Source organism: Danio rerio, chromosome 11, assembly GCF_052040795.2.
Source record: "Danio rerio strain M-AB ecotype USA chromosome 11, GRCz13ab, whole genome shotgun sequence".
Taxonomy (NCBI): Eukaryota; Metazoa; Chordata; class Actinopteri; order Cypriniformes; family Danionidae; genus Danio; species Danio rerio.
Window position 1 is genome coordinate 42,407,886 of NC_141031.1, and position 72,089 is coordinate 42,479,974.

At 37.0% G+C, this 72,089-nt stretch overlaps 3 protein-coding genes and 1 long non-coding RNA gene across 7 annotated transcripts in view; 3 read left to right on the plus strand and 1 right to left on the minus strand.

Moving 5' to 3' along the window:
- The first annotated feature begins 5,721 nt into the window (after nucleotides 1–5,721).
- LOC147834899 (uncharacterized) lies at nucleotides 5,722–32,911 on the plus strand. The gene is made up of 6 exons (XR_015502947.1): nucleotides 5,722–5,857; nucleotides 12,828–12,933; nucleotides 21,183–21,231; nucleotides 28,307–28,461; nucleotides 28,578–28,618; nucleotides 32,085–32,911. It is a non-coding gene; the product is annotated as an uncharacterized LOC147834899 (long non-coding RNA).
- A 6,114-nt stretch (nucleotides 32,912–39,025) lies between these two features.
- On the plus strand, nucleotides 39,026–41,993 carry svbp (small vasohibin binding protein). Its single transcript, NM_001202432.2, has 3 exons — nucleotides 39,026–39,093; nucleotides 40,393–40,545; nucleotides 40,829–41,993. The coding sequence occupies exons 2-3, from the start codon at nucleotides 40,435–40,437 to the stop codon at nucleotides 40,913–40,915; spliced, it is 198 nt and encodes a 65-aa protein (NP_001189361.1). The 5' UTR covers nucleotides 39,026–39,093; nucleotides 40,393–40,434; the 3' UTR covers nucleotides 40,916–41,993.
- Nucleotides 41,994–52,399: 10,406 nt separating this feature from the next.
- Nucleotides 52,400–58,661, minus strand: fbxo2 (F-box protein 2). Of its 2 annotated transcripts, none has more exons than XM_087272522.1 (6): nucleotides 58,623–58,661; nucleotides 58,064–58,129; nucleotides 56,755–56,881; nucleotides 56,292–56,387; nucleotides 56,060–56,198; nucleotides 52,400–52,982 (listed from the first exon to the last, which is right to left on the minus strand). In XM_087272522.1, the coding sequence occupies exons 2-6, from the start codon at nucleotides 58,098–58,100 to the stop codon at nucleotides 52,848–52,850; spliced, it is 534 nt and encodes a 177-aa protein (XP_087128648.1). In that variant the 5' UTR covers nucleotides 58,101–58,129; nucleotides 58,623–58,661; the 3' UTR covers nucleotides 52,400–52,847. The 2 variants fall into 2 exon arrangements, with proteins under 2 accessions (XP_087128648.1, NP_001107270.1); NM_001113798.1 differs by lacking the exon at nucleotides 58,623–58,661 and adding an exon at nucleotides 58,520–58,556.
- Nucleotides 58,662–63,044: 4,383 nt separating this feature from the next.
- phf13 (PHD finger protein 13) overlaps nucleotides 63,045–72,089 on the plus strand; it is an 18,354-nt gene continuing 9,309 nt past the window's right edge. For 2 of the 3 annotated variants that reach the window (XR_015502903.1, XM_087274303.1), the window contains exons 1-3: nucleotides 63,045–63,199; nucleotides 63,923–63,966; nucleotides 69,255–69,356. Coding sequence is in view for 2 of the 3 variants with exons in the window: in XM_087274303.1 (XP_087130429.1) it covers nucleotides 63,925–63,966; nucleotides 69,255–69,356 (144 nt within the window). In the remaining variant the exon portion in view is untranslated. Of the gene's footprint in view, nucleotides 63,200–63,922; nucleotides 63,967–67,253; nucleotides 67,515–68,959; nucleotides 69,357–72,089 lie in introns of those variants that run through there. The other variant, XM_087274304.1, reaches the window with a different exon arrangement.

Below are 72,089 nucleotides of genomic sequence, written 5' to 3' on the forward strand. Positions count from 1 at the left end.
TGTGGCAAACCCAGATTAATAAAGGGACTAAGCTGACAAGAAAACGAATGAGTGAATGAATAACTAAAGACCTTATATATGAAATAAAAAAAAATTAAATTTAACTTTTATTTAATGTTTACAATGCAAATCCTTCTAGATCCACTTATTTGATAAACAAAGCAAGTCTCACATATAATACATCTACTAAAAGACAGAAAATATTATTTTACAAACTGTATTGTGAATAAATCATATGGACATTTTAATATTACTATTATATCACAATAAATTTGCTGAAATTAATAAAAAACAGAATAAATATAAATGTACAATAAATAAATAAACTCAATGAGGAGCTAAAATCTGCGGGTTCCGTGGGGGCCCACTTATTACCTGTTATTAAGATATTGACTGTTTAACAGTACTTATAAGCACAAGTTCTGCTTGATTTCCTTCTACATTCCAAATTCTTCCCAATATCTAAACCCAACTACACCTTAATAATTAACAAATAAGCAGCAAATTAGGAGTCATTTGAGGCAGAAGTCATAGTTAATGGTTTATTAAGAGTTAGCACTGTCGTCTCACAGCAAGAAGATCACTGGTTTGAGTCCCGGCCAAGCCAGTTGGCATGTCTGTGGAGTTGTTGGTGCGGGTTTACACCGGGTGCTCTGGTTTCCCCCACAGTCCAAAGACATGCAGTGTATTGGGTAAGCTAAACCGCCAACTTATCCAGCATATGTTTTAAACAGTGGATGCCCTTCCAGCTGCAACCCATTACTGGGAAACCTCCATACACACTCATTCATACACATACACTCTGGCACCTACCCAACTCACCTATACCCCATGTTTTTGGACTTGTGTGGGAAACCGGAGCACCCGGAGGGAACCCACACCAACATGGAGAGAACATGCAAACTCCACACAGAAACGCCAACTGAACCAGCGACCTTCTTGCTGTGTGCGAACGTGCTACCCACTGCACAGCCCTATTTGTATATTCATTTAAAAAAATGTCATTTGCATCTCGATGCTTCTCTGCAACACCCCCCCCCCCCCCCCCCACACACACACACACACACACAAAAAATTCATGAAAGGAAACTCGACTATTGTTTCCAAAGCGCTTTAGCATGTGAACCAAAAGAACCACCATATTTTATGTCATTGTTATGAACTGAACAGAAACACACAGCCACATTCATTCTCTTTACATGACCTCCCGTGCCCAGATTAGATTTGGCAGGAATGGACAATCCGAAGCAGATGCGATGAGAAGCGAGACCACATGGCCAAGCTCTGATTTCAGGAAGACAAGTTTCTTACTCGATGCTTCAGATGCACTCGAAGGTGAGGTGAAACGAGATGCCCTCCAAATTTACCAGCAGCTGCTCAAAAAGTTCCACGATCTGCATTGAGCCATGTTGAAATCGGCAAACAACTCATCAGATAAGTGTATCACCCGTTGCTCCCTTTCATCAAGAGGTTGGAATCAGTGCCAAACGATGTTATCAGTATAATGCAATCCATATAGAACGCTATAATGAATGCTCCATCGCATTAGTGGTCCACTAATTGTGGTTTGAAGTCTGAAACCATGCCAAGCACAACATGAAAATTAGTTTTGTGGAGAAAGAGGGGGTTGAGATGAGATGCCCCCCCCTGCTATTACTTTACCGTCATGCCCATATTGTTGGCCCGTATCAACAGTTCTCCTGAATGGAGTGGCGAAGAGCACCTGATGTTCTGCTCTCCACACATACTCGCGTTCTGTCAATCACGGTAATGAAAAAGAGCCCACATGGTGAGCCCCATTTTCATGGCATAGCGAACGATGTGTGGGCCCCTTAGGGGGTCAGTGTCATGGGTAAAACACACACACACTTTTAGACCTTTTTCATGGCTGCTGCATGGAGGGCGGCATAGCGGCCTGCGACTTTCGGTAGAATGCTAAAAACTTCAGTTTACAGCGTGTACAACTGGTAATTTGCGCTCCGAAAATGGGTTTCAATAACGTTTTTAATGGATAACAGAGTGTTTTTGTGACACACAACTTAGAAATGTGTCTGTTAAAGACGTTATAATCTGTCACATGTGGTTCAAGCGCGTCAGAAATACGAGAAAAACGTTATCATAGTTCACGTGTCTGTCGTCAGAAATACAGTGTGTGTGTGCGTTCCCGGCCTGTCAGCTGTTAGCTCAGCGGCTCTTTAACGCGCACACACACACACAGAGAGAGAGAGAGCAAACCAGAGTACTGGCATGAAACTTAACAGGTATGAAAGTCGTGCAATTTACAAAAATGACCAATAAAAGTCTGTTATTGATCCTCTGCTGGCTGATTTGCTGTTCATTCTAATCGCGAGCCATTAATGATTTATTTCGTGTGTTGTGTTTACCACGGTTTGTGTTTTTCTGTCTGTTACAAACCCCTGATGTTAGTCTAGGGTGTGGGGTTTGACATTTATTTAATTAAAATATATTTGTATAAACAGTGAATGAGTGGAAAGACAACCAAAGTAATGCCAAAAAATGTGTGCTTTTATTTACAATCCCAAAGTGAACAACAACAACGAATTAATCAAAAATAAAGAAAAAGTAAGTAAAGCAAAAATATACTATTTACAATATGTACAACACTGAAACAAATAAAGACGGGAAAAACAAGAGAGCTGGCAGAAGGGACGCGGGCGGCGCTAAAGAAATGAAAAGAACAAAACCCAAACTAAATCTAACTTCCCAGAAGCATCTAGCTAACTAACTATATGAAAAACAGTATAATTAACACACGAAGATCTTCCGAGTCCTAACTATCTACTCTATCTATCTATCTATCCAAAAAGTACAAGGAGTGGCGCTCGCCCCTAACCTAGTGTACTAGACAGCAGAGTAGTCCTGAGTGTTGCGAAATGTATGTCACGTGACCTTCTTACCTGTCCGCTTCGTCCAAGCCTCGTAAACAACGATAAACTAAGAACAATGTATGAATAACGGACGGAAACCGTGCACACAGAAACAAGCAACAACAAAACACAGTTAGACTGGGTTATTTCAAAACGCACGCGGTAAATACAAACAAGCGACAAACAGCAAAAGAGAAAATGCAAGCAAGAGAGCGAGTGGTCTGGCGCGCGCTTTTAAGACGGGTGGTCTTTGCTCATTGGATGTGACGTAACCGGGGAGGAATGACTGACAGCTGAATGGACCAATGAACAGAACCTGAGAATACATGAGAGCAGATACGGGAGAACAGAGCGAGAGAGAGAGAGAGAGAGGGAAAAAACACAGAGAAAACAGAGCACAAAAAACACAAATACATAACACTGTCATTTCGAAATGACACTAGCCTATATTTTCACTTTGTCACAGTTATTAAATCAGTGTGTCAGTGGCACAGTACAGGCTACGTGTGTGTGTCAAACATTTTGGTGAATTACATTTGTTTGGGCTGATTATATATTTGAAATAAAGAGAAAATGTTGACTTTAGCGATGACAAGGCTTCAAACAGCAGAAGATGCCATCTGACAACGAGGGGAAAATGCCTCACAGCAGCTGTTTTCCATTCTATTAGATCACATTTCTTTAAATGATCAGTCCAGGAGATGCTGCTGATGGACAACAGTATTAGTTCAAAGAGGATAAAAGCAGGTAAAATAGATTAAAACTATCGTTTTAAAGCTGTCCATATGTGACTGTTTACACGCATCAGCTGCCGACCGGAAGTTCTTCGCATTCTCCTTGCGCATACACGCAAAGCATAATGGGTAATTTTGCGTTCCAAGAAAAAGGTCTATACAGGAGATGTTTTGCATATTTGTGATCATAAGTTCTCAGTTGTTTAATTTTTATAGCATTCTTATACACTGTAAAAAATCTGACGATTGACAGTTTCTGTATTTTACGGTTGTGATTTGCATTATGGGATGTTTATCTCTGCTCTGTTGTATTTTGATGTTGAGAATTCATCTCTACAGTTTAACAAAGTGACCTTAGTAGTTTGAAATTACATAATGTGTTAGAAACAATATAGAGAGAAATGAGCATTTAAATGACAGAAAATGTACTGGCAGTTTATTATAAGGTTTAGGCTCAATCCCAATTCTATTTTTGTACCCCTACCTTTTCCCCTTCCCCTTGGCCCTTAAAACCGAATGTGAAGGGGAAGGGCTTTAAAATTTACCCCTAAAAAAATGGGACAGCACTACAAGACCTGTGTTACGTTTTAACTGGTGACCGTGTTAACTGGTGTCCCTTTCCAGATGTAAGCTATTCACGTTTGCAGATTGGCCGATTCGTCACTTTTTCACAGCAACAAAACATTTCTATACCAAATAAAGATTCTTATTACTTGGTGTCAGTGTCATTGTGTGCATTATTGATTTTTATATCTGTGTAGCAGAACAGTATATAACCAAAATAAATCTAAAAAAATAATTAGAGTTTACACGTCTTCAACAGGATTCGAACCCGTGTACTGAAAAGGTTTAGCACACGTATCAATCAACTTATCTAACTGAGCTACTCTGAACTTCAAACGAAGTGGTCTGTTTTAATATCTTTTTCAGTTAAAACATGCCTTGCTGTGGTTGTGGACCCGTGTTAACATGTTTCCATCGATGTTAACATGTTTACATGTTGTTTAGTTACATGTACTTGCGTTAACGTGTTTCTACAAACTCTCCCGCTGATAGAATAGCTCTCTGTGACTAAACAATGCTTCATCAGTTGCTCTAACCATGTTTTTTCTTAGTTCTAGACTCATGTCTACCTGTGCCTTTGGAGTCGTGTTAACTCGTGACCCATGCTCACACATGTAACGTAAATAAAGATTTTATCCAAAAAATGAATACAATGACGATATTATTATGCAACATATTATGCCTAATATATATAATATATATTTCATATATAAAACTGGTACCGGTCCGTGGAACAGTAGGTACCGGGCCACATAAGAAATCATAAATTATTTCTGTAGAAAATATTCCCCCCGTGACTTGGTTTCTTCCACTCACCCCCACCATCTCACGTGAAATGAACTATGCTAAATTCCAACACGGAGCGGGAAAAATGATAGAATATAGCTCAGTGGTGGTTGTTGATAGTTTAAAGTTACAAAACAGGTATTATAGAGTCCAAATCAGCAGAGCATTTAAGGATTGTGCATATATGTGTACGTGCATCGCTAAGTAAGTACCCGAAATCATTGCAAAATGTATCTATATGGAGTTTCCACATAATCATACTCATTAGGGCTGTAACATGCCAATGCATACATTTAATTCGGCTATACGGTTGTATTATTGTTAATATGTTCGTCAGTTGAAATGTTTGGCACAGATGTTATGTATTTGATGCATATAAACCTTGATTGAAACATAATCAGACCGCGATAGTGCAACTAGCGCATGCCCACTGAGTTGTTCATGATTAACCTGGATGCAGCACCACCCCCCCCCTCCGTTGTAAAATTGACAACCGTTGACCGGTCGGCGGTGAAAAAAGGGTTGGGGACCACTGCTTTAGAAGAGTCAAAAACTAACATACAGCACCTTTAAGTTTGCTATGGGTGTCGATCTAAACGTATAACTTTCAAAACAAAATTAAAAGCAAATAAAACATAATGTGGGATTTTAAGCACACTAATTATTCATCTCATAAGAGCAAAAGTGTTTGTTAATCAAGTCAGTTTTGATGCTGACTGTAAAGTGTGATCTGCTCTTCTCTCTTTCAGCAGGAGGTGAAATGTGGTCACCGTTACAAATCCAGTGAAAGCGAAACTATGGAAAAGGGCCCGTATTTACACCCACCCATAATCGTCCACTTCACCGTCCAAACCACAGGCTTTTGACTGATGGATGGAAAGATGGGTGAATAATTGAATATATTATTCACCTAAGCAGTATTTTATTCAGCGTGAGCAGCATTTGGGGTCTGTATAGTTGGCGCTGGCCTTCCCTCCTTGGGTTTTTCACTGCTTTGGGCACACGCAAAGTACTCTTGGCATAAACACAAGTCAAGATACCACACTGTAAATGCCTGAGCCTGTTTACTCGGTGCCGTAAACGCTTAGAGGCCAATTAAATGTCCCACTCCCTAATCTCCAGTGGGAAATGAAAATGTCTGTGGTCTATTGGGTCACTGACCTGTCAGTCTTTGAGATTGACAGGTAGAGCTTACAGTGAAACAGGAAGGTAATTATGGGGCGGTCAGTCTGATTAATGAACTTTGACCACTCAGGTCAGTGTAAATGACATATTTGAGAAATATTAACCCTTGCAGATGCCATTAAAAAGGTTTTCAAGTAATTAGATAGTTTTGGCTAAGTTTAGCAAAGGCATCTGTAATTCTGTAAGGCACAATATGCACGAACTGCAATGCATTATCCAAATACCTCTAAAATAATACAGTTGATGTCTATGAAATGATATTATTTTTTTCTTTTTTAGATATTTCCCAAATGATCTTTAACAGAGCAAGGACTTTTTTACAGTATGTCTGATGATATTTTTTCTTCTGGAGAAAGACTGATTTGTTTTATTTTAGCTAGAATAAAAGTAGTTTTTAATTTTTTATAAATATTCTAAGGTCAATATTACTAGCCCCATTGAAGCATTTTTTTTGATTGTCTACAGAACAAACCACTGTTACACAATGACTTGCTTAATTACTCTAACTTGCCTATTTAATCTAGTTAAGCCTTTAAATGTCACTTTAAGCTAAATCCCATGACACTATGTGGTTGGAACACGTGTAACTGACTCAAACAAGCAATTCAGATAGCAAACAAACTGAAATTGTACTAATATTTCACTACATCTGGACCTATTTTGCCTTTTTTTGCTGCAGTCATCAATTATATTGCCAAATAGTCCATTAAAGTAACCCAAACCCAGGTTTGGCATTGTTAGACATAAAACTCACCTCTCGCCTACCACAAATAAATATATTTATTTCTTTAACTGGAAAACCATGTAAAGACACTGGAACTGGAATGATATGCTAAGACTTCTAAAAGAATTCTATAGAATATGGAAAAAAATGTTTTCTAGAATTATCTGTTATCTTAGACCCAATGCATGGCTGAGAATTTATGTTATTAAGGGTGCTTTCACACCTGCCTTATTTAGTTCGATTGAATCGCACAAGAGTTTGTTTTCTCTTTTGGTGCGGTTCGTTTGGGCAGATGAGAATGCGGCAATCGTACTCTAGTGCGCATCAAAATCGGACCAAATAAGCGTACCGAGACCTGCTTGAAGATTTTTTTTTTACATAGCTACTGTAGTACACAAGTCTTCCTTTCGTTGATTTTGCTACATCAAGTCCATTGGTGGTTCATGCCTTACACTTTCAGAAATAAAGAAACAGGAGCTGTTGCTGGGGACGTACCTTTTCAAAAAGTACACACTTGTACCTTAAGGGTCCCTATTAATACCTCAAGGGTACATATTAGTACCTAAAAAAAAATACAATTGTTCATCTTTTGATTTTTTTTTTTTAGCTACTAATATAGACTTCTGAGGTACCAATGTGGACACTTTAATGATTTAGTTCTCTTTGACTCATTGGATGGATACGATACTTCATTCGCAGATCGGTTGTGTGATATTCCAGTTTTGCAAATAATTGTAATTCACATCTTTGGATGGAAACATATTAACTGTAGTACACAAGTCTGCCTTTCCTTGATTTTACAAGTCCACTGGTGGTTCTTCTTGCTTTAAACTTTCAAAAATAAAGGTATAAGAGCTGCCACTGGGGTGGTACCTTTTCAAAAAGTACACACTTGTACCTAAAGAGTCCATGTTGACCAAAGGGTACATATTGGTACCTAAAAAGTACAGGTTTACCTTTGGAATTTTTTGGTACTACTAGATACCTTTGAGATACCAATATGGACTCTTTAAGTACAAATGTGTCTCTTTACAAAAGGTATGACAGGATGGTTTCGTTCTTTTTGACTCATTGAAACAATTTTTGACTCATTGACTCTTTTTGACTCATTGAAACAATGCTTTATTTGCAGCTCTATTGTGCAATATTCCAGTTTTGCGCATAATTTGAATTCACATATTTGGATGGAAACAAGGATAGTGTATTATACGCAAGTCTTCCTTTCGTTGATTTTGCTAGAACAAGTCCATTGGTGGTTCTTGCCATACACTTGTTTGGGTGGTACCTTTTCAAAAGGTACACACATGTACCTAAAGGGTCCCTATTAATACCTTGAGAATACATATTGGTTACTAAAAAGTACAACTGTTTACCTTTTGGTTTTTTTTAGGTACTAATATACATTTTTTGGTACCAATGTGAACTCTGTAAATACAAATATGTCCCCTTTGAAAAGGCATGAAGTGATGATTTCAACCCAGGCTCATTCTGGAAACGTAGCCCTCGGATGCTTCTGGAGACCGCAAAATAAGTCCCACTTGGTACGTATTTGTACAGTTTTTGTGAATCCACGAGAGGCTGCTGTGCGCGCTTTTTCACATCTCGAACGCCTCTCGGGAGCGTGCGCCGTTCGCGCCCACGCTGTTCTCGCGCGAAAAGCCGCCGGAGGCCACTGTCGAGCTACTGTCCGTCCGACTGACTGACTCACTGAATGACTGACTGGGTGGCCGGCCAATCGGGTGACCCAGCCACCTTCCTCCTACTTCCCTAAACCCAAGTGACAATTTACAAAAGCCGTCCAGAAAAAGGCAAAAGCCCTCGTCCGATTTTGACCGAGTTTTCGGATTTCGCCGCATTCTCACCCCGTCACAAGCTTGTTCACTTTTATTTATTGGATTCTGTTTTTCATCTTACCTGATTTCTGGAACCGCTCTTCCCCGGACTCTTCCCTCTGCTTCGCCGATGTAACACCGCAAGCTAAGCGGACAAACTGGTTGTGGCGGGATAGCCCTCCACACGGAGGTGAGCCGTCTGCCGGCGAGTGTGAAGAAGGAGCAGCGTCACACCGCCCTGTATCGTTCGCTCGAATAAAACGTAATGCGGCCATATATAGCTCCGGCCTCATAAATCGCGGTCTCCAGAAACGTAAGCGGGGCTATGTTTTCAGAATGAGCCTGGATTGGATGATTTTGTTCTCTTGGACTCAATAGATGAATATGATACTTCATTCACACATCTATTATGCAATATTCCAGTTTTGTGCATATATTTAATTTGGATATTTGCATGGAAACTTAGCTACTGTATAGTAAACAAGTCTGCCTTTCCTTGATTTTGCTACAACAAGTCCATTGGTGGTTCTTCTTGCCATATGATAAATTTCCCTTCCAGGTCCATTTGTCATAAACCGACCTCATCCACCCTGTCTCCCTTCATTTTCTGCCCTCTCAACAACTGCAAAGAGCGCTGAATGCCCATGAGCTGATTAATAAAGCAGAGGGCTGATGGGAAATGGACCGCAAGCGTACTCAAACAGCAATAAAACAAGTCAGGATTCACGAATCTGCATTAAGAAGGCCCTGTGCTGTTGGCTCCCCCTCCTCCCTCCTTTCACCCTGATTTATAAAACAGGACTGGCTGTAATTGACTCCCCCTCGGATCCTAATATAAAGTTATAATCGGACTCGGGCCTGCGAGCCAGGTCTCCGCCACACGTTTAAAAGCAAACAGAGCAAACTGCATCGGCCATGAATGATGTCTCTGTGAATGCTGGCTAAATTAAGAGGCAAAGGGTTGATTTAGGCCATCTCACTCCTACCTCTCTATCTTTTTTCTCGCTTTCGCTGTTTTTCACGGTTGCATCCGTCAGCTCTCATACTTTATCAGATGCATAAATGGCATTAAATGTAAAAGTGCATACAGCACACCAACACAAAAACCATTATGCTCATTGAAATGGTGAAAGATAAACTGATTAGACCCTGACAGTAAAAAGATCTGTGAAAGTATGTTAGTATCGTGAGTGCATGCTGAGACTGATGGCATCCTTCAAAGCCAAAGTTAGCCGGCTCATTAACTTAACAGCTTCACTTCAGCTTTCAGAGTAGTTTATCTAGCAGATTTCATAATACTGATGGTGTTGTGCCAACACCGCCTTCAGTGAATGCATTACAATTCCAAAGGGTATTTTGGTGATATAGTTTTTACTCAAAGTGCAATGATAATAAAGATTGCAATAAGTTATATTAAATAATACTTTCTTTTAAGACTACCACTATCAATTTCTGAAGTATTTAAAGGTGTCATGAACTGAAATTTATTTAGATGGTAGTATCAGTATCCAGGTAGTAAGCATATCTATTATCTATAGATATATAATTGAGATGCTATTATTGTCGATCTCAGTTGTAAGAATTACAAATAATATCTTGATTTTTAGTTGATAATTTGGAAAAATGTCAGAAGGTATTTCTCTGATGAATCATCTGTTGAACTGCAGCTCAAACATCACAAATACTGCTGAAGACCTATTGGAACCCACATGGACCCAAGATTCTCATGGAAATCTGTCAAGTTTGGTGAAGGAATAATCATGGTTTGGGTTTACATTCAGTATGGGGACATATGAGAGATCTGCAGAGTGGATGGCAACATCAACAGCCTGAGGTATCTGTCACGTTTGCGTGATCAAAACAATATCAAAACGGGAACAAAAGATTGCGGATTCAAGTGCAGATTTTAATACATTAAAGTGCAAAAACAGTTAACAAAAATCCAAAAATATCAAAGTGCAAAGTAACAAATAAGCAACAAAACAAGAAACTAAGACAGATAAACATGAACTAGACTAAAGCAAGATACGAGGCAGGATCAGGAACAACAACTAGGAAAAACAGACTTACTGGTTACAAGAAAGACAAACGACGCAATGACAAACTGTGGTTGAATGACTGAATATATAGTCCTGGTAATCACGGAGAATGGAGACAGCTGTGGTTGTAATCAATGTAAATGACAGACCGGGTGTGTGCACGAAAGAATGTCTGGAAATGTAGTCTTTATGGGCGCTGTAGTTTCACTCAGTGTCCATTGAACTACAGCGCCCTCAGGTGGTCACTGACAGATGTGACAGTATCAAGACATTTGTGCTGCCCATTACATTACAAACCACAGGAGAGGGCAAATTCTTCAGCAGGATAAAACTCCTTCTCATACTTCAGCCTCCACATCAAAGTTCCTGAAAGCAAGAAAGGTCAAGATGCCAGGATTGGCCAGCCCAGTCACCGGAATGAACATTATTGAGCATGTCTGGGGTAAGATGGAGGAGGAGGCGTTAAAGATGAATCCAAAGAATCTTGAAGAACTCTACTTTGCCATTCCAGATGACTTCATTAACAAGTTATTTGAGTCATTGCAGAGATGTATGGATGCAGTCCTCCAAGCTCATGGGAGTCATACACAATATTCATTCTTTCTCCACTGCAGCATGACTTTATATTATATACTGTACATTATTACTGTCTTACTGTCCTAATTAAATTATTCAAAATCAAGGCATGATCATATTTTATTTTGGTATAATAAAGGTAATAGAGGCCTTTGCCTTTCATTTAATCCACTTCTGATACTAAATGATCAACAAGAAGTCAAGTTATTATTCGTTGTTCCTAAAACTAGGACTAGTCACAAGACTTTTGTCAAGTAGTGAACTTGAAAAAGCCATTTTTGATTTATACTATCATCTAATGTTACTTTAATTACTATTTGCTGAACATTAATTAGATTACGTTCCATTGGTAATGTATTTATTAACATGAACAAATAATGTATTTGAGTATTTCAGTATTTACACATCTTTGTTAAAATCAATTTATGAAAACTGTAGTTTATTATTAGGTACGTATTATAAAGAAAATTTAATATGCACCATTCACAAACTTTTAAATTGTAGCGAATAGTTAGCGAAGATGAGACGTCCCAATTCAAATTAATTTGCAAAAGCGATATTAAATCAACCCAGGCTCATTTTGATTCTGTACCCCTACATACATTTCTGGAGAGTGCCAAATATGTCCCAGGAGGTATGTTTTTTGCAGTTTTTGTGAATTCACCAGAGGCTGCTGTGTACGCTTTTTCAGGTCTCAAATTAATCTTGCGAGTTCCATTCATGCCTGCTCTTCTTGTGTAAATCCACCAGAGGCTGCTGTTGACTTACTGACTGACTGATCGATTGACCCACCCTTCTCCTTCCCTATATCCAACCAATAGTGTTTTCAAGAGTTCACACTAAGCTGATAATTGATTATAAAGCTTGTATGGCATGCTGTCCTGGGAGGGAGCCCTGAGCCCAGGTAGATCTCGAGAACTCCCCTGCTGTAGTAGCTAATGAAGAGAGTTGAGAGATAACTACTTACTAGGAGCATCTCTATGGTGCCGATTTGGATTAGTCAATTAAATTAAGTTGCATGTTTTTGGACGGTGGGGGGAACACGGGGGAAACCCATGTTGAGCGTGTAAACTCCGCACAGAAACGTCGGCTGGCTTGGTAAGGACTAGAATCAGTGACGTTCTTGCTGTGAGGCAACAATGCTAATCACTGGGCTACCCATCTAGGAAAGGAGGAGGAGTAGGGGTGGAAGGGGGGATTCTTCAAAATGAAGATGGCTGTTCTTTGGAACTTAGGGTATTTTTAGTGGCTTACGAATCGTCTGATTGGTGAATCATAAATTGAATAATGCAGGACCAGCCGCAAACAATCATAAGCAGGTGATCCTCTCGAAATTAGTTTATAAATAAACTTTACTTTCAAAAGCAATCCAGGAACAGAAAACCCACCTAATTTTTACTACATTTTCAGATTTTACCACATTCTCACCCTGTATTGTTTATTTTATTTTTTGGCTTTCATTTTTGTCTTACCCGTTTTCTGGAACTGTTCTTCACCAGACTTGAACCCTGTTGTCGCAGTCAACTCTTCTCGTCTCAAGTCCGCCAACATACATAGTGAGCTACAGGACAAACTGGTAACAGCGGGAAAGCCGTCCACATGGAGGTAAGCGCGAAAAGAAATGGTATCATACCTCCCTTATCATTAATTTTAAAGATGAAATGCTGGCTACATAATTTGCGATCTCCAGAAATGTATATAGGGGCACGTTTTCAGAATGAGCCTATGTTACATTAAATGCATAACGTATCTTTAAATTTTCTAATGTTTAAAGGACTTTTATGAAAATAAAATGTAAAAATATGGACAAAGTAAGTTCTGTGGCCATTCAGTGTAGTTATTTGAGCCAAAAAAACATAATAAATTTAGCAATCATTGCAAAAATCTTATCTGATGTTCCTCTGTATTTTATGAAGGATAGTATGCATCTGTGAAAATGCGTGACAAAAGTGCAGATCCAGCCAACAAAACAAAAAAAAATCACACCCAGGCACTTTCTGTTCTTTACTTTTGGCAGAACACTTCAAAACAAATGAGTTTGCAGCAGAATAAAACACCATGACTAACAAGAAAGCACCATCTGAGTCAGGTTTTTAAGGAAAAAATATCAAAATGGCAACAATGGAAAGAATTTTGCATCTCAGTCAAAAGATACTAAATTACACACTGAATACATCTGACTCGAGTAAATCACAGCGTTAAACTGGGGAGAACTACATGTGGCAATAAAGAAACATTCAGCAAATCAAATGGACTGAGTTTGGCTTGCAAAGGTCATGCCAGTACTCTAAACATTATATGCCTCGAATCCTGAGGATATTGAAGGAAAAAAGTTGAATCTGAAAATTTGCGCTCATTTGGCCCAGAGGAGCATCTAGTGTCGAGTTGATATGTGTTTTACAATTCACAGGGCATTTGATAGGTATGTGTCTTTGAACGGCTCCCAAAACGCGGTGATCCACACATTGCTGGACTCTGGCTTGGCAGCGAAAGCTTTTATTTTCATAACCAAGGTTGTAATTCATTCGATACTTAAAAATACTGCCATATTACAGCAGAAGGGGGAGGGGGGCAATGTCAATAAAAATAAAAAAGTGATTTGTATTATGTCAGATACAACTTGAAGCTTCATCTGTGATTGCTGTGATTAAATGAATGGGTAACAATTCTTACTTCTCACTTCATAATTACATTTAATTAACCCTAAACTTAACACACATTCTAACCATAATCATAGACTGTGAACAATTTTTTATAAATTACACAGTATTTAACTGTAATATGAACTGTATTTTACTGTAGGACTGTTTTGCAGTGTGTTGCTGTATTTTAAAGTTGCATTGTGAAAATCACTGTACATATTTACAGTAAATACATACAATACTGTGCATGCATACAGCAGATAAATGCTGCTGTAAATGTAAGTACACTATTTTTGCGGTATTTAATTTACAGTAAATTACTGGGGAACTGCTGCCGGTAAGTTACTATAGATTCTGTAGAAAATTGTTGTGTATAGTAAGTATATGTACTTAATGTGATTCTGTAAATAAATAAATAGTTATACTTTAACTAGGACAACATAAACTAACGAATTAAAAAAACTGTTAATACAAACTACTGTAAATGTATAGACAGCAAGGTAAATGGTGCTATAAATGTAAATACATTTGTAAATCGCTGTGTATAGTAAGTACATGTAATTAATTAATATAACTCAGTAGTTAAAGAAATGGTTACAATGTAACTAGACAGTAATTAGGTCAGCTTAAATTAATGAATAAACAAAACAGTTAATATACCATACTGGAAATGCATATGCAGCAAGGTAAATGGTTCTGTAATTTTAAGTACAGGATTTTTGCTGTAATTTTTGCTGTAATTAATTCTACAGGAAATTGTTGTGCATAGTAAGTACATGAAACTAAAAAATATAACTCAGTAGTTAAATAAATAGTTAGACTGTAGCTAAGTCAACTTAAAATAATTAATAAATAAAACAGTTAATATACAATACTGTACATGCATATACGGCAATGTAAATACAGTAGTTTTTGCTGTAACTGATTTACAGTAAGCTACTGTAGATTTTACAGGAAATTGTCGTTTATAGTAAGTATATGTAATTAATTAATTAATAGTAAAATAGACTGTAACTATGCTGCAACTAGGTCAGCTATAATAAATAAAACAGGTGATATACACTACTGTAAATGCATATACAGCAAGCTAAATTGTGCTGTAAATGTAAATACAGTATTATTTCTGTAATTAATTTACCGTAAGTTACTTTAAAAATCCTCAAGTAAAAATGACGTCGACTGAAACTTTCTGACGTAGACCATGCCCACCAAAAGGGTACCATTTTGGCAGTGGAAACGCAAGCTTGATAAAGGCGACCCGTACCACAGGCCATAAGTTACTCTGGATTCTACAGGAAATTGTGTATGTGAGTACATGAAATTAATTCATATGACTCAGTAGTTCTATTAATAATTACACTGTAACTATGTCAATTTAAACTAATGAATAAATAAAACAGCTAATATACAATACTGTGAATACATATACAGCAAGGTGAATGTTGTAAATGTAAATACATTTTTGCTGTAGATTTACAGTAAGTTACTGTAGATTCTACACAAAATTGTTGTGTATAGAAAGTACATGTAATTAATTAATATAACTCAGTAAATAAATAGATACACTGTGACTAGACTTTAACTAGTTCAACTTAAAACAATTAATAAATAAAACAATTAATATACAATACTGTTAATATACAATACTGTAAATGCATATACATCAAGCTAAATTGTGCTGTAAATGTAAATACAGTATTTTTGCTGTAATTGATTTACAGTAAGATACTGTAGATTCTACAGGAAATTGTTGTATATAGTAAGTACATGAAATTAATAAATATAACTCAGTAGTGAAATAAATAGTTACACTGTAACTAGGTCAACTTCAAACAAATAACTGTATTTAGTGCCTTTTTTCATACAGTGAAAGCAGTTGTTATGATTTACCAGTTGAGTTCAGCAATGCAAGAAGAACAAACCCACATACCGTAGTTGATTTTGATAAGGTGCATGAGCGTTAAAAGATAACCAATTTTTGTTACAGCAGTCAGTTCGCGACCCATGAAGCCTCCGTCACCAGCGTGGCAGCAGGCATACCAGAACATGAATCTCTGCTTACGTAAACAGACGTAAAAATCCTGAGAAAAGAAGAGGAGAGAAAAAGCATGTCGAAAAGTGCAAACCAAACCCTTACCAGCATTTAAAGCAGTTCACTGTGAAGAAGCCTCGAATGGATCGCAAACACCTGCCTTAGCTTGGGACATATTTCTGAACACGGTTTCTCACAAGTTAATGTTGATCCCTTATCAGCTAAATGAACATACCTCACATTTGATTAAGCATTAGATAAACACAATAATGCTTACTCTGTGTAACTGCTAATTATTTACATTTAGTACGAGTATAAAGTATATATATGATAAAGAGTTATTATTTTCTTAAGTTAATAAGGTTTCGACTTTATTTCTTTTTTACATTTTTAATGTTTTAAGTTAGTGGTTCCCAAAGTGGGGGTCGCGGGACAATGATAGGGGCTCGCTTGGTGATTCTCAAAAATTCAAATACATTTATTAAACTATTAGAAATACCATATTTTATCCATAACCCAAAGAAGATAAAAATAGTAGTTAATAGTTACATTAAGAAGAAATAACATGCAAATAAAAAACCATCAGCCTTTCAATTTTATTCATAAGATCGTGTTTATGTTGGATTAACAACACAGCAATAGCATCAGCTTCAGCAGATTGATTTTGTAGCATCAGGTTAAACTTTCTGACAACTTTATGGCAATCAAATACATTAAAAATGAATACAGCCCACAACTAAACAATGAGGATGATCTCTGAGTGGTGGTCTCCAAAATTAAACCAATGAAAGACTTTTGCTGAAAACATTGTGCCCACCAGTCTCATTAGGTGAGGTTATTAAATTCAATTAAATTAAACAAATTAATGAATGACTTTGTAAATTATAGCCTACACTATAACAAAAAAAAAAATTGGTAATTTTACGTTTTATTTCTGGCAGCTGGAGTGCTGAAAAAACGTAAAATAACGGTTGTTAAATTACAGAAATATACCCTAAAATAACAGATATTAAGGGGTCACGAAACACCAAAACACATTTTTTGAGCTGTTGACAGTCGTATATGTGTCCCATGCTGCTAAAGATACTATTAGGGCACACATATTTCACTGAAAAGTGAAAATTGGTTGTTTTTGCGTTATTTCAAGAAAATTTGTACTTCCGGTTTGAAACGAATTTTTGAAGCTGCGTCACGGCCATGAGATCTTAGCGTGTATTTCAGCTCGTAGACTGGACGTTTGTACCTGGGAGTGCTTTATCACGTCTCTGAGTGTGCTGCATTAATGCATGGGTAAGACTTGGTTCAAACCAATCAGAGCGCTCTATTGTGCAACTTCATTAATGTTACAGTGTTCAGGCGGCAGAGAGACGCCACGTTGTGTTGGCAACACAAGCACGCAGTGTATGCTTTTATAATTTGCTGCAGTTAAGTTTTGTTTTCATTTTTCTACTATGAAAGCACAGCTGGACTCACGTGTGGATTAAAGTGCACGCAACACTCGACAACAAAACTTGTCTAAGGAACATTGTTACCCGAGAGCTTTTTTCATCTTGAAATGGTGAGATCCGGATTTGCTGCTTGTCTTCTCTTAATAAAGACGCGGCTCCAGTTGGTGTTGATTGTCCTGTCTCTACAGATTTGGTAAGTGAGCGACCAGTGCTCTTGTTTATTCAGATGGCAAACTTAGTTCGTATCGAACTAACTATTACACCGAGTGTAAACATGTTAGCTCCACAATCAAACTTACCGTCATGTAGGATTTTCGCTGCATTCTGTGACAGGAATAACACACGCGGCTTTCTGACGCTACCTGCCAAATGCATCCAAGTTACAGAAAAATTCAGAGTTTTTTTTTTCTCTCATTCGCCGTGCGGTATCAAACATTGCATGAAAAATACACGCTTAGAGCAGTTCCTCGATCAAATATCTCGTTTGTCACGAGGGGCATGAATGAATTCCCTGAATGAAAGAGCCACTTTGCTAAACTGCAGAGTTGAATTTAAAACATCAAAAGTCGACAGAGCAGAGATCAACATCCCATAATGCAATTCACAACTGTAAATGTAATGTACATGTAAAATACCAAATACAGAAACTTAATCAACAGAAATTTGACAGTGTACAAGCATAGTTCCTTACCCCATTTCATACTAATGTAATGCAGCGTATGTCTCTCACAGAAATATTCTAATGTGTGACCTTTTAATGCGTGAAAAAAAACTCATTGCCCTGGAGTGCACCTCTCGGTTTAGGCCACGTCCACTGTGCACTTTTCTGCCAGCGGCATCCGATGCTGTGGCCAAACGCACCCCTGAGCCACACGCTGGAGAATATGTAAGCGTCTGCTTCAATTAGTGCTGTTTGGTTTTAACACTGCTCCCGGCGTCTGCAAACCCACCACCCCCCAGGAGACCCAGCCGTGAGATTTTCAGTGTCAATAAACCTTTACAGCACACTGGGAGAGAAGCTGCCCCTAATGGACATCTGATGTACTGCAGGTGATTAGAACTTCGGAAGTTTTTTTTAGCATTTGTAAACTCTGATTTTCGGATTTTGGCACCAGTGCTATTGGAGAATCACTTTTGGTTCCCATTAGAATTTTACAATGCCTAAAAATCCTAAAAGAAACCCATAATTTGGTAACGCTTTATTTTGATGGCTTCCTATACACGTTTGTTGAAAACAAGTTACATTGCAACTACATGCCAAACAGTTTCTATTAAAGATTTAGTTTTTTAATAGAGATCGCATTTTGGATCCTTGATCTTCCTTCCAACAACTTTTAACCTTGCAAAGTTTGAAAGAAAGTGAGTTTTATTCATATTTTAATAGTAAAAGTGATATGTTGTCTGAGTTGGTGTAAATAAAGGACTTTAAAAAGGATTTACAGAGTATACAGATGCAGAAAGAATCACTTTTGGTTTCTATTAGACTTTTTTAATGAACATCTTCTAAAAAATCCTTCATTTGGTATCATTTTATTTTGATGGCCCCCTTTTACACATTTAGTTGCATTCAAGTTACATTGCAACTACATTTTAACCATGTTGTTTTCTTTCCATTTATTGTACTTCTCTATACTTCTGATGGAGAGAAATTCTTCCCACTCGATGCACCATTGGTAGATTAACAACCAGGGCTTGACATTAACTTTTTTGATCACCAGCCACTGTGGCTAGTAGGTTTCCATCGTTATTAGCCACTCGCCATTTACACTAGCCACAATTTTGTTGTTGGGAAAATATATTTTATATGCATAAATTTGACTTTAATGGGTTGTGGCATGCTAAAATTAATTAATTTAACTGTTTTATATTTGAGCTTACTCAGTGAGCATGAGCAAATGGGTTATGCTTTCATTAAAAAGTGTTGCAATGTGATTAGTTTTCCTTCACAGAACTTTTCAGAGCTCAACACATTAAGGATTTACCTTTTTTTTTTCCTCTGACCACACCAAACTAATTATTTCCTTACCACGAATTTTAAATAATGTGTGAAAACAAGCAAAATACTGCAGTATGCATACATTTAGTATTCAACAAACCAGCTGACATTTAAAACATATATTCTCACGCATATAAAACTATGCACAGTGTTCTATTCTGGCTCAAGATCCCAGATCACCAGTTACCTATGCATACAACAACATGTTAAAGCAATATTATTGTAAAGGATGATTATTAAACTATATTAACAAAAATAACAACATGCAAAAGAAATCGGGAAAAAAAACAAACATTCTGTGCGCGATAATGTTAGGTCAGTTAATAATCTGTTCAAAGAACGGTTAAAGCGAAAGCGGCAACAACTGCAGCTGCTTGCAAAGAATCTCGACCCCTTGAAGGACTGTGGGTGCAATAGCATCGCACTAGTTCCGTTTCCAGGCATGGTTGCCTCCAGTGAGGAAACGGCACAGGAGCTTTTAAACATTCGCACGCATCAAATCATCTGTGCGCGTGACACTAAAGCCCTTGTTAGTGAGTAAGGAAAGCCTGTCTCACCGTGCGCATGATCCTCTCATTCGTTATTCACCTGCTTTCTTTTGCAACCGCGAAAAGCTGTTTTGGTCAGTCGTGCTGCTTCTCGATTCTAAGATCACATTTGTACGCATTTAGACAAACGGTTTTAAACTAACAGTATAATCTAGTGACGACGAGCCAGCTCTGCCAATTTAAAAATGAGTTTCAGCCAGCCAAAGTGGCTAGTGTGAGTGTCTGTTTAACCCGCCACAACCCAAATCTACCTACATTTGGCGGGTGTTAATGTAAAGCCCTGTTAACAACATCTACACTGTTAGATATTTTACTGGATTTTTGCGGTAACTTACTGGCAAGAAAGGATGTATATTTACAAATGAAATGAAGTTGACCAGACAAAACATGAAATACTTTCCTCATATTGTCTACAATGAAAAAACAATTCAAAATAAATTTGAAAATCACTGCTTTCCTTTTTATTTGTGTTTTCATACCGTCCCAATTTTTTTTTTCTGGTTTGTGATTGTATGTGTTTTTAAAATACAGATTTCTAGCTGATATGTATCTCCTTTATCACAAGTAGTGTATTAACAGCTTCCACCAGCAGGGGCAAGCTAAAGTTAAACACTCTGTCTGGGAACGGGACAATCCCTCTGGAGTTCACCCGGAATGAATTTCCTTGCTGTTGTACAAATCTGGCATGCTGCTGCAACAAAGCAAACTATCCAGTCGAATGCTGAGCGTGACTTGCATATTATGCACATCTGGAGACCTGTGGTGTGGTGGCACTTAATGATTGGACGTCATTGAGTCAGATGCCAGTTCTGACCACAGTGCGGTTATTCATTCTTGTGAATTACACCTGTATCCCCAGCAGCCTGTCGCTTTTTTTTTGTTTGTTTGCACAGCTGGTATATGGTAAAACAGTCCAGGGTAAAAAGTGTCTTCAATTGTTCCTAAAGCACGTGAACCTATGACCCAATGAAAATTTTAGATGGTGGCATAGTGGTTGTAGGTTCGTATTCAGTCTGATATTGTTCTCACACCATTTTCTAGTCTGGGTTCTACTAGGTATAGGACGATAATCGCTTTTAAGGTTTACCGTGGATTAGAAAAGTCAAGGTTTTAAGATTGCTAAAATTTTTGTTATAGCGTTCCTATTGTATATATGTACGCTTTTGAAGTGCTGTTTAGGTTTTTTAGGGCAACAGTATCTCCAGCAGAAGAGGTCCCTCCATATCAAAGGCTTCTGGTAAGGCCACAATTCAGGAAACATCTGAAAAACAAATCACCTATAAGCCTACATATAATATAGGCCTAAACAGTTTACTTTATATCCATTTTAATTATTTAGACTGACATGTTTAATGTTCCTAAATATATAAATTGTTTCTTAAAATAAAATACACTCACTGGCCACTTTATTAGGTACACCTTACTGGTACCAAATTTGATCCCCTTTTGGCTTTTGAACTGCCGGAGAGAAAATGCTGTTTTCATCTAAAAATGCTCTGCGTCCACATTAATGCTTCCTAAAAAGTTGGTCATCTGAACTGAAACAAAAACAGAAAATAGTTAAATCCCTATATTGTGCGAGCGTTAAGACATTTATTTACATTTATACACTTACCGGCCTTTACTTTTACTTTACTTTTACCTTACTAGAACCAGGTTTGACCTCCTTTTAACTTTAGAACTGCCTTAATCCTTTGTGGCATAGATTCAACAAGGTACTGGAAATATTTCTCAGAGATTTTGCTCCATATTGACTTGATAGCATCACGCAGTTGCTGCAGATTTGTCGGCTGCACATCCATGATGCGAATCTGCCGTTCCACCACATCCCAGAGGTGCTCTATTGGATTGAGTCTGGTGACTGTGGAGGCCATTTGAGTACAGTGAACTCATTGTCAAGCTCAAGACACCAGTCTGAGATTAAATATTTTTCATTTTCAAAATTAGACAATAGAAAATTGGAAAAATGTTGCCTGGTCTGATGAGTCGCGAAGTCTGCTGCAATATTCGGATGGTAGGGTCAAAATTTGGCGTCAACAACATGAAAACATGGATCCATCCTGCTTTGTATCTACGGTTCAGGCTGGTGGTGGTGGTGTAATGGTGTGGGGGATATTTTCTTGGCACACTTTGGGTCCATTAGTACCAATTGAGCATTGTGTCAATGCAACAGCCTACCTGAGTAAAGTTGCTGACCGTGTGTCACATTTGAAGGTGTGTGCGCACTTCTGGTATTGTCTGTGTTGTCACATGCTTATGTTTTGCATGCTTCACGTGCGTTTGTTGTGGCGTGTCAGTGTTGTTGTGGTCACGTTATTTATTGTTATGCCGATCAGCTATTCTAATCAGCCGCCCAGCTGTGGCTAGTTACCACGGCAATATCTTTGTTACATTGTCAGTTTGTTAGTGTTGTTCATGTTACTCTGCATCTTGTCAGGAATCTCTGTGCTCTGTCTCTGAATTTCTGGACTGTTTGCCTGGTTATCGGCTGACTTGTGGACTCTTTCGGCTCATGTTTTTGCCACGTTTTGTGAACTTTTTCTCTGTTTTTGTACTCTTTTTGCTCTAATATTTTTGACCACCAGTCACATAATAAATACACTTGCATCTTGGATATATCTCAGTATTATTATTTATGTGACTGACAACATGTCCATCCCTTTATGACCGCAGTGTACCCATCTTCAGCAAGATAACGCACCATGCACGAATCATCTCAGACTGGTTTCTTGAACATGACATTGATTTCACTGTACTTAAATGGCTTCAACACTCACCAGATCTCAATCCAAGAGAGCACCTTTGTGATGTGGTAGAACGGAAGATTCGCATCATGGATGTGCAGCCAACAAATTTGCAGCAACTGCAAGATGCTATCATGTTAATATGGAGCAAAATCTCTGAGGAATTTTCCAGTACCTTGTTGAATCTATGCCTTAAAGGATTAAGGCAGTTCTGAGGGCAAAAGGGGGTCCAACCTGGTACTAGTAAGGTGTACCTAATAAAGTGGCCAATGAGTGTATATAGGCATCAACAACAACAAACTACAGTAAGTTCTGGTAATGGAGTGAGGACACAACCTGATCAGAGTGTAAAAAACATATGAAAAGTGTGCAGCAAATACAAAACACATTAAAATGAGTCAAACTTTCCATGTTTCTCAAAAAATTCCAAATCCTGAGTCCTCATTTTACACAAGTGAACTTGGTTTGTGTGGGCTGTATGGATGGTTATTTATTTGAGTAATTTTGGCTTTAGTGGCTCCTCTCTAGCACATAGAAGAGTGTTAACAACCAGTCAAGAGTCTGATCCCTCTAATATCCCAACAGCGCTGAGGTCAGAGGATGCTGTGAAGGCACGCAAAACTGCTGCTCCTTGCGGACATTCAAAAATGCTACTGCTGTTTATCACATTCTTGCTACATATCAAGTAGTAACATAACACTTTATTCCACGCATTGGCAAATTGAAAATCCGCAAGCGGCCCCAGACTGAAAATTAGGGGGGTCATTGTCCAAATCACACTTGAAGAGAAAAGAGCAAAATGGTTTGTTTTACAAAGTATATAGTTGAGCGATTTCAAGTAAAAACTGAATACATACCCAGCAGGCACACAACCTCATAAGATGTTAACATTAGGTTAGATTTAGGTTGTGATTTTACTAAAATTCTGTGTATGTTATTTTGATGTCCAATAATGATGTCAAATGACGTTCATATTTGGTTGCTTTTAGGTTGCGTTGGAAAGTGACCAAAATAACATTGAGCCAACATCTTCAACCAACGTTATATTGACGTCAAATACTGACATTTATTAGTCAGAAATGGCAACCAAAATCCAACATCTAATACACGTCATATTGGTAACGTCCACACAACATCAAGCTGTAACATCATTAGACGTTGATATTAGGTTGTTTTTAGGTTGTGTTGGTGACCAAAATCCAACACTGAGTCAACATCTTATGCCAACGTCATATTAAAGTCAAATACTGACATTTATTCATCAGGTAAACCAAATTCCAACCTCTGATAGACGTCATATTGGTAACGTTCACCCAATGTCAAGCTGTAACATCATTAGATGTTAATATTTGGTTGTTTTTAGGTTGCGTTGGAAAGTGACCAAAATAACATCAAGCCAACATCTTCAACCAACGTTATATTGACGTCAAATACTGACATTTATTAGTCAGAAATGGCAACCAAAATCCAACGTCTAATACACGTCATATTGGTAACGTCCACACAACATCAAGCTCCAACATCATCAGACGTTAATATTTGGTTGTTTTTTAGGTTGCGTTGGTAAGTGACCAAAATCTAATGTTGAGCCAACATCTTAAACCAACGTTATATTGACGTCAAATACTGACATTTATTCATCAGGTATGACAACCAAAATCCAATGTCTGATAGATGTCATATTGGTAACGCCCACACAATGTTACCAATCATTAAATGTTGATATTTGAATGATTTTGGGTTGCGTTGGTAAGTGACCAAAATCCAACATCAAACCAGCATCTTTAACCAACATCATATTGACGTCAAATACTGACATTTATGAGTCAGATATGGCAATCATAATCCAATGTCTTATAGACATCATAGTGGTAACGTCCACACAACGTCAAGCTGTAAAATCATTAGACGTTAATATTTGGTTGTTTTTAGGTTGCGTTGGAAAGTGACCAAAATCCAATGTCGAGCCAACATCTTAAACAAACATCCTATTGACGTCAAATACTGACATTTATTCCTCACGTATCGCAACCAAAATCAAATGTCTGATAGACGTCATATTGGTAACGTCCACACAACGTCAAGCTGTAACATCATTAGATGCTGAAATTTGGTTGCTTTTAGGTTGCGTTGAAAGTGACCAAAATACCATCGAGCCAACATCTTAAACAAACGTTATATTGACGTCAAATACTGACATTTATTCATCAGATATGGAAACCAAAATCCAACGTCTGAAAGACGTCATATTGGTAACGTCCACACAACATCAAGCTGCAACATCATCAGGTGTTAAAATTTGGGGGGTTTTAGGTTGCATTGGAAAGCAACCAAAATGCAACGTTGGACACTGACGTTGGTCTGACGTTAAGTTCTGACGTCAAATTGATTTTCATTTCCACCCAAAATGCAATGTCCCACAGCGTTGGGGTACAACATTGATCTAATGTCGTGTTGACATTCTCTGCTTGCTGGGTAAACTCACATAGAAAGTATACAGATGAGGTAAAAATTATTTGCCCTCCTGTTTTCAAATATTTAGCAAATGGTGTTTAAGAGAGCAAGGAAATTTTAACAGTATTTCCTGTAATATTTTTTCTTCTGGTGAAAGTCTTATTTGTTTTATTTCGGCTAGAATAAAAGCAGTTTCTATATTTTGCAAGACCATTTTAATATCAAAATTATTAGCCTTAAACAATCATTTTTTTTCGATTGTCTTCAGAACAAACCGTCGTTATACAATGATTTGCCTAATTACCCTAACTTTAACCTAATGAACCTAATTAAGCCTTTAAACTGCAGTACTGTTAAATACAAGCCTACACACACACACACACACGCACACACAAAAATAAAACTTAGAGATGTTTTTTTTCTAGTTTTTTCATGGCAAGGTTGACATTTGCATGGAACTGCTCAATTTCCTTTCTCTCTCTCTCACACAAAGTATTCAAGCCTCAGTGTTTCAGACCTGCGTTAAAAGGTATTATTGATTCGATCTCAGCTAAACTGGTGTCCGCGCTCCCTAAACATAAATATCGCATGTTGGCCGGGACACTTGCACCGCTCGGCGCTCCTAAGTACCATCTGGCTGCTGCCAAAACAAACAGTAGTAATGAGTACTAGGTCGTGGTTGAGAGGCCGGTCTAAAAAGTCGGGGACTTGCCAGCGTGCGCACACTGAGGGGCTGTCATAAGCCAAATTAAAAGACTGACTGTTTCGGCCCCCTGAAGATGCTGTGAGTCGATGTGGGGGGACGGAGGAGGGGCGACGTGTTCAACAAGCACATCTTGTATTTGAGAATCGGCTCTGGGGAGTGAAACCGAGGAAATAACAAGTGAGGATTTATTGCCAGATGGTTTGTTTACGTTAAGAGGACGGGCAGTTCGCGCCGGCCAGGGCGGTATTTGCATAATACATATAAAATGAGATCCATCTTTGCCACACGCATACCTGTGAAACCGTACATACGAAAAGACAGTATCGCTGGATAGGAGAGTCTGCTAGACGAACAGCAAGCAAATACTGAATATTACATCTGGTAAACATTGCAAAGCTGCAGGGTGGCTCAGTGGTTAGCACTGTCGTCTCACAGCAAGAAGGTCACTGCTTCGAGTCCCAGCTGGGTCAGTTGCCATTTCCGTGTGGTGTTTGCATGTTCTCCCAGGGTTGACAGAAAGTAGGGATAAGAGTCAGGGAAGTAGGACTTCATTAATTCGCGGCCTTGTCGAGTGTAAGATGAACAGATAATTCTGTAAAACATTTTTTTTCTATTTTATAGAATTGTCAAAATTAATATTCATGTAAAAGATCTAAAAGTATCACTCCAGTTTTGTTTTTACATTGTTTTCGGGTTAGATTTTAGGATTAATTTCTGTTATTTATTTAGACTAATAATTTTATAACACCAATAACAACAGTAATAATAATAATAATAATAATAATAATAAATATTATTATCATTATTATTATTATATTATTGTTATTATTATTATATTATTATTATTACTACTATATTGTTATTATTATTATTATATTATTATTGTTGTTGTCGTTATTGTATTATTATTATTATTATTACTATTATTATTCATTCATTTTCTTGTCGGCTTAGTCTCTTTATTTATCCGGGGTCGCCACAGCGGAATGAACCGCCAACTTATCCAGCAAGTTTTTACGCAGCGTATGCCCTTCCAGCCGCAACCCATCTCTGGGAAACATCCACACACACACTCATACACTACGGACAATTTAGCCTACCCAATTCACCTGTACCGCATGTCTTTGGACTGTGGGGGAAACCGGAGCACCTGGAGGAAACCCACGCGAAGGCAGGGAGAACATGCAAACTCCACACAGAAACACCAACTGAGCCGAAGTTCGAACCAGCGACCCAGCGACCTTCTTGCTGTGAGGCGACAGCACTACCTACTTCGCCACTGCCTCGCTATTATTATTATTTAATTCATAATGAATATAATATTTTTTATAATTTTTAAATTATTTAAAAAACAAACTTTTTTTAGAATGTATATGTTTAATGGTCCTTTTTTATATTAACTAGACATGTACTCAGACAAAAATCTTGTTCATCTAGATTCTTTGGATTCATCTTCAATGCCTCCTTCTTCATCTTACTCCAGACATGCTCAATAATTGAATTTTACTGTGACTCAATGTTTTTAGTGTGATACTTTTGCAGTTTAATGTGGTTGGTATATACTATTTATACTGTATATACAATAAAGCAATGCACTAAGTGTCTTTTGTTATTATTCCTGTTATTATATGCAACCTGAATTATATGCAAAACCTTAGCAACATCATGACAATCACTCAAATCACCCTATATGTACACTACCTGACAAAATCTTGTCATCGATCCCAATTGAAGAGCAACAAATAATAACTTATACTTCAGCCTCCACATCAAAGTTCCTGAACGCAAAGAAGGTCAAGGTGCTTCAGGATTGGCCAGCCCAGTCACCAGTTATGAACATTATTGAGCATGTCTGGGGTAAGATGAAAGAGGAAGCTTTAAAGATGAATCCAAAGACTCTTGATGAGCTCTGGGAGTCCTGCAAGAACGCTTTCTTTGCCATTCCAGATGACTTTATTAATAAGTGATTTGAGTCATTGCAGAGATGTATGGATGTAGTCCTCCAAGCTCATAGGAGTCATAAAGAATATTAATTCTCTCTCCAATGCAGCATGACTTTATATTCTATACTAGACATTAATTCTGTTAAGTGACAAGGCTTTTGTCTGAGTAAGATCAGACCTTACTGTCCTAATTAAATCATTAAAAATCAAGGCATGATCTTATTTTAGTTTGGTAAAATAAGTGTAATCTAGAGGCCTTTGCCTTTCATATAAGCCACTAATACCAAATGATCAACTAGAAGTCAAGTTATTATTTGCTGTTCCTTAAACTTGGATAGGCGACAAGACTTTTGTAGCATTAGCATCATTTATTTAAAACAATCTACTTTCAACACTGCCTTTCTTCATATCATAATGTCATAAAACATATAAACATGACTTTAAATAATTTAACCAAACCCTCAGTGTCTTTTCAGGCTCCAGAAGAAGTCCTCATTGAGTCCAGTGAAGGAGAAAGAGCTGATTGACTGTGATTCGTGCTTGTTTAACATCAGGTCGTGAAGCAGATCTGTCTCAGGCATGTCAAACTTGATCCCTCCAAGAAGACTGAAGGAAAACAGGTTTCTGGTTTTGCTTATTAAAACACTCTAATGAACATTTAACTGCTGTTTGCTTGTTGTGAACCTGAACATGGTCTAGTAACAATGCTTCTCTTGTTCTGTCCTGCAATGGTTAGAAAATCCCCCGATGTCTCACTCTCTGTGCGTCCACATGCAGGTCAGAAAAGTTCTGATGAAGTCTTGACTTGAGCTGGATCCAAAAATCTTTTAAACTGTTTTAATGGGGTTTGTGGCATTTATTGCATGCCTCTACAACATCTTTAATGGTCATCCTCAAAAAACAATAAAAATAATATTAAATAATTTACAAAAATAAAAAACAAAAAATAATAGATTAAATTAAATTTTAAAAATAGCTTTTTTATGAAATAGTTAAACTTCTGATCATGTATTTTCTTCGTTTTATTTATATTATACTAAATAAATCATTAACATTTATTTTAACATTTAAAATATTTTTTTTTCTTTTTCACAAGGTATGCATTGAAACATGGGCCTTTAAAACAACCAAATTAATTAATTAATTAATTTATTTATTTATTATTTATTTATATAAATTGTTTTATTATATATTATCTGTTTATTTTTCTTTATTTTTGTTTTGCATTTTATGCAACCTTAAAAAACAACCAAATTTATTTAATTATTTATTTATTTATTTATTTATTTATTTTTACATTTATTTAATTTAAACATGGGCCTTTGAAAAGAACCAACTTTATTTATTAATTTTAATTGTTTGTTTATTTATGTATCTATTTATTTATTTTCTTTATTTTCTTTTACATTTAATGCACTATTTAAACCTTATTTATTTAAATAATTAAATTGTTTGTTTGTTTATTTATTTATGTTTCTTTATTTATTTATTTTATTTATTTATCTTTTTACATTTGTGCATCATTTTGAGAACAACAAAATTTGTTTATTTATTCTAATTGTTTGTTTAATTATTTATCTATTTATTTATTTTCTTTATTTTCTTTTATATTTTATGCAGCCTTTAAAAACAAACAAATTTTATTTATTTCCTTTATTTGTTTATTTATTTATTTTAATTGTTTGTTTACTTATTTATCTATTTGTTTCCATTTTTCTTATTTAATAATTTATTATTACTAAACTATTATTATATTAAACCTTAATGCTATTATATTAAAAATAAATATTAATAATTTCAATTAAAACAAAAATGAAAAATGTGTTTATTTTTTAATTATTTTACTAGGTTTCATTAAACTGTGCATTCAGACTAAATTAGCAAATGTTTCCTTTAATAATACATATAAAAAAATAATAGCATATGTCAATAAGCATGTCAAGTTTTGTATGCACACCTAAAGCAAACAAAAAAGTTTATTAGTAAACTATTAGAAAATATTTTCATTAAAAATACTTGGCACATGTCCATAAGCAGGTCAGAAAAGTCAGGTTCTGATGAAGTCACTTGCGGTGAACTCAAAAACGCCTCATTCTTTAAAATGTGGTTTGTGGCGTTTATTGCATGCGATTACAACACCCTGTATGCACATCCACAAAAAATGCTGCCACCCCATGGCAAACCCGCAAACGGGTGCGCTCATTTCCCCTCCATCCTTCAACAATGCCTCTGTTTTTGCTGGACGGAGCTCTGGTCAGACGCAGGTGTGATAAAAACAAGCCTCAGTTTGCCATTGAGTTTGGGCATCGCTCATTCTAGAGGTTATTTTTAGTGCTGAAAAGTTCAATGTGGTGCTACATTTCTTTGGCAGCTCGGGCAGGTTTTGGAGCCAATGCTGCTGTGACTATAAGCTCTTATGTGTAAGGCGACAGCAATATGTTTAAATGTTTATTAAAGGCTGTTTCCTTTACCTCTTTATTTTTAACTTGACTTGCTCATCTGTATTCAAATTGTTGACAGCTGTGGTGAATGTTTCAGCCTCTCTGTATAAGGGCTTCTTTTCTGTTGTGTATTGACTATACTGTAGATCAGTGGTTCTCAAACTGTGGTACGTGTACCACTAGTGGTACGCAGGCTTCCTTCTAGTGGTACACAGAGTAATCCAATATCAATGTCATATGTACATGCAACATATATTTCAAAATTGATCAAAAATGGTTCATATATGAATATGATGATATATAACCTATATTGATGAGGTCCAAGCAACATTTCCAGGTTTTTATTTATTCATTTTTTTACATATAAGCACAGTACAGTGTTAATGTTCAAACTATTTATAATGTTTAAAGTGGCTGATAATAATAAAAATTCTTAATAATAGTAGTTAATCTGTCACGATTTTAAACTGCAGAGTTGTAGATGCCTTACTGGGCCTACTACGCTACTGTATTTCAATACTGGTCATTATGGTGGTACTTGGAGGGACAATTTTTTTTCTGAGATGGTACTTGGTGAAAAAAGTTTGAGAACCACTGCTGTAGATAAATGTTTAAAGTGTAGACACACATATTTAATCATTGTTATAATACTGAAGACAGATTTGTCCAGCAAAGTCACCAAAACTATGCTTTATATGAAATTATTTTAACAAAAACATATATACAATAAATAAATGAAGTAAATATAATACATAAACTTTTATATATATATATATATATATATATATATATATATATATATATATATATATATATATATATATATATATATATATATTTTTTTTTTTTTTTTTTTTTTTACATGTTCTCTTCTCTGTTAGTCCGTATTGGGATACCTTTTAAACACTGTTGAAGGAATTCATTTTTATGCACACTAAATGTTGATTAGTGTTTTTTTTTTACACTGTATGGTCCAAACAAATAGTATTTACCTAAACATTTAAAAAAGAAAAGTAATATTAAAAATGTAAATATAAATTTTAACAACACACACACACACAGATACACACACACACACACACACATACATGTATGTGTGTGTATATATATATATATATATATATATATAGTTGACGTCAAAATTTGAAATTGAAAATCTTTTTAAAATATTTTACAAATAATGTTTAGCAGAGCAAGAAAATTTTTACAGGATGTCTGATAATATTTTATCTTCTGGAGAAAGTCGTATTTGTCTTATATCCGCTAGAATAAAAGCCGTTTTAAATTTTTTAAACACCATTTTAAGAAAATAATCATTAGCCCTTTTAAGCTATATATTTTTTCTAATTGTCTACAGAACAAACCAGCATTATACAATGTGTGTGCGTGCGTGTGTGTGTGTGTGTGTGTGTGTGTGTGTGTGTGTGTGTGTGTGTGGATAGACTCTTGGGTTGTTTTAATTTGTCATTTTAATTTGAATAATCAAATTAATTCCAACATTAGGTTTGTTTATATTTGACTAAGTTTTGGGTTACAAGTAGATGGATGGATGGATGGATGGTTGGATGGATGGATGGATGGATGGATGGATGGACAGAGTTACTATTGTGTAGATTACTTCATAGATAGATAGATAGATAGATAGATAGATAGATAGATAGATAGATAGATAGATAGATAGATAGATAGATAGATAGATAGATAGATAGATAGATAGATAGATAGATAGATAGATAGATAGATAGATAGATAGATAGATAGATGGATCATTACAGTTTCCCATTTTACCTATTTATTTGCAGTTTCCACTGCCCTCCTGACTCATTCCCACTCTGGATTACTTCCCATCATGCATCTGTCTGACATACAGATCTGCGAGTGAAAGGACACCTTGATAACAGACAAATGACTGTGAATTACTGCTCCAGTCAATGGGCTGTGCTGCTCGGGATGAACATGCAGTGGGCAAAGCTCCTCTTACGCATCTGACAACAATCTGGCGCCCCGAGCTCACGGCTCCTCCCGACCCACCGCATTCAGTTTGTTCAGGCTGCTTTCTGTGGCAGTGCCCACGGGAACTCCCTCACCCATGCCAGCTTTTCCCCTGGAGCAGAAGGTCGGGTTCAGACCGAGTGGAAAATCTGTCGGAGGGGGTCTGTTGAGTTTAGGATCAGTTGTTCTTCCTTGGGTATTATTGCAGAGCTGCTCTCCTGTGTTGGGGAAGGAATCCAGGAAAACACATCGGAATGTGCCATGATAAATTTCATGTGGCACAGAAAAGTGCCAAAGGGCATAAACTTGAGGACAGCTATATGAGCTTCAGTGAGGGGTCGTGGAAGTGCACAATCATATGTGGACAGCAAACTTGAAGTAAACCCATTACTGACACACAGGGCCTTGAACAATGAATTGTTTGCTCATTAATATTCGTATCAAGTTTCCTGTTTCATTTATAATTGATTTAATATACAGTTGAAGTCGAAATTGTTAGCTCTCCTTTTTCTAATATTTTCCGAATTATGTTTAACAGAGCACAGCAATTTTTCTCAGTATTTCGTATAATATGTTTTCTTCTGGAGAAAGTCTTATTTGTTTTATTTCCGATAGAATAAAAGCAGTTTTTCATCGCTTTACTCACAGCAAGATGGTCACTGGTTCGAGTCCTGGCTGGGAAAGTTGCCATTTCTGTGTGGAGTTTGCATGTTCTCTCGCGTTGGCGAGGGTTTCCTCCGGGTGCTCCGGTTTTTCCCACAGTCCAAACACATGCGCCATAGGTGAATTGAATTAACTAAATTGGCCATAGTGTACGAGTGTGAATGTGAGAATGTATGGGGGTTTTCCAGTACTGTCTTTTTAAAATATTTTACAAATCATGTTTAACAGAGCAAGGAAATTTTCACAGTATGTCCGATAATATTTTATCTTCTGGAGAAAGTCTTATTTGCATTATTTCGGCTAAAATAAAAGCAGTTTTAAATTTTTTAAACACCATTTAAGGTCAAAATTATTAGCCGCTTTAAGCTATATATTTTTTTCGATAATCTACAGAACAAACCATCATTATACAATAACTTGCCTAATTACCCTAACCTGCCTACTTAACCTAATTAACCTAGTTAAGCCTTTAAATGTCACTTTAAGCTGTATAGAAATGTCTTGAAAAATATCTAGTCAAATATTATTTACTGTCATCATGGCAAAGAGAAAATAAATCAGGTATTAGAAATGAGTTATTAAAACTAATATGTTTAGAAATGTGTTGAGAAAATCTTCTCTTCACTAAACAGAAATTGAAGAAAAAATAAACAGGGGGGCTAATAATTCTGACTTCAACTATTTCTACTGAATTCTTGTTTTTGTTTTTAAATGTTTCCCAAATGATGTTTAACAGAGCAAGGACATTTTCACAGTATGTCTGATAATATTTTTTCTTTTGGAGAAAGTTTTATTTGTTTTATTTCGGCTTGAATAAAAGCAGTTTTAAATTTTTTAAACACCATTTTAAGATCAAAATTATTAGCCCCTTGAAGCTAATTTTTTCGATAGGCAACAGAACAAACCATCATTATACAATAACTTGCCTATTTTCCCTATCCTGCCTAGTGAACCTAGTTAAGCCTTTAAATGTCACTTTAAGCTGTAAAGTGTCTTGAATTTTTTTTATTAAATATTATTTACTGTCATTATGACAGATAAAATAAATCAGTTATCAGAAATTAGTTATTAAAACTATTATGTTAAGAAATGTGTGGAAAAAATCTCTTCGTTAAACAGAAATTGGGGAAAAAAATAAACAGGGGGGCTAATAATTCTGACTTCAACTGTATATAATACTTATAAGAGTCCTCTATTACTCGAATGACACAATCCAAACGGGATGGTTTAAAGTGTCTGACATTTTTATGCCTCGTCGAGCTCTGCCAGGTATCGGATTAACCAATATTTACGTAAATGATGATCTTCGCCTAGAGCTTTTAGCGGTTTCCCTCTAGGTGGTCCATTTGTGTACGACAACCTGACACCTTCTTAAGTCTACATACGGTTTTCTGTCTTTCTGGTGACATATTAGTGTCGTCATCTGATTCGAGGATAACAATAACTCGAGTCGTGACAGCTAGGACTGCTCTGGGGGGGGGAAAGTCTTTAAAGATGAGCTTTTAAATGATGTCCCACAAGTCGTTTAAAGTGATAGTTCACCCCAAAATGGGGCAATGCAGTAGGTAGTGTTGTCGCCTCACAGCAAGAAGGTTGCTCGGTTGCTGGTTCAAACCTCGACTCAGTTAGCATTTCTGTGTGGAGTTTGCATGTTCTCCCTGCGTTCGCGTGGGTTTCCGCCGGGTGCTCCGGTTTCCCCCACAGTCCAAATAAGGTGAATTGTCCGTAGTGTATGAGTGTGTGTGTAAATGTGTGTGTGAGATGGGTTGAGGCTGGAAGGGCATCCACATAAAATAAAATAAAATAACATAAAAATGTGCTGGATAAGTTGCCGGTTCATTAAGCTGTGGCGACCAATGGATTCATAAAGGGACTAAGCCGACAAGAAAATGAATAAATGAGTTCACCCCAAAATGAAAATGCACTGATCATTTTCTACTACTATATACTTCCCAGGTAGCAAAGAAATCTGGCCCAGATTTGGCATAAAGCCAAGTGGTGCTCGCTGCAGAGCCATTTGGGCGAACTGAGCTCCAGCGAGGGGGAGCTTGAGCTTGAGCTCCACCTTTTTTGCACTTCTTCTACGAGTGATGTCACTGGGGGTAGGGTTAGGGGTGGGGTTGGTGTACGCATTAAAACAGCTTACAGGAGGCAGAGCGAGAGCTCATGCTCCCCCTCGCTGGAGCTCAGCTCTGCTCAAATGGCTCTGCAGCAAGCACCCTCTCTATAAAGCTGGCACAGCAGACATTCATCCGGCACTGGCAAACAGCATGTGGGTCAAACATGGCCTAGGTTTGGAAGAGGTGACACCGTCTTTAAGGTGGCACTCAAGACTTGGGCCATAATGTATATGTATAATGTATTTGGCCCAGGTTCTGAAATATGATATTTGGGCCAAGTAAGTTTGGCCCGTCTTGACCCACATTTAAAATACATTTTTATTATTTTTGAGCAACGAAAAAAATTCTACCAATCAGGTCACTTCCAAGAAAAGCATGCCCATAGCACAATGAAATTGTTAACGCTTTATGTCAGTCAGTCTTTAGTCAGTCAGTCAGTCTTTATTCATTTCCCAAAGGCAATTTGGTTACAGCAGACAAGCATGTCACACACAATACACAAAAGTACATCATACAATACAAATTCTACCCTAAGTTTAAACAGTTTACAGCTGAGGGGATGAATGAAAGTTTAAAATGATTTGTTTTACTAATTAACTAACGAGTTCTGTATCGAACACCAGAAGGGAGAAGATAAAACTCGTGGTGCATAGGATGGGAATCATCTGACAGAATACTCTGAGCTTTTCTCAAAACTTATCTCTGGTATAACTGAGCCATGAGCATCTGTTTTTTCCCTGTTATTTTTCCTCCTAGGTTCACAATTGTCTCCAAACAACTCTTATTTTTCACACTTAGAGAATTGAACCAACAAAGCAAAGAAAAGGAGAACAGTGACTGAATGTATGCACTGTAAAACATGCACATGAGTGATTTATCTATACCAAAAGATTTCAATTTCTGTAAACAGTATAATCTTTGTTGCCCCTTCTTACACAACATATTAGTATTAGCAGAAAAGGATCATTTATTATCTAAAACAGTTCCCAGATACCTATACTGATCAACACTTTCAACATCCTCTCCATTAATACTAGTTTGCTTACCCTCAATCAGTCTCCTCTTACGATTAAAATCAATGGTCATCTCTTTCGTCTTAAGAACATTCACTTGTAAGAAAGCCTCCTGACACCAGCTGGCAAAATAATCAATTACAGGACCGTGCGTGGAGGCTTCCTCACTTAACAAACTAACAATTACAGAATCGTCAGCAAATTTTACTAAAAATACTCCTACAACTATTTGTGTACAAAATAAATAGTACAGGAGAAATGTGTTTATCAATTTCATTGCAGTTGTGAAACAGCAACATGTCTGGTCCAGTTATGGGTTATTAATATGGCTGAGATTTGGCCCAGATATGGTCCATGTTTGGCCCTTGTCTGAAAGTCTGACTTGGTCATATACGGTAATTCACTGTGGCATGTGGGCCAGAGCTGGGCCAGAGAAATTTTGCCATCTGGACCAAATCTCAACCAAGTCAATAACCCATAACTGGGCCTGAACTGGGCCAGATATGTAAGACTGGAATGAGTTTGAATAACCCATTAAGCAGTCCGCTTTAGGAGCGGTATGGCCGTGTTTTTTTCTGGAAGCAGCCTAATTTTTTTTTCTTTACTCCAAAATATTTTAAACGTATTTTAAAAGTGGGTCAAATTAGGCCAAACTTACGTGGACCACATATATATTTTGAACATTCGGTCCAAATCCTACATTTGATATCTGGCCTAAATCTTATGTGCCTTAAAGACAGTGCCACCTCAGTCAAACTCAGGCCTTATTTGGCCCGCATGCTGTATGCCAGTGTCGGATGAATGCCTGCTGTGCCAGCTTTATAGCAAATCTGGGCCAGATTTCTTTGCTACCTGGGTTGTTTGATTCCTGTTTGAGTTTCTTTTTTTCTGCTGGACAAAACAATAAGATATTTAGAAAAATGTAATTGACTTCCAAAGTATTTTAAGTATTTTTCCCTACTATGGAAGTCAATGGCTGTCGGTTTTCTAACATTCTTCCAATTATCTTCTTTTGTGCTCAACAGAAAAAACAAAGAAAAAAAAAAAAATATATATATATATAGGTGGCGCAGTGGGTAGCATGTTCGCATCACAGCAAAAAGGTCACTGGGTCGCTGGTTCGATCCTCGGCTCAGTTGGCGTTTCTGTGTGGAGTTTGCATGTTCTCCCTGCGTTCGCGTGGGTTTCCTCCAGGTGCTCCGGTTTCCCCCACAGTCCAAAGACATGCGGTACAGGTGAATTGGGTAGGCTAAATTGTCTGTAGTGTATGAGTGTGTGTGTGAATGTTTCCCAGAGATGGGTTGTGGCTGGAAGGGCATCCGCTGTGTAAAAACTTGCTGGATTAGTTGGCGGTTCATTCCGCCAGGGACTAAGCCGACAAGAAAATGAATGATATATATATATATATATATATATATATATATATATATATATATATATATATATATATATATATATATATATATATATATATATATATATACTCACCCTCAAGTGGTTGCAGACCTATATATATATATATATATATATATATATATATATATATATATATATATATATATATATATATATATAGGTCTGCAACCACTTGAGGGTGAGTAAATGATTGCACATTTTTGTTTTTGGTGAACTATGCCTTTATTAGGAACACTGAAAGCTAGAGTGAAATGCTTTTATTATTTCTGAATGACTGAACGCATTTGGGGCTCGTTGATGTTTAAGTCTCTGGATACTTTATTAGGCTCAGTCGGTTCAACTGTTACTACATACATAAATAATGGGGTAAAAATCTGTTTATTTAGCAAATGCACATACATCGGCGTTGTTTTTTAAAGATAAGCAGGCACTAAATTAACACGAGTCAATCGGGGAAAAAAGAAAAACGTCTCAACAGAGTAGGCTTTCAACAGCGGTATAATGGCGGTCTCTAGTGGCGCAGTTTATTTTTGCAAGCAATTGATATTGTGGTATTTTACATAATCACTTGTGCATGATTTAACGTCTTTAATGCTTTGTTATTTATTTTCTACGCATTGCTTTATTATTTAATATAGACTAGGTAGTAAGGGATACTGATGCTGCACTATAAAAATGCAGAGTTCCACACAATCAATTTGTGTTGGTACAACATGATTGAATTAAGTTACCTTTTGACAAATTATGTGGATTGAACATAAAAATTAAGTTTTCCCAATGAAATCTCAAGAAATGTGTTGTTTCAACTAATTTTAAATAAGCAGTTTGAACGAGCAAAAAAATAAAAAAATATATTTATATATATATATTTTTTTTTTCAGTGTAGTTGTCACATTTTTAACTAAAACTATTTATATTTTATTGTTTTAAAGTTTACATGCATAATTCTAAAACACTGACTTGACGAGCTTGTTGAGACATTGTCTGTTAATTAATAAATGTGTTATAAAAGTATAACATTGTGTGTCTATATAGCGTGTAAATAGAATAAACAATATTGGCCATAGGATATGACTGTGAATGTGAGAGTGTATGGGTGTTTCCTAGGTTGCAGCTGGAAGGGCATCCGCTGTGTAAAACGAAGCTATGCTGCAAAAGTTATCGGTTCATTCTGCTGTGGCGACCCCTTGTGAATAAAGGAAGCCAAAGGAAAATGAATGAATGAATGAATGAATGAATGAATGAATGAATGAATGAATGAATGAATGATAGCGTGTAAATTCACAAAAGAAATGTATGAGCATAGGTACGGCGTCATATAAGCAAAGAGAACCACTCTAAGCTTTTTGATATAAGCATGCCGTTTATCGTTGTTGACTTTTGTTAGAGTTGTTATATACGTCCAGGGTAATAGATTTCAACAATAAAGTAAGGTGACGTTAATATTAAAAAAAAAACTTTTACTGAAATACAACCGGTCGTATTTGATTGTAACGTTATAGGAACCTTTTAGGATTTCCGCAATTCCTGACCGGGTTTATTTATAAGTGACACCACACTGCTACTCGTTTCATCTTCGTTGACTGTTTTTCGTCAAAAATAATAAGGTAGGACACCCCTTGGTTCTTTCATTTTCTTAGTTTTTTTGTATTTCTTATGTTTTTAACATACTGAGTTTGTAGTATGATAATAAAATGATCGAAAAAATATTTCAGGCTAACGTTAGGTTAATTTGCTAAACTAATGAACAGAAGTCTAAATGTGTTAGTGCATTTATTTCTGAATCCATACCAAGAAAACAATTACGAACCCCTGAATGTTAACTTGTTTAATAACATACTATTTATGTTTTCAGTCTGAGGTCTGTGGTTTCCAACAAATATGTCTGTGGAAGTGTTTAGAGAAAAGCTAAATAGATAATATTAGTGTAAATATGACCTAAAAAGAAGACGAACGAGTGAGTTTTAACTTAGAATTTTCTGTATTTTGACATTCGCATCTATACATTGGGAGTTTAAGAAATAAGTAAATCCCTTTCTTTGGCATCTGAATAGTAGCAATCCCCTTTTAACGTTACACTCACTGACACAAGTCTTAATATAATTAAGTTAATGATTTAATTAGGACGGTAAGGTCTGACTTTGCTTCGACAAAAGTCTCGTCACTTAACAGAAATAATGTTCAGTATAGAATATAAAGTCATGCTGCAGTGGAGAAAGAATGAATATTGTGTCTGACTCCATCATGAGCTCAGAGGACTGCATCCATACATCTCTGCACTGACTCAAATCACTTATTAATAAAGTCATCTGGAATGGCAAAGAAAGCGTTCTTGCAGGACTCCCAGAGTTCATCAAGACTCTTTGAATTCATCTTTAATGCCTCCTCCATCTTACATCAGACATGCTCAATAATGTTCATATCTGGTGACTGAACTGGCCAATCCTGGAGCACCTTGACCTTCTTTCAGGAGCTTTGATGTGGAGGCTGAAGTATGAGAAGGAGCGCTATCCTGCTTGAGAATTTGCCCTCTCCTGTGGTTTGTAATGTAATGGGCAGCGAAAATGTCTCGATACCTCAGGCTGTTGATGTTGCCATCCACTCCGCAGATCTCTCGCACGCCCCCATATTGAATGTAACCCCAAACCATGATTTTTCCTTTACCAAACTTGACTGATTTTTGTGAGAATCATGGGTCTATGTGGGTTCCAGTGGGTCTTCTGCAGTATTTGTGATGATTGGGATGCAGCTCAACAGACCTTTTCCCACTTTTCCAAGTGATCAACTTGAAGTCAAGTTATTATTTGTTGCTCTTACAACTGGGATAACCGACAAGACTTTTGTCAGGTAGTGTATGTATGTTGTAAGTTGCTGTTATTTAATTGACTTTTTTGTCTTTATTTCAGCTAAATTATCCTGACTCCAAATTGTGTCCATCTGCTTCCGAAATGGAGCCAGCATGTCGAAAAGACAAACAGAAACAGCAAACACCAACGCGTGGAGACAGAACGAAACAGAAAACAGCCCAGCAGGAGCTGAAGCAGAGACAGAGAGCAGAGGTGATCTGGTTCGGTCTGATGTGATTGGTCTACAACACAGGTGTTGATTACAGCTTCTGGAGGGCCGCAGATCTGCCCAGTTTAGTTCCAGCCCTGCTTCAACATACTTACCTGTAGGTCTCAAACAAGACTGAAGGGCTCAATTAGTTTGATCAGGTGTGTTTAATTAAGGTTGGAACTAAACTGTGCAGAGCTGCAACCCCCTTCAGGAACTGGCTTTGACACCTGTGGTCTACCGTATATAGTGAAACTAACTTTCTGTTTCTGTTTTTTTATGTGTCAGATTTATGCCCTGAACAAAGTCATGACCGAACTTGAACAGCAGCAATTTGAGGCCTTCTGCAAGCAGATGCAGTCACAATCAGAATGAGGAAGAACTCCAGTCAGAGTAAACACACAGGTTAGGGTTAAGTAACTTACCATTTTACCCGTATTATTGTAAACCATATGATAATCAACCCTTTCATTTACACCGTCATTTACACCGAATTGTATTCACTCTAGAATGCTTGACTGTATTGGATTGAATCAAACTGTACAATCACGCCACAAATGCTTGTCAGTATGCACAAAACCAGACATATCATAATAATGTGTCATGTTTATCAAAGCACCACCCTGGACAGTGCTGTCATTTCATTTTCACTTTAAAAAATATACCTAAACATTGGAAAATATTCTGTTATTTTTCTCACCGGCTGGTCATTTAAGATTTAAATGAAACTGTGGATATACTGGGATTTTTTTTCGGGGTTTTCACCTTTATTGGATAGAACAGTAGAGAGTATTGACAGGAAAGCATGGGGAGCAGAGAGAGAGGAAGGCTCAGGACCGCAAGGCTGGAATCAAACTCAGGTTGCCGTGAGCACCGGAGTGCATTTGTCGATGCACTAACCACTACACTACTTGTGCCGACTATACTGGGATTTTGAGGATAAATAAATACAGTTAAAACCCTTTTTATGATATATTGAGGTGAATATGTATATGAATATGAAGGGAAATTATTGGTTTGTGCAAGAAACTGACTATGTTCATCATTTCCTGTCATCAACAGCCTCGACAAGTAAGTAGCCTTTGACTTGCATAGTATGAATCGCCTAGGACCATGGTTTCATATAAAAATACTTCAGTTTTGGGTCAGCTATCTATTTGATTGAGCTGTTTTGTAACATGCAATGTTTTTTCCTGAATGAGTATTACATTTTACTTTACAATACTGTATAAAACTGTTCTAGACAAACAACAATCTAGCGCTATGTCGGGTCAAGAAAATAAGATACAGCCGTCACTCTTTTGGTTTATTGTTAATTTATGATTTGTGACCTACTGTAATAATGTTTTACAATAATAATAATAAAAAATAATAAATTATTTTTAATTTTAAAAAATAATAAATTATTTTTAATAATTTGTTTAAAAATTTATTAAAAATATTTCTAAACAAATATATATGTGTATAAAATGTTTTATTATATTTCTACATTCCATCAAAAAGATGATGCTAAATTTTGCTTATCAGGAAACAATTGTAGCTAAATTTATATTTAAAAAATCGGCTTAGTTCCTTTATTAATCCGGGGTCGCCACAGTGGAATGTACCGCCAACTTATCCAGCACGTCTTTACGCAGCGGATGCCCTTCCAGCCACAACCCATCTCTGGGAAACATCCACACATACACTACGGACAATTTAGCTTACCCAATTCACCTGTACCACATGTCTTTGGACTGTGGGGGAAACCGGAGCACCCGGAGGAAACCCACGCGGACCCAGGGAGAACATGCAGAAACTTCACGCAGAAACGCCAACTGAGCCGAGGTTCGACCCAGCGACCTTCTTGCTTAGGCGACAGCACTACCTACTGCGCCACTGCCTCGCCTAGCTACATTTCTTAAGCATCAAATGAGCATATTGGAATGTGTTGAAAGACCATGTGACACTGTTTCCATCCACCTCTTTTTATGTGCGTTTTGGAATATGGCATATAAAAAGTCAAGATGCGCATACTTTTGAAATTGCGCATAAAAAACTGAGTAGCATAAACGTTTTATCTGATAAGAAAAATGTGCATAAACTGAATGGAACGCATTTACTAAATAAATTCCAGTATGCACTTTAAATTTTGCATTGATTTTGTTACAAGAGATCATGTGATGATAATAGCATTAATGGGGAAACCAGCAGCCTGACCGGTTCAGTAAAATTATTAATATATTATTATTACCTCCAGGACTATCTTGAGCGTCTGTGCTCCCACAGTGCTCTCACATCTCTAAAATTCACCACATGGTAATTACATTTTGTCTTCTGAGGTGTTTGTAATTTATAATATAAGAAAAAGACTTGCGCAGCTTCTCCCACCTCAGCAAATTCTGTTTTTCTTTTTTATATTTTGTGCCAGTTTATCAGAAAGTTACGATTTTGTTTTCTTTGACTCATTGGTTGGAAACGCAGCATTATTGGCAAATATTTTAGGCGATATTCCAGTTTGACACATACATTCTATCATATAGCTACTAAAGACCAAAGTACATTGAAACATTTTCATATTCAATCTGTTGTTAACTTAAGACTCTTGGGTTTGTTTTAGCAGGATTCTTTATTGAGAAATTGCCATTGCTGCAGTTACAAAGAAGTCTAAGAGAAATCTAATTAATGTAGTGCAGGGGTGGCCAACCCTGTTCCTGGAGAGCCACTTTCCTGCAAATTTGTTGCAACCCATATCAAACACACCTGCCTGTAATTATCACGTCGTGTTCACGTCTTAATTAATTGGTTCAGGTGTGTTTGATATGGGTAGCAACTGAAATCTGCAGGAAGGTGGCTCTCCAGGAACAGGGTTGGTCACCCCTGGTGTAGTGTAACATGGTATTTTTGCTGCATTCCAGTCCAATTATTTATGCCCTTCAATCACTAACCTCGGATTTACATCACTGATTACGTCACATAAGTGTCCACTACTGGCAGAGCATCTGAATGGGTTTAAATAGAGTGCCCTAAACCCTTGAGCACTTGGTTACTATACTGTTGTGATGCATTCTGGGACATATTGGTGCTGGAGTGGACATATGAAGCAGTTTTGCATATGTCCATGTAAACTTGTCTCCTACACTTAATGAAGTGGAAAACACTTTCAAATGTCGTCGAAGATTCCCCTGAGGGAACAAGTGAAAAGAAGTTTGCGAGTGCGTGTCTAAATGTGGACTGGAATTCAGCTTTTATTTACATTTTAGGGGGGGTAGTGCTTATAGGTGGAGACAAAGAAACAGGACTGACAACTTTAGCAAAGGATGTAAATGAAGTGGATATTTGAAAGTCTTGTTTTAGAAGTTTTACCCACCCTGATATCAGCATATTGTGCATTTGACATGTGAATCAGTTGAGTTGCAAAGTCTGAATTGTGGCGGACATCCAAGTTAGCCATTTAGCAAGAAAACTGGAGTCACCAGGCAGACAGAAACCCCTCCGACGACCTGAATCTGCATCTGGGGTCCGTTCTTCGTACGTGGATTACTCAGTTAGCTGGATTTGGATATTGACAATTTGACACGATCCAGGATCGTTTCGTTCTTCAAAGCTGATCCGAGAGTTGTTTTCATAGCAACAGATCTGCTAGGTCAAACCTGATCGGGAGCAGGTTCAAATCATATAAACAGGATTAGATCGGCTCAGTTCAAGCAAAGATAACACAGAAAGTATGTTCTGAATTCTGATATTTTCTTACAGTTGTAGTTATATACACTTGGGAAAATGGTACATATTTTTTAACTATATATATAAAGTTAAAGTCATTAATAAAATAAATAAAGTTATACATATTAATAAAACATATGCAATCTGCACCCTTGAAATGAAAGTACAAAGACTGCCACCTGGTGGTGCAAAGAGAAAACTTATTGATATGAACTTTTTAGATCGCTTCAGTACAAATTGTGTATAATAGAAATGCACAATATGTGACTTTTTTAAAGCAATAATACCCTTATGCAGTCATAAACATGTTTTGATAGTTATGCCAGTGATTTGATGCTTCACAAAAGTTGCAGACGCCTTTACCAATATCAAAATGCTTTTGTAAACAACCAGTTATTCTTTACACCGATTAAAAAACGGCTACTATTATAAAGAAAATATTTTCTAAATGTAGAACAAAATACATTGATTTTCATTGAAATACATGATGAATACTCTTGACACATGAAAGTGTAAAGCCTGCAGCTCACAACAAATGTGGAGAGTTATTGCGTGTCATATTTAACAAACCGTTTACTGCTAATTTGATGTAATTTTGCTCACATGGATAATTGAATATTAATCAGATGATGTCATCACGCTGCTGTGCCGTCAGCCAATCGTTGTATTGCTGATCATGATTTCGAGGATCAATAGATCTGCCCTTCACAACACAAGCAGCGATCTCAGATCAGTTCATCCAGACATTCTAATCTGATTCGCGAACTCGTTTGAAGAACCAAATTAGCGAGAGATCAGTTATCAAGATTAAAAGATCCGGGATCTGCCAAATATTCTTAGATCATTTAAGCGAGGTACGAAGAACGGACCCCTGTTGTGAAGTGAATTTGACACGCGAATGAAGCAAGTAAACTCAAAATGTTCACGCGTCTAGTGTGGACGTCCCATAAGAGATTAGTGTAGTGTAAAAGTATTTTGGCTGCATTCCAGTTCAGTTGTTTATGCCCTTTAATCGCTAACTTTCCTCTGTCTCGTTCCCTTCGGATCATTGATTACGTCACACAAGTGTCCACTTCTGGTGGAGCATCTGAATGGGCTGAAATGGAAAGCCCTAAACCAGTGTTTCTCGACCACATTCCTGGAGGACCACTGGCTCTGCATATTTTCCATGTCTCCTTCACCAAACACACCTATTCAGATCATGAGCTCATTAGTAGAGACTGAAAGACCTGTAATGGGTGTGACAGACAAAGGAGACATCCAAAATGTGTAGTGATGGTAGTCCTTCAGGAACGTGTTGAGAAACACTGCCCTAAACCAATGGTCTCATACTCTATTCCTGGAGGGCCACAGCTCTGCATAGTTTAGCTTTAACCAGCTCCAACTCCGCTGCTTAGTAGTCTTGAACACCTTGATTATTTGGATTAGCTGTGTTTGATTATGGTTGGAGCAAAACTGTGCAGAGCTGCAGCCTCCAAGTATCCAGTTCAAGACCTATACCCTAAGCCCTTGAACATTTGGGAACTACACTATTGTGATGCATTCTGGGACTTGTAGGTGCTGGAGTGGACATATGAAGCAGACTCGCTCCCTCTGTCAAAATCGAAGGTATGTTCATGTAAGCTTCCCTTATACTCTTGATGAAGTGGAACAAACTTCAAAATGGCGGCGAGAATTTCCCTCAGGAAACAAGTGAAGAAAGTTTGAGAGTGCGTGTCTAAAAGTGGACTGGAATGCATCTTTTAAATACATTTTAGGGGCGCAGTGCCTTTAGGTGGACACAAATAAACAGGCCTGACAACTTTAGCAAAGAATGTAAATAAAGTGGATATTTGAAAGTCTTGTTTAGAAGTTTTACCCACCCTGATTTCAGCATATTGTGCATTTGACATGTGAATCGCTCGAGTTGCAAAATCTGAATTGTGGCGGACATCCAAGTTAGCCATTTAGCAACGAAACTGGAGTGACCAGGCAGACAAAAACCCCTCCGACAACCTGAATCTGCATCTGTTGTGAAGTGAATTTGACACGAATGAAGCGAGTAAACTCAAAATGTTCACACGTCTAGTGTGAACGTCCCATGAGAAAAATCTAATTAGTGTAGTGTAACAGTATTTTTGGCTGCATTCCAGTTCAGTCATTTATACCCTTAAATCACGAACTTCCTTCCGTCTCATTCCCTCGGATCATTGATTACGTCTCACCAGTGTCGACTACTGACAGAGCATCTAAATGGGCTGAAATGAAGTGCCCTAAACCAGTGTTTCTCGACCACATTACTGGAAGACCACTGGGTGTGACAGACATAGGAGACATCCAAAATGTGTAGTGATGGTGGTCCTCAAGAAACGTGTTGAGAAATACTGCCTCAAACCAATGGTCTCATACTCTATTCCTGGAGGGCCACAGCTCTGCATAGTTTAGCTTTAACCAGCTCCAACTCCGCTGCTTAGTGGTCTTGAACACCTTGATTATTTGGATTAGCTGTGTTTGATTATGGTTGGAGCAAAACTGTGCAGAGCTGCAGCCTTCCAAGTATCCAGTTCAAGACCTATACCCTAAGCCCTTGAACATTTGGGAACTACACTATTGTGATGCATTCTGGGACTTATAGGTGCTGGAGTGGACATATGAAGCAGACTCGCTCTGTCAAAATCGTAGGTATGTTCATGTAAGCCTCCCTTATTCACTTGATGAAGTGGAACAAACTTCAAAATGGCGGCGAGAATTTCCCTGAGGGAACAAGGTGAAGAAAGTTTGCGAGTGCGTGTCTAAACGTGGACTGGAATGCATCTTTTAAATACATTTTAGGGGCGCAGTGCCTTTAGGTGGACACAAATAAACAGGCCTGACAACTTTAGCAAAGGATCTAAATGAGGTGGATATTTGAAAGTCTTGTCCAGAAGTTTTACCCACCCTGATCTAATCAACAAAACAATCCAATCAGCCTGAGAGCATCGAACAGACTTTCACGGAGACTAAAGGCACAACTTAGCATTTGTATTACTATTCGATGGTTAGACACCAGAAAGGTCAGTGTCTCTCACATCTAGACTTCCTGTCTTGATATTTCCTGGAATGCTATTTTTTACTTAAAAATTGTAAAACACAATGTATAAAATCTTTTCGATTTGTAGGAGTGACGTGGCGCAATTTGAGCATTTTGTGCATTTACCACGTGAATCGATGAAAGTTACAAAATCTGAAATTTGGCAGACATCTACGTTAGCCATTAGCAAAGAAACCGAAGTCACCAGGCAGACAGAAGCCCCTCCCATGACGTGAATCTGCATCTGTTGTGAAATGAAGTTGACACGCGAATGAAGCTAGTAAACTCAAAATGTTCACGCTTCTAGTGTGAACATTCCATAAGAGAAATCTAATTAGTGTAGTTTAACAGTATTTTGGCTGCATTCCAGTTCAGTTATGTATGCCCTTCAATTGCTAACCTCCCTCTATCTCTTTCCCTCTGATCATTGATTACATCTCATATGTGTCCATTACTGGCGGAGCATATGAATAGTCTGAAATGGAGTGCCCTACACCAGGGGTGCCCAAACTCAGTCCTGGAGGGCCGTCTCCTGCAGATTTTAGCTCCAACTTGTCTCAACACACCTGCACGGATATTTCTAGGAAGCCTAGTAAGAGCCATAGATATATACATTAGATGTCGCCTGGCCTATTGTTGTCTATTTATACGGAATGCGTCAATAGCGCCGCCATCTTGCTACAGTGTAGCGCTCCTTTGAAATGAATGCGGGACCAAGGTACAGTGGAGGACTGTGGCCATCCAAAGCCAGAGATAAACACATATACACATATATCTATGATCGGGAGTTTTCCTTGATGTTAGTGTGTATTTTTTTTTCTAATTACGAAAATTATAATTTTACATCACTTTTCTACATTGATGGATCAGTGACCGCACGGACATTCCTGACAAAAAGCTTGTGTTTGTGTGTACAGAAATGTACTCTTCACCCTCCCTGTTAAATTTGATCTAATCATGTCCTGAAACACAGCTCCTCTCCTGCTTTCACTTCTCATACTGACGGAGGGAAAGATTCGTTTGTGAATGAATCCCTCCGAATGACTCTTTCACTAACGTTAGCCGACAATAATACAAGCTTCTGGCAGCGCAGCATCTCGTTGTCATATTTCTTTTGCATTGTTTGCTGATTTTATTCAACAAAACTAGCATAAGCCGAGTGTTTAGTGCAAGTTGGAGCTGCTTTGCCTTATGGTGAATGCAGTAAGTGACTGTCATCATCAATAACGTGACCTGATTAGCACAAAAGTTCAGAACATACAAAAACAGAAAAAAACTTAATATTACCTATGGAATGTTCTGCCTTTGTGCTTTGTTTTCTTTGTTTGCCCGTTACTACACCCGTAGACAGCGCTAAAGTCCTGCATCTTCACGTAATAACACTGTGTTGACTAGTGCGGTTGAATGACATTTGTCCTGGGAGCACTGTACCAATCTGGCGGCGCTATTGACGCATGCTCAGGGTCCCTATGCGATATCTAGTGTATATATCTATGAGTAAGAGCTTGATTAGCTAGCCCAGGTGTGTCTGATTGGTGTTGGAACTTAACTTTGCAGGACACCAGCCACCCAGCTCCGCCCTAAACCAGTGGTGTCAAACTGAATTCCTGGAGGGCCACAGCTCTGCACAGTTTAGCTTTAACCAGCTCCAACTCAGCTGCTTAGTAGTCTTGAACATCTTAGCTACGTTCCAAATCGCATACTTATGCACTTTTCTACGCCAGTTTGTAGTATAAATAGTGTAAGTAGTGTGTTCACACTGAAAACTCAAAAAAATAATAAGTGCACTTTATGGATGATGCATTACCCGGATGATGCACTCATTCAGCCGCTAAAATGAAGTGTGTAATGATGGACACTTCACGCACTCAACGACCGCAGGTTTGCTAACGTAGCGGAATGGGCTGAGCTATCGGGCGCACGTGTTGGATAACTTTATTTATTTTGGATGGTGAAAGCAAAATTCTCCTATGAGAGTGATTATAGCGCCTCCTGATGGTGAGTGCGGTTATACTCACGGCAGGTATTATTTGAAAATTTGGTCGTTTATTTCACTGATTTGGCAACCGTCAAACGTCATTAGGAAATGGTTTGAATTTCCGCTTAGTTAAAACACATTAGTGTGCCATTTGGGACAACACTACATACATATACTATTCAGTTGTGTGTGTAAGTACATAGTGCATGAGTGTATAGTGTGCCATTTGGGACGCAGCTCTTGATTAATTGGATCAGCCATGTTTGATTAGGGTTGGAGCAAAACTGCAGAGCTGCAGCCATCCAGGAATCTAGTTTGAGACCTATACCCCAAGCCCTTGAACTTTTGGGAACTACACTATTGTGATGCATTCTGGGACATATAGGTGCTGGAGTGGACATATGAATCAGACTCGCTCCCTCTGTCAAAATCAAAGGTTTGTCCATGTAAGCTTCCCTTATTCACTTTATGAAGTGGAACACACTTCAAAATGTCGGCGAGGATTTACCTCAGGAAACAAGTGAAGAAAGTTTGCGAGTGCGTGTCTAAAAGTGGACTGGAATGCAGCTTTTAATTACATTTTAGGGAGGCAGTGGTTTTAGGTGAAAACAAATAAACAGGTGTGACAACTTTAGCAAAGAATGTAAATGAAGTGGATATTTGAAAGTCCTGTTTAGAAGTTTTACTCACCCTGATCTAATCAGCCTTAGAGTATCGTCCAGACTTTTATGGAGACAGAAGGCAAAAGCGTGTCTCAAACTTTTACAAAAACTTTACAAAAAGCATTTGTATTACTATTCCATGGTTAGACACCAGAAAGGTTAGTGTCTCTCACATCTAGGCTTCCTGTCTGGATCATTCCTAGAATGTTATCTTTACCTCAAAATGTAAGACAATGTATATAACCTCTTCAGTTATATAGTATTCCATTATACATTCATTTTACATATCCATTATATACAGTGCATCCGGAAAGTATTGATAGCACTTCACTTTTTCTACTTTTTTATGTTACAGCCTTATTCAAAAATAGATTAAATTCATTTTATTTCCTCACAAATCTAGACACAATAACCCATAATGACGATGTGAAAAAATATGAAAAATGAAAAACCTGTAAAATCACATGTACAGAAGTATTCTCAGCTCTAAATTGAGCTCAGGTACATTCTGTTTCCACTGATCATTCTTGAGATGTTTCAGCAGCTTCACTGGAGTTCACCTGTGGTAAATTGATTGGACATAATTTAAAAAGGCATACACCTGTCTATATAGGGTCCCAGGGATGACAGTGCATGTCAAAGCACAAACCAAGCATGAAGAGCTCCAGCGTTCTTTTGTGGAGAGAGCAGAACCTTACAGAAGGGCAATCATCTGTGCAGCAATCCACCAATTAGGCCTGTATGGTAGAGTGGCCAGACGGAAGCCACTCCCCGCCTGGAATTTGCCAAAAGGCATCTGAAGGACTCTCAGACCATAAGAAACCAAATTCTCTGGGCTGATGAGACTAAAATTGAACTCTTTGGAGTGATTGCCAGGCGTTACGTTTGGAGAAAACCAGGCACCGCTCATCACCAGGCTAATACCATCCCTACAGTGAAGCATGGTGGCGGCAGCATCATGCTGTGGGGATGTTTTTCAGCAGCAGGAACTGGAAGACTAGTCAGGATAGAGGGAAAGATGAATGCAGCGATGTACAGAGACATCCTGAATAAAAACCTGCTTCAGAGTGCTCGAGACCTTGGACTGGGGCGACGGTTCATCTTCTAGTAGGACAATGACCCAAAGCACCAGCCAAAATATCAATGGAGTGGCTTCACAACAACTCGGTGAATGTCCTTGAGTGGCCCAGTCAGATCCCAGACCACAATCCTATTGAACATCTCTGGAGAGATCAGAAAATGGCTGTACACCGTTGCTTCCCATCCAACCTAATAGAGCATATGAAGTACTGCAAAGAGGAATGGGCAACACTGTGTGTTGGCAACAGGTGACAACAGGTCAGCAACAGGTGTGACAAGCTTGTGGCATCATATTTAAAAAGACTTGAGGCTGTAATCGCTGCCAAAGGTACATTAACAAAGTGTTGAGCAAAGGCTGTGAATACTGATGCACATGGGATTTTTTAGGTTTTTAATTTTTAATAAATTTGCAACAATTTCAAAAAATCTTTTTTTCACATTGTCATTATGGGGTATTGTTTGCAGAATTATGAGGAAATAAATGAATTTATTCTATTTTGGAATAAGGCTGTGACATAAAAAAGTGAAGCGCTATGAATGCTTTCCGGAAGCACTGTATATACAGTTGAAGTCAGAACTATTAGCGGCCCTGTATATTTTTTTTCCCAATTTCTGTTTAATGGAGGGAAGATTGTTTCAGCAAATTTCTAACCATAATAGTTTTAAAAAACCTATTTCTAATAACCGATTTATTTTATCTTTGCCATGATGACAGTAATGTTTTACTAGATATTTTTAAGACACTTCTATACAGCTTAAAGTGATATTTAAAGGCTTAACTAGGTTAATAAGGTGAACTAGGCAGGTTAATGTAATTAGGCAAGTTATTCTATAACGATGGTTTGTTCTGTAGACTATTGAAAAAAAAATAGCTTAAAGGGGCTAATAATTTTGTCCCAAAAATGGTTTTAAAAAAAATCAAAACTGTTTTTATTCTAGCCAAAATAAAACAAATAAGACTTTTTCCAGAACAAAAAATATTATCAGACATAGTGTGAAAATTTCCTTGCTCTGTCAAACATCATTTGGGAAATATAAAAAAAAAAAAGAAGAAAAAAAAAATTCAAAAGGGGGCTAATAATTCTGACTTCAACTGTATATACACCATTGGAGTTTTATAATTGTGTTATTCCACAAAGTCATTAAGTTTGGAAATACATGCAGCTATACTTCTAAAAAACAAACAGGGAAACTCATCCCTATCCTGAACTTTGAAGTGGCAGTTCAAATATGCATTTAGTTTTATGCTCAGCAGGGATGGTCTCATGGCACAGAAGCAGAACGTCTGAAAATGTGTGTCCAAGGTATTGAATGGCTGTGAACAGATAAAAAAAGTCCATTTGATGCTTTTCGTTTTGATACCATTTAAAAACACAAACAAATTTAAATGCAGTGTTAGTTTCTGACTTTATTTGATCGAGTCCAAAGCAGTTCATCTTTTATTATTGGTTTATTATCATTAGAATGACATAGACCTATTTGTATTTCATATCACATTAGTGGATTGCTAATTAAGAAATGATTGCATATAAACTTCATTGAAAGTGCAGCATTAATGAAGTTTGGTGTATAGCTTTGCAGCAGCCTATAGAGGTAGTTAGTGGCAGAGCAGACATAAAGAAATCTCTCAAAAAAAGTAAAGTACAATATATTTTAATCTTATCAGACGATTCTTTTAATTGGTTAGCATTACATGTTTAATATTAAGCGGAACATTTTTAATGACACTTGGGTACAGAATGTGCAAAACTAAAAGCAAGTTGCAACCTATTTTTTTCTAGTGGTCTTCACTTGAATTGTATATGTTGTATAATTTGAATTGTAGTTTGGTCCATCTTAGACGTCTACGGTAACAGAGCTCCCGGTTACTCTCACACCAAACCAGCCTTGCCAGTACTTTGTGTCCTGCCCACCATGTTCAAAAGAGATGAAGCGAAGACCCGGACCGTAATCAGTGAATGTGTGGCTCACCTGCAGAATAAGTGAGAAATAAATATGCTTCCATCAGGGTTGTCGTAAACTTAAATCATAAATTAAAATCCATTTAATTAATTAATCTGTTACCTAAAACAAAAGTTTAAAGAAAAACTATTTCTGCTAGCTGCTAAGGAAATATGTAGACTTTACATTAGGTTTAGCTTGATGCACACAAAAAACAAACAAAAAAGTCCAGTATTATTAACTATATTACTAAAAAAGTAAATACAAAAATCAAGACTCATTTAAAATAAAAATTAAATCAAAATAAATAAATGTTAACAAATCTACAACAGCATACCAATGACATTACAATAACTTTTAGGTTTATACAAAACTGAGAACACAGTATGTAATTTGCTAAATATAGATGGCAGCATCATGGAAATGTGCATATAGCATATATTGGAGGTTTTCATTAAAGTTTTGGTCAGCTTCTTCACGTGAAAAATCACATTTTTTGCACTGCAGCAATAAAAAAAAAAAATTAAAAAAATTAAACCTGTTTCTTTTTCGTTAAAAGAGACGTTTTCCTTTGAGGACACGGACACACACGCCCACCCGCACGCACGCCCGCCCGCACGCACGCCCGCCCGCACGCACGCCCGCACGCATGCACGTACGCACGCACGCACGCACACACGCACGCACACACGCACGCACGCACGCACGCACGCACACAACAGCTCTGTCTGGTTCTTTAATCTGATTGGCTGATAGCAGTGCGATGTTCTGTGATAACATCCTTCGTACAGCCTCTTCACCGTTGTGTATTACTCCGCCCACATGGAGTAACAGCAGATCAATAAACTCACTACAGTTTGACAAATATTGCAGCTGTTGGACAACATCATGTACTTGAAGCTTTTTTTAGGTGAAAATATAGTTGGTTAGATTGCAACTATGCAGTGTATTTATAAGGAGAATGCCCATTTTTAAATATCATTTCGGAGTTTCGGTGCGTCAGCAGCCATCAGTCTGTCATTAAGCAGAGCAAAGACGGTCACTGTTCTGCCACAAGATTGCAACAGAAACCGCATAAGTCAAAACAGCGTTTTCTACAGCTGAACAAATCATTACAGAACAGGTAAGTGACATTCTAAGTCGATCTCTCTCGTTTGTATGTTTAAGTGCTGTATTTATACCATAGTAATGCTAATGTTTGCTTTAGCTTTTTGGGGATTAATTATTGTGATCTCCCCGTTGCAACAAAGAAATACAGAATCTCTGTAGACTGATGGCATTTTATGCTGTTCAGCCTTATGTGAGCAAAATCAGCGGTTTTGTCATCACTTTAGACATTATGCTAGAGAATCATTCAAACACTAGCTCTAAAGTGACGTTTGTGAAGTAGCAACGGTCTCTGCTGTTCTGACGTCAGCTGCAGATGTGAATGAACGGCGGAAGAAAATAGTTCCTCGTACAAAAGAATTTTTGAGACTCTTCGTGATTGATTTTCTTTTTTATATACATGATTATGCCGTCAAACTGTTGTATAAACGCAATATCACACTTGTAGAATTGAGATATGGCTTTATATCGTAACAGGTGGACTCTAAAGCCGCCTTTCCACTGCACATGACATTTGGACACAAATATCTGAATATGCCCCCTTGTGGCAGTCGCACAGAATTTTCAGTTTTGTTGTACACCACGGGAGAGAAGCTGTTCTCGCAGTGTCTGAAATAAAGGAGTGCAAAAGCAAGAGCCTTTATTCTTTGTGCGTTCACCATGGTTGAATGAATGAATGAATGAATGAATGAATGAATGAATGAATTAATTAATTAATTAATTAATAATACTAGAAATTAGACCTCTAAATATTTTGGATAGAATGTGGAGACAACGTTAAAAAAAAAAAAAACATTTTTAGGAATAGAAATGTTTTTTTTAAATAGACTTTTTTTCTGATTAAAATAAAAAAATAAATAAAAAAAAAAAACACTTTTTCCTCATATCGCACACACGGACCTGCTTGGACAACACTGAAATACATCACATCCAGTTGGCCGGTCACATACGGTCTAGTCGCAGGAGTCTAAATATTTCAACGGATCCGCAGCTCAAATCGGATCCCAACTTTTTGGCATACGGAGATGATCGGAACGCAGCTCCCGGAGTACTCTCCATTGTAAATGAAGGACTTCCGGTCTGTCGCTTGTTGTTTGTTGTGTGTGAGTGAAAAGGAGGCTTTAGGCACTCGTCCGGCAGGCTCAAGCCAACACACACCTCTCACCAGTGATGATATACAGCCATATTTCACTGCTAGTCGTGCGATACAGAAAGTCAGAATTATTAGCCCCCCTGAATTATTAACCCCGTTTATTTTTTTTCCCCCAATTTCTGTTTAATGGAGAGAAGATTTTTCTCAACACATTTCTAAACACAATAGTTTTAATAACTCATTTCTAATAACTGATTTATTTTATCTTTGCCATGATGACAGTAAATAATATTTATCTAGACACTTTTATACATCTTAAAGTGACATTTAAAGACTTAACTAGGTTAATTAGGTTAACTAGGCAGGTTAGGGTAATTAGGCAAGTTATTGTATAACGAGGGTTTGTTCTGTAGACTGTCGAGAAAAGATACAGCTTAAAGGGGCTAATAATTTTGTCCTAAAATGGTGTTTAAAAAATTAAAAACTGCTTTTATTCCAGTCAAAATAAAACAAATAAGACTTTCTCCAGAAGAAAAAATATTATCAGACAAACTGTGAAAATTTCCTTGCTCTGTTAAACATCATTCGGGAAATATTTAAAAAATAGAATAAAATAAATAAATAAAAATCAAAGAGGGGCTAATAATTCTGACTTCAACTGTATATATAATTTCCATAACACTGTATTGTGACCAGTATCGTGATAATACCGTATCGTGGTTATTCCCACTCCCACCGGGTGTACCTAATAAAGTGGCCAGTGAGTCTATATCACTTGTAAATTAAATGCATTTAAGTGACTGAAATGACTTATACTTTGCATATAATACATTTTCCCAATCTCTCTATTTAATGCTTTAAATTATTGCTTTTTATTAGACGAGTTATGTAAACTGAAGATTCCTACATTTCTCCATGAGCAGTCGCCATCGTCTGGGTCGAGGGTCACTTCATCTGGCTTAAATTCAGTAATGACCTCATGGCTTTCATCCAGCAAAGAAACAGTGAGCTCATATATGCATCCACAGTCTGTTCGGCCACTGTACCTACACACACACACACACACATTCATAATAAATTAACCCCATATCATGATAGGACAAAACTTGTGCCTTTATGTTCATGCCATCAAGACTTACCAGTCCTCCACAGTAACAGCTGGCTGTGCAATATCTAAATTGTCAGGCTCGTAACCCTCCGCCAACAAGTCAATCACTTGCCTTTTTTTACACAGCCTAAATCAGTGGACAGAAATACACACTGAAACACAGCGACAAATGAGATGAACAAACACACAAATGGGAGAGACATGAATACTCTGGTCACAATTTACAATACTTTTTTTTTTGGTGTTGTTAATATATTTACTAACCCGAACTTTTTCTGTTTGGCACCATCTTGTGACTGAATAATACAAAACTTAGACCACAGTATGTAATTTGCTAAATAAAAACAGCAGCAGCATCATCTTTGTACTTTATTCATGCAAATAGCTAATACTAACTAATACAACCTCATTGTAAAGTGTAAAAACTTTTTACCTTGCACAAAAAAATGTCCAACATAATGTTTGCAACTATAATTCATTCTCAAAAGTCTTACTGAAAAGAGGTGCAGAAGTATTTGGTGATGAATTCGTCATTGTGAGCATATCCACAGTCGCCCGGCATGTCCTCCACCCTCCATTGATTACCTCCATTTTCTGTGAGATCCCAGTGCTCCAGACCCTCTGGGGAAAATACCACAGGACAACATATCAGATATTCCACATTTACATTTGGTCATTTAACAGATGCTTTTGTCCACTTTCGACTTACAATTGAAAAGGCATACATATGGAGTCAACCTAGGGCCATATACAGTTGAAGTCAAAATTATATAAGCCTTTAAATGTCACTTTAAGCTGTATAGAAGTGTCTTGAAAAATATGTAGTGAAATATTATGTGCTGTCATCATGACAAAGATCAAATAAATCAGTTATTAGAGATGAGTTATTAAAACTATTGTGTTTAGAAATGTGTTGTGAAAAATCTTCTCTCTGTTAAACTGTAATTGGGGGAAAAAGAAATAGAAGGGATAATAATTTAGGGGGGCTAATAATTCTGAATTCAACTGTATATAATAATGAAATGACTATAATTAAATAAATTTAATAATACAATAATACCAATAATTTAATAATAAAAATACAGGGCAAGAAAATAAACCATTACAGCAAATAAAGTAAAAAACTATTTTTTAAATAACAAAAGTTAAAGGTTAAATCCACAGATTTCCGCAGAGTTTTTGCTAATCATGGAGTTTATTTATTTACTTAAGGAAATGTTTATTTATTTAGTTATTAAATTAATTTCAGTAATATTATTGACCAATATGAAAATGTCAGTTCGTAAAGTAATATTTTCTGTTTTTTAGTAGATATATTACATAAAAGACTTGCTTTGTTTACCAAATAAGTGGATCTAAATGGATTTGCATTGTAAACATTAAATAAAGTTATTTGTTTAATTAAATACGTTAAAAACATATTTTTTGTTTTATATGTTAAGTTTTTAGCTACGATACTCCCAAAATCATTCAGCATAAATTCGCAGATTTTTTCCCCAAAATTATGTGCAGAAATAGCAAGAAATGTTTGCAGATTCTGTCTGGCACTTGTGATTGTATGGGTTTTGGCTAGATTGGGTAGATATACATAAACAAAAGGAAATTAATACATGTTAAAAAAAGATTTGAGGCATACAACACAATATTTCAGTAGATTTAAGACTTTTAAAGAGCCTAAATTTTACTTTTTTGAAATGCAAGACACTGATACCCTTGTACACTGATACAAGATACCGTGATTATTGCATCATTGCTGAAGGGAAAGTAAATCAAAACATGGTCATTAAAGAAGAAATGACTCACCATCTCCATTAGGATTTTTTATAAGGTTTCCAGGCATTTCCTTGTATTTGAGAGATGACTATTCTTCTATTCAGAGAGACAAAGTAGATAAAACAAATTAGAAATAGCATGTGTTAATGAAAATAAAGAAGAGAAAGGGAAAGAAATGAAAACGACTTGTTTCGTGTATCGATTACACTTCCTGGATCCTGCAGCAGAGCCACGGATTCATTCCAGGACACTGACCGCCAGCAACGCAATATGAAAGAACGGATAAAGCTGATATATAAAGCCGCAGCGTTTCTTGTTTCCTTACATTTGAACGCTGGGCATTTCATAGAAAGTGTCTAACTGATGTCATAAGTGTTGTTTGTTGCTAGTTTAGCCGTTTGCTGACTCGCGGTTCAGCGTAAAGGAGAGATTTCTGCACACAGATGAAGTAAATACAGCATAGCAGATACAAAGGTAACTACTTACAGATAGAGGTGTTTGTCTTGGTCTGTTCTCAGCTGAGTCTGTGTAGAGGGTGTGTGTGTGTGTGTTTTTGATGTGTTTGAGCTTCCTGTAATCTGATACACACCCATGCAGTCCTTTCTCTGGTTGGCAGAAAGCTGCACATGAGCAGTCCTGCATCAGCAGCTGGATCTTCAGCTTGACTGTTTTGCACAGCACAGCACATGTGCACACTGGTCTATGGTGCACACTAGCACTAATGCCAATCACTTCACAGAGGAGAACCACGACGGACATGCAGGAAATTAAAGAAACGTCACTCTAAGGTGCAAAACATTTTATAGTGTTTTTCATTACTATTTAAAGTTCTTATTTCAAGAATTATTAAAGAAGAAAAGCAACAAAGTAGTGCTGTAATATTTTAGTCACAGAACATATTTAGAAATTGAAAAAATAATACATTTAAATTCAAGCAAAATATTGCAAAAATAAATTACAACCTACAAAATTTAAATCGCCTCACAGCAAGAAGGTCGCTGGTTTAGTCTCGACTGGGTCAGTTGGCATTTCTGTGTGGAGTTTGCATATTCTCCCCGTGTTGGCGTGGGTTTCCTGTGGGTGCTCCGGTTTCCCCCTCAAGTTGATAGACATGCGGTACAGGTGAATTGGGTAAGCTAAATTGTCCATAGTGTATGTGTGTGAATGAGTGTATGGATGTTTCCCAGGGATGGGTTGCAGCTGGAAGGGCATCCGCTTCGTAAGAACATATGCTGGATAAGTTGGCGGTTCATTCTGCAGTGGCGACCCCTGTTTATTAAGGGACTAAGCCGAAAAGAAAATGAGTGAATGAATGAATAATAAAACTGAGTATGATTACTTATTATTTTATAAGTCAGCTCAGAAGTGTTAGCATTGTTTTGACATTTTATTTTCACAATACCTATTTGAAATATTAAAGACACTTTTTAAAATATTTATAAAATAAATTTACAGAGGGGCGGCACGGTGGCTCAGTGGTAAGAACTGTCGCCTTACAGCAAGAAGGTTGCTGATTCAAGTCCCGGCTTGGCCAGTTGGCTTTCTTTCTTTCTTTCTTTTTTTTCTTTTTTTTTTCTTTTTTACTTTATTTATAGACGTTTTAGTGAAAACACGAGAGGGTCTGGATGCAGACTTGGTGCAGTGCAATCTGAGCGGCATCCAATACTTTTTAATTGGCTTACCTAACCCCACCCCTAACCCTACCCATCACAGTGACGCCACTACCTCCATTGAGTGCATTGAGTCTGACATTGCATCGCTGAGTGATACAATCTCAGCTTGCATCATTAAGGCTGCATCCAGAAATTATTGGAAAACATAACACCCAATAGTGTACATATATGTTAACAAAATTATTTCTGTGTTATTACCTGATACTAACTCCGCACTCAGAGAAAAATCACACGGTGGTACAAATAATGTTTCTTAAGGAACTGTTTTGTACTTTTGTATGGTACAGAAAGGACCTTATAATACTGTTCCGTACCTTTTATGGTAAAATTTAAATTAAGGTACATAATTGGTTTCATAAAAAGGTACATTAGTGTTGGACAACTCCGTTATTACAATATCTATAAAAAATAAATATGGCTGGAAAGGCAAAGTGATTTTATGATTAATTTCCATACTAAAGCATATGTTTAAAGAAACTCATAAACATTAATTATTACGTTCTATAATAAAAAAATGTAAAAAAAAAAAACTCTAGGTGTTGTAAACTAAACATTTTAGGTATTTTTGTTAAACATTTAATAAGCATTTTTTGATAAATACAGTTTTATTATTGATATCTGCTCCTTTTGGCGTTTGCTTTCCACTACACACGTGAGCTGGCAAAAGTCCTGCATATGCAAAATGTTCATGCAGACATTTTACTATTGTAGTAAACATTGTGCATATATCCTTACAATAGTTTTGAATAATTCTATTTCTATTTTAAAATTAAGTAAATTAAAGGAGCTTTTAAGTGATTACAGAGGTGTGTGAAAACTGGAAAAAACAATGTTTTATATTGTAGATAGGGGAATGTGTTTCTGTAAAAATTTTGTGAAAAGTGTGAAATCTTTAGCAAAAACAAATCTTTTGATTTATGTTTAAGTATTTTTTACTCTTTGTTGTAAATGAAAGCTGCAATTACTCAAAAAATAACTTTTTAAAAACATTTTTTATAAATGTATGTGATGTTTTTTTTTTTACTGAAAATAAATGGATGCATTTTGGATACAACATAATGCCTTTGAATAGTTCTTGAAGGAACACATTTGACACTGTTAAGGTATAAAGTGTCTTGTCACTGTAGTGGTACCTTCATGGATCAGATTTGTACCTTTGATGAAGGAACAACATTATATCTGCAGGTTTTAAAAAACAAAAGTACATTTGTTTTCCAGTGGTACAAATCATGTCCCTAAAGGTAAAAACTGCAATGGTACAAATTTGTTTCTTTGTCTTAAGGTACAATTCTGTTTCATAAAATGGTACTGCCTCAGTGACAAGGGTTTGTATCTTCTTTGGTACAACATTGTACCATTTTTTTCTGAGAGTGTAGAACATGCACCAAAACACTTCTTCTTCTTCTTCTTCTGGTGTTTTATGGCGGTTTGGCAAACCAACAAAAATAGGTGCATTACCGCCACCTACTGATCTGGAGTGTGGATTGTACATAATTGGGGTAGAAAGAAAACACTTTTATATACATTAAATGACTATATTAAATTATATATATATATATATATATATATATATATATATATATATATATATATATATATATATATAAAAAACTAAATTCTATGCATTATTCCTATATTTCCTAAATATTTAATTAATATCTCATGAATTTTTGATTGTCTAAGCCCGTTTCCTAGCAATACTTTCAAAGAAATTACCTTATCTTCCAGCTGTCCTAATTCTTGTATTAAATTAAACCTCTCTCTTTCATAAGCTGGGCATTCTAAAATTATATGATTGACTGTTTCCAACTCTCCACAATTATCACACTTCCCTGATTCATGCTTTCCTATTTTATACAAGCTGTAATTTAATGACGTATGGCCTATCCTTAGTCTTGTTATGATGACATCTTTCCTTCGATATCCGTATCTTTTCCTCCCGTTTCCTACAAATTCCTGAATCTGATATGAATGTCTTCCTTTGGTCTCCTTGTTCCACACCTGTTGCCATTTTTTATATATTTCGACTGCAATCATTCTTTTAAATTCTGTTTTACTTAATGCTAATTTAATTTCTATTTGCTCATTATTTAAAGCTTTTTTTGCTAGCATATCAGCTTCCTCATTCCCATCTACACCCACATGTGCCGGTACCCAGAGAAATGAAACCATTATTGCACCAAAACACTAGCAAACAATACAGCAATTATACAGCATCAATCAATCAATCAATCAATCAATCAATCAATCAATCAATCAATCAATAAATAAATAAATCTCAGCCAGACTAATGGAATAAGAAACAAAACAAAATTAAATGTAAAGGGAAAGAGATAAAAAATATAACAAAAAAATTATTACAGAGACATTATTAACCTAAGGAAGGGGGGCCTTATTTTGTCTTCTGTTGGCCAAATCTAGAGAAATATAACCTTTCCAGCTTGAGGGCAGATACCATTTCAGCTGGAGGTGTCGGGGATTTCCATTAAGATCCCATATTGGCCAGCACCATGCCAAGCATAAGGGAGAGTTGTTGATGTTTACGTCAAGTTGAAGTCTGGTCTGAACAGCTAATTCCACTTCATATTTAGCCAATTGGCATTTCTGTGTGGACTTAACATGTTCTCCCTGTGTTAGCCTGGGTTTCCTCAGGGTCCAGGTGTCCAGCAAAGTTAAGCTCCCAATTTGCTTCAACATACCTGCTAGGAAGTTTCTAGTATATCAAGAAAGGGCTTGATTAGCTGATTCAGGTGTGTTTGATTAGGGATGGAGCTAAACTCTCCAGGATACCGGCCCTCTTGGACTGAGTTTGGACACCCCTGTTCTGGGTGCTCCGGTTTTTCCCCCACAGTCCAAACATATGTGAATTAAATAAACTAAATTGGCCGTAGTGTACGAGTGTGTGTAAATGAGTGTGTATGGATGTTTCGTAGTACTGGGTTGCAGCTGGAAGGGCATCCGCTGTGTAAAACTTATGCTGGATAAGTTGGCGATTCATTCGATAAGTGGCGACCACTGATGAATAAAAAGACTAAGCCAAAGGAAACTGAATATTACTAGATAATGAAAGTAATTTTATATAAAACTAACTTATAAATGTATATTAAAATGTGTCTACTCCATACAAAACATTTCCAAAAGTTAAGATTTTTACCAACAAGCTATTTTTTTCAGCAAACTCACTGTCTTGTTGTAAGTTTATTTGTTATTTTCTTTAAATATGTATATCACTTGATTTGTTGTAATCTGGTGTAATAATCCTAAACAAAAATGTATTCGTTTGAAATGCTGTGTGAACGCAAAGAGGGACTTTTATTTTGGCAGGCGAGCCGATCTGTCTGTCTAGGTTTCACCATCACATCTTCATCACATTTGGACATTTATCATCACTGTTTTCCGTCGCTCCTGCCCCTGTCATCGTCTGTTTTTCGATCCAGGATAATTATCCATATCTTCACCGTCGTCTGATCCACTATTTGCGTCTCGGCATCAGGTAAATATCGACAAAACACCATAAACACAAACATCACTGAAAACAATGTTAGCTCGACCGCTAGCCAGTTAGCAAGTTCCAGCAGAGGAGGAAAAAAAGTGGGTTAACTTTTGTTTAAAGACATTACATTTCGAGCTACTTGATGATTTAGCTATGTAATCGAGGTTATTGATCATAATCGGTGAGTTACGGATGATGTTGTGTTGTTAAATGTGATTGATGTGCTCGGTGGTGCTAACGTTAACAGGCTATCTGAGATCGAGAACTGCCCATCAAGAGTAAGAAACACTATTTTGTCAGTAAAATGATTCAGATGTATAGAATGTACATTTCATTTGAGCCAAAATACAGATATGTAGTTGAATATTTTGGGAAGTCAGATGAGTTATGTGTGTTTTTGCAGTTTGTTGAACGTTAGGTGTGGAGAGATACGTGACTGTCTGAATTATATAATCTCATACATCTTTTCCTAAAACTCTTTGATTTGACTCACGAATTATTTTAATAATCGAAAGATTTGAATTGTTAATGGATTGCTATGTTTTGTAAGTTATGCTTGAGTATAGATGTATGTGTAACGTTATTAAGTACACTATTCCTTTGAACAGGAAAGTGTAGTTAGTTTGTAATGGGATTTTGACCTGTACGTCGTGCAGCGAGTTTCAACTGTTATAGGGCGTACAATGTGATTTTGTAAACTAAAACAATGTTTTTACCTTATAGAAATGGACGTCGACGGCTCGACGACTTGTCCATTTGACAAGCAGGTAAAGTGATTTTGATTGTATACCTTAATAATACCTATACTTTGTGTGTGTTACTAATACATTTGTATAAAATATTGTGCCTTTTCAGTATCTCTGTATTAATATACGTTTTCCTATTCATTCTCCATGCACGTAGGCTTGCTCAAATAAGGCTTGCCATGTTTGAAACTGTACGCAACAGTGTGATGATCCGTAACAGCGAAATGCATCTATAAAAAGCCTTTCGTTACATTATTTCAGTGCTTTTACTTTTATTACAGTAGTTTGACATTGATATTATCAAAGGAACGAAAGGCGTTAGTGTTTTTATGCTAACGTTACCTTATTAGCAATGGCTAGCAATGGCTAACTCAATTCATTAGACATTGATTTAGTTAGATTCAATAAAAAGTAGTTCTCACATTTTTTTATAAGAGGTTTAATTTGTCAAACGTATTTTCGATCTCTTTTTGGCTGTTTGTAGTCAGTCAGCAGGCACCGAGTTGGTAAAACTAACGTTAGCTTTTTAGCTTTCGATCACATTATTAAATAACGTTGCGTTTTTTTTACAGCAGACGTGTGGTTTGTTTTGTTCATATAAACGACGTTTCGATATAACGAGCGACTTTACAAACGTGCATAATGTCTAACTGATTGGTGGCGACGAAGCGTTTGTCGTTTACTTGTTGTCATTATTGTTATGCCGAATATTTGCAAATTTGACAAATCTAGACGCACGTCAAGCGACTGCGCATGCGCGCACATTGCTTTACTTCAAGTCCCACCTCTGGTTTAGGAAAGTAAAACAATGCCGTTTTAACTATTACTACTTATATACGATTTTTATTTACCTTAAAAATTGTACAATGATTAATAACCGTCTAAGTTTTAGTGCTGCTTTGGTTCGGGATTTTCTTCTCCATGGGGTTTGAAAATATGGAGGACGAAACCTGCAAAAACAATCAATAAATATACAAATAAATGCTCAAAGTCCAAAAATTTCTGCACAAATAAAACCATAAAAATGTATGTATACAAAAAACGAAAATAAATATTATATATACAAAAATCTACAAAGTCCTGTATAAATAAATATATAAATAATTATAGTGTAGGCTTATAAATAATTAAATAAATTGCAGGAATGTTGGGGAAATAATAAAATACTAAATTGAAAGTTGATTTATATATATATATATATATATATATATATATATATATATATATATATATATATATATATATATATATTATATATATATATATATATATATATATATATATATATATATATATAACAACAAAAAAAGTGAATAGCTATTTCTTAGCCACATATTTTATTTAGAATCTAGAATTTAAACATTTAAAAAATGTTAATTAATGTATAATGAGCAAAATTCAAGATTTTATGCAAACAAAAGAGCAGTATGGAAAATATCCTGGTATTTTATTGCAATTCTAAATTATTTTCATAATAATGGCTTGCCAAACTGACAACTTTTTTTTTTTTTTTTTCAGTTTCTTAATTTTTTATTCATGTAATTGTCTGCTTCCAAGACTTCAGAAACATTACTTAAGAACGCCTTTATTTATGGTTTTATTTATGCAGAGATTTATGAATTTATTTACTCATTTATTTATTTATCTGCATATTTATTTATTGTTTTTGCATGTTTCGTCCCCCATATGAAAAGGGTGTTTGTTAAAATCTTTTAATCAATAAACCAACCTAAAAATTTAATTATAAATCTGCTGATTTAACAATGCTGGTTGTGTATGGAAGCAATGTTTAAAAAAATAAACAAATTTTCTGTACTTGTAGTTATGGATTTAATTTTTTGTTTTATTTGTTGATTTGGTCACTGAAGAATAGTTTTTGTGCCGTTTGTTTTGATTCTCTGATTTGTGGAGATGACTTAGCACTATAAGAACTTACGTTGTTTTTATCCAGGAATTCCACTGTTAAATATGCATATAAAAAAATCAATTAAAATGAAAAGATGAAGCATATAGCATCATATAACAGCCTAGTTACACTCAGCAGATCTTTCTATAAAGCTTAAGCTGGTATTATTAAAATCAGTTACCCTTTGGAGGTAATTAATGGGATTTTACTTGTGTAACCTAGGTGTTGCCTGCTATGTACTTAGACAATTACCAGTAAGCTGTTCTTTGTTGATTCTCCCCCATAACTGTAAACACCGTGACTGTAATGCTTTCAAAACATTGTTTGTTTATCATGAATAGCCCAGCATCAGTGACTCAACCAATGGCGTGTGTTTAGGGTGGGATTACCTGTTTAAAAGCAGTCATTAGTGTTTTTTTTATCCAGTTGGTGATGTTTGTGGGCAGATTTTCAACAAATGTAATCCTGAGTCATCCATTTCACACTTACGCACTAGGTTTAACATGGTGTGGTGTGTGTTTCTTATGTTCGTACAAAGTGCATTCTAGCTCTGTTTAGGTCTGAGTGTTAGGGGAGGGAAAGAGGGAAGGTTTTGCATAAAAATGGGAGTTTTTGTTTGAGCACTCGCTGATTTTCAAAGAGGCAAAACAATCACAGAGGCGAGAAAGACAGTGACTGCATTTACATGGACATTAGTAATCGAATTATTTGCCAAATTTTAAATTTGTGGACTTGAACTGGAGTTTGCCACTTTCAGTCAGAAACATGTCATGCATGCCACCTGTGACAAACAAGATATTTGAATGGAGGAACTGCTGGAAGAGTGTAGTTTTAATGGAATGTTTGTTACCACATGACGAATAGGAGATCAAAAACCTCCATTTCTCGGTAACTTCGATACACTCTGCAGGTAGCTTCAGAAAGCGTGTGTGTATAGACTATCCTGTCACAAAATGCGGTGAAAATCCAACACGACTGTTATTGTTTAAGGTGTTTGCATTCAGAGAGCAGCATTTACAGCAAATCTTTCAGTCCATAATATTTTAGTGTTATTAAAGTACTTCAAACTTGGTAACTAAATCATTTTGACTAAGGTATGTCTTTTAAAAACTGAAAGAGTACTGCTGACGATACAAACTAACTTTGCCATTTCAATAAACATAGACAAAGAGCATTGATCACTCACTAACCAAATCTGTAGAGACAGGAAAATCAACACCAACTGGAACTGCGTCTTGTTAAAAAGAAGATTAGCAGCAAATCTGGATTTCACCATTTCCAGATGCATAAAGCTCTCGGGTACAAAATGTTGCGTGCACTGTATTCCACACGTGAGTCCAGCTGCGCTCTCATAGCGAGGAAATGAAAAACTTTGTTGCAGCACATTTATAAACACAACACAGATGACCCATGTCTCTAAACAACTTTTGTTCTTCCACTTATTTTGACAACACAACATGGCGTCTTCATGCCGTCTGAACACTGTAACAGGTAAAAACAGTCTATGAAGCGATCATGCATGTTAATGAAGTTGCACCACAATATTTTGATTGAGCGTTTAAGATTGTGGGCTGGGATTCAAGGAAATGTTTTGAATTGGTTTAGTTCTTATCTCTTAGAGAAAACCTTTTTTATTGAATTGGGAAATTTTTCTTCCTCATCTGTACATATGGAGTGTGGTGTCCCCCAAGGCTCAATTTTGGGCCCAGCTCTTTTCTCCATCCAAATGCTTCCCTTGGCTGCTATTTGTAAGAAGCATAATGTAAGCTACCATCTTTATATGCCCATAAAAATGGGAGAAAACTCTGTTTTAAAGTCCTTTTTTTACCTGTTTTAACGAGATTAAAGAATAACTAGCTGGTAATTTTTTACACTTGAATGAATCAAAAACTGAAGTACTAGTGTTTGGCCCTCCGAGTGTCTGTGAATCTACAATTAATCAATTAGGTTCGTTTGAGCCTAAGGTCCACAGTCACGCAAAAAATCTTGGAGTTACTTTTGACACTGTGTTAAAGTTCGACAAGCAAATAAATTCAGTCATCAAAAGTGTTTTCTATCAATTAAGGCAAAAAACAGAAATGTGCGCACATCTAGAAAATCTTGAAGGCAGGTACACGATCAAAAAACAAACATAAGTAGCAAAAGATTCAAAGTAAATCGGCACACTGCCACTTTAGCTCTCAAAATTTGTTTTATGTCAATATTACTATGTAATATTGACATTAAAAAATTTTTGAGAGCTAAAGTGGCAGTGTGCCGATTTACTTTGAATCTTTTTCTATCAATTAAGGAACATTGCCAAATCGAAGCCTTTTCAGTCTTCTAAAGAGTTGGAAACCATCATCAATGTTTTTATTATGTACAGATTGGACTACTGTAACTCTCTGTATTCAGGGGTTTTGCAGGCATCAATTGCTGCTATAGGCTTTTAACTGGGACAACAAAAACTTTCTTGTATCTCACCAGTATTATCATGTATTCACTGGCTCCCAGTCCAATTTAGGATTCAATATAAGTTATTGCTACTTGTTTCTAAAAGTTTGAATGATCTGGCACCTATTTACATCAGTGAGCTTCTTCACTGGCATACTTCATTGAAGCCAATCAGGCTGGAAAACAAGTTTCAGCTAGTTGTCCCAAAACACGGTTGAAATCTAGAGGTGACAGGGCTTTTTCTGCCCCCCCTGGTCTGTGGAATGGTCTGCCTTTACATATCAGGTCATGTTCTTCCCTTGGTAATTTTAAGTCTCATCTAAAAAAATCACCTTCTGTCTCTTGCTTTTTAATTGCAATTAATTAATTTTTATATGTTTTATATATTTTTCTTATTTTTATATACAAGTATAGATTTTTTATGCTGGTCGTTTTGTAAAGCACTTTGGTCAACACCTGTTGTTTTTAAATGTGCTCTATAAATAAAGCAAACAACAAACCTCATACACAATAGAGTGCGCAGATTGGTTTGAACCAAGTCTTTCTCGTGAATTAATGCAGCACACTCAGAGACGTCACGATGTACTCACCAGTAGACATCCAGTCTCCATGCTGGAAAACACGCAAAGATCTAATCAGCGTAACGCAGCTTCAAAAATTCGTTTCAAACCGAAGAACAAATATGCTCGGAAAAAATGCAAAAACTAACAATTTTCACTTGTTATGTGAAATATATGTGTCCTAATTGTGTTTTTAGCAGCGTGGGACACATACATGACTGTCAACAGCTCAAAAAATGTGTTTTGGTGTTTCGTGACCCTTTATTGCTTGAGTTCTTATTGGCTGCCTTTAACATTTGCAGTCAGCTTGGACCTAATATAATACTAAATGTGGTGATAATCACTTTAAAATTTTTAAATCTGGTGAAATGGCTAGTTTGTTGTCATTTATGGTGCTGTTTTTATTGCAGGGCTACAGTTCGACATTTAAGCGGAAAAGGACTGTGGAAGATTTCAACAAGTTCTGCACTTTTGTGCTCGCATATGCTGGTTATATTCCATATCCACAGGAGGTGAGTACTATCTTGTCTTAGTGACGGAAGTGCAAGGGGATTGTGCTAAAAATGGTACTCACTGTGCTTGAACATTTGATAGAAAGTGCTGTTAGTGTTGCAGGGTGAAGTGGCCTATCTTTCCTCAAGATCGCTCGACAACAATCTGACACTTCCGTCCTCCTGAGGTTCCTTATCCTTGGCAGTGGTGTAGCACCGGGTGTTTGTGGGAGTTTTGTTTGCTTTCTGTTGGTAGCACACCCCTTTTGAGCTGCTTTGCTGCTGACGCTCTTGTTTGATCCACAGAAATGGTGGTGACTCTTATGTCACGGCCGCTGAGAGACAACCCCCCTCCAAAAAAACTCAGCCCCCCCTCCCAGGGTAAGAGGGCCACTCCAGTCTCTTCCATTCTCATTTCAGACCCTGTGCCATTCTTCACAACAGCAGTGTGTGCGCATCCACAAACACTTCGCTTTCAGGTCTTCCCCTTTAATGGATCCTTCAAATGGATGGAGGCTAAATCGAGGAAACTCTGTTGTAGGGAGATGCATGAAGGCTGAAATTAGTTCCAAGTGTTCCAAAACCTAGTGAGCTGCCTTGCTTTTATTGCTGCCTTCTAAAGCCCAATTTAACATCAGTGTCGAGTGATCATCTTACCCCATGGTGCATCCCCTGCGTTTATACTTGTGCATTCTGTCTGTGTTGCTCTGCAGTAACCAAAATGCTAGTTTGTGGTGGGGTTTAATGTTACATCGTGTTGAGTTTTTTTGCTGGTCTTTCATTAAGTTTATGCTGGAAAAGTGTGGGATTTAAAGGCTGAGCTACGCCAGATTCTAGGGATGTAACAATATTGTAAATACCGTTATACCACAATAGCAATTTCTTTCAATATTACCGTGGTTGTGACTCAATAAAATCATAGGTCTTTTGGTCTTTCATTAAGTTTATGCTGGAAAAGTGTGGGATTTAAAGGCTGAGCTACGCCAGATTCTAGGGATGTAACAATATTGTAAATACCGTTATACCGCAATAACAATTTCTTTCAATATTACCGTGGTTGTGACTCAATAAAATCATAGGTCTTTTGGTGAAAAGTTTGCTCAGGCGAATGGGAGGTAGCGGAAACTACAATTTTCATCAGCCCAGGCGTGGCCATCATCCTTTGCGGTCTGTTGTCGCTACAAATCCAGTAATGCAGAAATGGAGCGTGCTGCAAAGAAAAAGAGCTAAAAATGGTCGAACCTTAAGCGGGTTTTAAATCAGATGTGTGGAAGCATTTCAGTTTCTCTCTGAAAGGAAACAAGAAAGAAGAAAAGGTGACAGAAAAAAGGGTATGCAGGCACTGCCAGACTGTGCTGAAATACAAGTCGAGGAATAGGACTAACATGATGGGGATTCTTTTAGTCAAGGTGACAGCAGAACACAGCACACTGCTCAGATTGATGGAGACATTGACTTGTACCACCAAGAGACCTCTATCTCACTCATGTCTTGTCCTTTCGAGTGGTGTTTTTTTTTACATGGTTTAATATTTTTTTGTTATTAAAATTGAACTATTTAAGTTCCTGTTTAAAAGTTTACAGATAGATAATTTGTATGTCATTGATCTGTTCAGTGTTGAGGTAACCTGAACATTCTAACACTTTTTTGAGTCTCTTCAATGGTTTTGGTTTTCCTTTAAATGATTCAATAAATACCGTACCATCCATACCGAGGTATTACCGTATCGTGAAATTTTGATACCGTTACATCCCTACCAGATTCACATAGGGCTTCAGCGTCAATGCTTGACAGAAGGCATGTCTGAAGTTGGAGCTGACACAATCGTCGCAGCCAATGAAATTATTCCCCAGTCGGCTACTGTCTGAGCTGGGGTATTTGCATAAAACGATCAGGGTTTCTGTTGGCGCTTAAAGTTGAGAAATTCCCAGATACGCCGCTGAAGTGGCACAGATGTATCCATAATTCAGTTCAGCAATGACATCACCCATTAAAAGTGAGTGGGAAACGTTGACACTGATGCCCTTTGAAAATGGGGCATAATACTTCTGCCTCCAGTTATCGCAGTTACCCATGGCACATGCCTTGCACCGAGTCGTGCATTTATACTTCTGCATTCTGTTTGTTTCGCTCTGCAATATCACTTCTGAAACGCTAGCTGGCTGTGGGTTTTTATGTCCCTCTGTGTCGAGTTTCTTCGCGGGCATTTTTAATGCTATCTTACTGTACAAGTAGCTCAAACTCGTTCATTCAGAGGTAGGATCTGATATGCTGTGTTCCCACCAGACGCGGAACGCGCGAATAAATCGCGCTATTCGCGCGTAAATTGCCGCTTCATTCCCGTCAAATCCGCTTCAATCGCGTGTCAAATTCACTTAAAAACAGGCGCGGATTTGCGTGATTGGCAGGGCTTCTGTCTGCCCGGTGACTCTAGGTTCATAGCTAAATGGCTAACATGGATTTATTAAGAAAATAACAGTGTTAATGTGCTTTATGGAGACTGAAAAACAGCGTTGATACGTTTCAGAGGTGAACCTGCATGACGGAGACTTTCAGCGGTGCCTCTGACTGAGCCAAGCCCAGTTTGATGACTTGTTGTCGGTGTCGACTAGAGGATTTGCCCCGGGACACCATCAACAGGTTCTACGTCACAATCACGCCCCCACAAGAGCAAGCTTCTGATTTGTTAACTCGGCGTGAATGTCTGCTGAAGTTCAGATTTTCGAACTCGAGAGATTTGTGCAAATCTTTCGT

Coding starts and splice junctions, on each gene's coding strand:
- svbp (NM_001202432.2), top strand. CDS start 40,435: ATGGAGCCAGCATGTCGAAAAGACAAACAGAAACAGCAAACACCAACG. Junction 40,546..40,828: donor AGCAGAGACAGAGAGCAGAG/GTGATCTGGTTC, acceptor TTTATGTGTCAG/ATTTATGCCCTGAACAAAGT.
- fbxo2 (XM_087272522.1), bottom strand. CDS start 58,100: ATGCCTGGAAACCTTATAAAAAATCCTAATGGAGATG. Junction 56,882..58,063: donor AAAAAATCCTAATGGAGATG/GTGAGTCATTTC, acceptor TATTTTCCCCAG/AGGGTCTGGAGCACTGGGAT. Junction 56,388..56,754: donor TACTTCTGCACCTCTTTTCA/GTAAGACTTTTG, acceptor CCACTGATTTAG/GCTGTGTAAAAAAAGGCAAG.